Source organism: Xyrauchen texanus, chromosome 43 (assembly GCF_025860055.1).
Source record: "Xyrauchen texanus isolate HMW12.3.18 chromosome 43, RBS_HiC_50CHRs, whole genome shotgun sequence".
Taxonomy (NCBI): domain Eukaryota; kingdom Metazoa; phylum Chordata; class Actinopteri; order Cypriniformes; family Catostomidae; genus Xyrauchen; species Xyrauchen texanus.
Genome location: NC_068318.1, coordinates 1215374 through 1286414, shown reverse-complemented (window position 1 = coordinate 1286414; position 71041 = coordinate 1215374). Strand labels below are relative to the sequence as shown.

Genomic DNA, 71041 nt, shown 5'->3' with positions numbered 1-71041 from the left:
CTCGAGCCTTCCAGGGCTCCGCCTCTCGAGCCTTCCAGGGCTCCGCCCTCAAGCCTCTCGAGCCTTCCAGGGCACCGCCTCTCAAGCCTCTCGAGCCTTCCAGGGCTCCGCCTCTCAAGCCCCTCGAGCTTCCCAGGGCTCTACCCTTCAAGCCTCTCGAGCCATCCACGGCTCTGCCTTCCGAGCCTCCTCCTGAGCCTCCTACGCTCGCCTCCAGAGCCTCCAGCGGCTCCGTCTCCTGAGCCTTCCTTGGCTCCGTCTCCTGTGCCTTCCTCAGCTCCGTCCCCGGAGCCTTCCAGGCCTCTGCCTCAAGAACTGTCTACGGCGCCACCGCCCTCAGCTCCGCCTCCTGAGCCTCCAGAGCCTCCCTCTGCTCCGCCTCCTGAGCTTTCCAGGGCTTCGCCCCCCGAGCCTCCTACGGCTCCGCCTCCAGAGCCTTCTAGGGCTCCGCCTCTAGAACCTCCTTCAGCTCCGCCTCCTGAGCCTCCCTCAGCTCCGCCTTCTGAGCCTTCTACGCCATCGCCTCCCCCGGCTCCACCTCCCGAGCCTCCCCCGGCTCCACCTCCCGAGCCTCCCCCGGCTCCACCTCCCGAGCCTCCCTCGGCTCCGCCTCCCGAGCCTCCCTCGGCGCCGCCTCCCAAGCCTTCTACGGCTCCGCCCACAGGGTACACCATGGCTCTGCCTGCCTCTGCTCCGCACCCAGGGTCTCCTGCGGCCCTGCCTATGCCTCCTGCGGCACCGCCACCCAAGTCTTCGACTGCCCCGCCTCAGAGGTCCTCCTTGGCTCCGCCTCACGCGGCTCCGCCAGCTCCCCCAGTGGCCACACCTCCCAGGCCACCGAAGCTGGCCTCTGTCCTGTGGCCTCCTCCCAGGCCTCCTGACCCGGTCCCTGTCTTGTGGCCTCCTCCCAGGGCTTCTGACCCTGTTCCCATCCTGTGGCCTCCACCCAGGCCTCCTGCCCCTGTTCCTGTCCTGAGTCCTCTTCCCTGGCCTCCTGACCCAGTCCCTGCCCAGTGGCCTCCTCCCAGGCCCCCGACCCGGTCCCTGTCCTTGCCAAGTGGCCAGCTCCCGGGCCATCTAAACCGGCCTCTGTTCTGCGGCCACCTGACCCTGGTCCCTTGACACACCCCCATAGACTGCTTGCCTGCCCTCTCGGCCTCCATGGTCTATCTATCTACCCTCTCCACCTCCCTGGACTGCCTAATGGCCCCCATGGACTTCCTGCCTGCCCAGTGTACCCCCCTGGTCCGCCCATGTGCCCACTTGTCTCTGTCTGTTTGACCCTGGTGCCCTCATTTTGGTTTTTCTTTGTGGGTCTTTTTTCGTCTTTTGTTGTTTTGATCGTCTGGAATCCGATCCTTAAGGGGGCTATGTAATGATTACCCTGTCTTGTCTCTCTGTTGCCCCCTTGTTTTCCATCTTGTCACTTTTCACTTCTTAAGTTTTCACTTTAGTCCCTTATTTAATTCCATAGTCCACCCTGTCTCGTTTCACTGTTGCCCTCTCGTTTTCCATCTTGTTGTCACTTTAGTCCTTTATTTGATTCCACAACCCTCTGTTAGCGTTCGTATTCACTGTTCATTGTTTACACCTGCCCTGGTTAATTTGCCTTTGGTTTCTGTTTATCACCTTGTTACCTTGTTTGAGTTCTGTCCTTTCATTGGCCACCTTTCCCACGTTTGTCTATTTATACCCTGTGTCTTTGTCGATCGTTGTTTGATGTCAACCTGGTGTGTGATTCTCCCTCGAATGCCCTCTTTGTTCATCTCGTGTTTAGTTTATACTTTTATGTTTCATTTCCCCATCGTGGGCTGTTCCTTTGTGTTTTTCCTGTGCTGTTCATTTAATAAAGTTTGAACTGCGTTTGGATCCGTACCTCCTCGTCTGCCTCATTGCTCAAACGTAACAAATACATTATTTATTTTGCACATTATACTGCTATACAAATCACTTTATAATTGTTTCACAGCATAACTATGTAGCATTATACAATTAAGAAATATATATTTTTTATAGATAGTCAGACATTTCATTTCAGTCTGTTCCTCACACAAAGCTATGATATGACTTTTCATTGTCGTATTGACCACTTATATGGTGTTTTTGTCCTTTTTGGAGGTTAACAAATGTGGTCGCAATGAACAGCTATTTTCTGGAAAAGAGCTGTGTGAAGATTCTTTAAATATTCTCCCTTTTTGTTCCACAGAAGAAAGCCAAACAGGTATAGAACGACACGAGGGGGAGTAAACAATGATATATTTTGCTCTTTTTTTTTAGGTCAAATATTAATTTGAATGCAAAAAAAAAAGAGCACATTTTACTACTCATGTTTGACAATAGACACTCCTAAAGAGAAAATAAAATAAGATATACTCATTATGGTAACCACAGATTACGTCATAATACTAGTTAATACAGTTGTTGTTACTTTTTACATAAAAAATGTGTTATTAGCCGCACACGTCATTAAAAATGAATTACAATAACACAAAATATTCTTGTAAGCTTCTCAAATTGTTTGAAAGTGGCCGTATATTAATTCATTGTTTTCTGAAGTAAAAATAACAGTTAAAACTGGTATTTTACAAATAAATGAATGTGAAATAAAGTCAGTTATAGTCCATTAAAGAGGAGGTGGTGGTGGACTAAGTGTTTTATGGGACTAAGTAATTCTTTTTTTTTCTTCTTTTTTTCTTATTGTAAATGCAACAAAATTAACATTTGTACATTTATAATTGCATATAAAAAAAGGCAATAACAATATAAGAAAAATAAATAAATAAATAATAAAAAAAAAAACAGAAAAAAAAAAAACTTAATACTTGTCCTAGTTCACGGCTCATACAAAAATGTTATCATAATACCTTAAAAAAGAAGAACATTTCTTATTCGTGAGCAATTTTAAAGATTTAACCAAGTACTCCACATCAACTAAGAACTCGTGAGCCTGGGTAGCTTTTTAAGATACCTCTCTGCTTGTGCAAATAAAATTTTGCTACAAGAATAAAAAAAATTAACAATACAAACTAATGCTTTATTCTTGTGTTCAAAATAACAGATAATATCTTTAATGCAAAAAATAAAAATTTTATCAATTGTAGAGAAACAATAATTACTCAATTCACACCAAAACTTCGAAGATATACTACAAGAGAAAAATAAATGGTTAAGGCTTTCAACTTCATTATTACAAAAAGTACATATATCGCTTACATCACAATATTTAGCCAGGTGTGCATTACATGGATATATTTTGTGCAAAATTTTAAAGTGCACTTCTTTAATTTTGAATTTGAAATACAATATATGGTAACAGCCACACTTTCTTCCATTGAATATCGTCAATAAAAGACATCCAAAAATGTTTTCCTCTTGGTGCAATTACTAACTGCGAATGGGATAATTGGCGTATAAATTTGTTATTACAGGCTGTACTTAAAAACAATGTTCCTCCTAAAAATAACTGAGGTAGCTGTTTATGACCAACATAATAAGTTAGAGACGATTTCATCAAAAATACTATGCTCTCTGGTATCGGCTTTACAACAGATTGATAATCTTTAAATGGCAAAGGATATTGATAGATATTCATAAATTCCTCATATACCAAAATGTCACCTTTGCAATCAAACAGGGCTGCAATAAGAATAATTTTATAGATATTTTCCCAACAGAATAATTACATCTCAATAAGAAGGAGAGGCCACCAATCCTATTAAATATATTATTGGGGATAAAATACCACATAGAGTAATTACCAGTCAAACATCTTGTAATGACTTGTGAGGGACAGGAGGAGGCAGACGAGTGGTTTGGATCCAAGTGCGGTTTTATTGAAATAGCACAAAAGTAAACAAACTCAGGAACAAAGTAAAAGGTCCACGATGGGAAAAAGGCTAACTAAGATGAACTAACTGACAGAGGAATTGCAGGAGTGAACATAAAGACGGAAGCAGCCGGGAACCGGAACAGAGAGAGGAATAGCCTACTAGACAAATAACCAGACAGGAAGAACACTAAACTGAGAATACGAACGGGAGCGACAAGCATAGGTTTAGCACGAACACGGAACGTCAACGCACGACAAAGGGAAGGGGAAACAGCGGGGTTTAAATAAAGAGACAAGGTAATGACAAAATGACAGACAGGTGCAGACAATAACACGCAGACAGGGCCGGAAACGATGGGAAGAAGGGAAGTGTAGTTTTCACAGAGACAGTGGAACACGGGCGGACAACAAGGAAGACATGACAGGGAGCGTGAACGGTAAAACAGAAAACACGGGGCGGACAACAAGGGAGCGTGACATGGAAAGTGACTAGTGACGGGTGAAACAGAAAACACGGGGCAGACGACACGAAGCACGGTGCAGACAACACGAAGCACGGTGCAGACGACACGAAACATGGTGCAGACGACACGAAACACGGTGCAGGTGAGCGAGACCGTAACACATCTCTTCAGCCAATTGATTTTAAATGTGTTATTAGTGTCAACAAAATTTAGAACTTCGAGCCCCCCCTCACTTCTTTTATTTGCCAAAACATTTTTCTTTAATTTGTGGGATTTATTCTTCCATATAAAATCAAGGAAAATTTTATCAATTTGTTGGGAAGTGTTGCTGTCAATATATAAGGATAGGGAGAGGTAAACAAATCTAGATTATCCTTCTGCTTTTGATAAAAAAAAACTCTACCTAATAGAGATAAATCTCTTTGAAGCCAATTATTAAATTTATTCTTAGTTTTAACAAATTGTGGTGAAAAATTCAAGTGCTGTCTGCTCATTATATTTTTGGTTATCTGAATCCCCAGATAGTTCACTTCACTTCTGATTGTTATGCAACTGAATTGGGTTTCTGAGGTATTATATAAACAAAATATTTCACATTTAGATAAATTGAGTCTATGTCCAGATGCATTTGAAAAAGAGTTGATTGTATGTAACACCGGTTCTATTTGCTCTTTATCTTTCAGAAACAAAGTTGTGTCATCTGCTAATTGTGAGATACGAAACTCTCTATTAAATATATTAATACCTTCAAAGATACTTTTATGCAAGATATCAATAGACAAAGATTCTACTACAAATAAAAATAAAAGAGGGCTTAGCAGGCACCCCTGACGTATTCCACGACAAATAGGGAACCTTGATGACGTACCGGAGTTCAAAATTATACTACTATCAATGTTTTTGTATAACATCTGAACAATATGAATAAATTTAGCAGGAAAACCAAAAGCAGCTAATGATTTTAAAAGGAACTGGTGCTCCACAGTGTCAAAAGCCTTATAAAAATCCAGGAATATTATAATAGCTTCTGAATCAATTTCGTCCCTGTAATCAATAAGATACAAAACCAGACGGATATTACAGCTAATATGACATCCCTTCATGAAACCATTTTGCGTTTCACTAATGACATTGTGTATTATTTGTTTTAATCTTTTGGCGTGTATGGAAGCAAATAGTTTATAATCAAAATTCATCAAAGTAATCGGTCGGCAATTATCGATCAAGGAAGCTTCTTTATCTGGTTTAGGGATAAGACAAATCACTCCCTGTTTCATTGTTGGAGTCATTGCGCCATTCTCTATGCATTCCTGAACCATTAATAGAAAAGGTTTCTCTAACAGTTCCCAAAACTGCATAAAAAATTCAAAAGTAAGGCCATCAGAACCAGGCGATTTTCCTTTTTTCATTGACTTCATCGCATCTTTAATTTCTTGTAAAGTTATGGGAGCTTCACACAATAATTTAAAGTCATCACTTAAATTTGGTATAAAGTCCTTAAGCTGTTGCAAATATTGCTCAGAAAGGTTTGCCTGAAGACTAGAAGAATATACATTTTTATAAAAACTAGTCACATAATTTTCTATCTCTCTAAGGTTTTTTGATATTGAACCATTCATCTGCAGCATTGAAATATTTTTTCTTTTTAAATTCCTTTTTTCAAGTGTGAAGAAAAAGCTCGAATTTTTTTTTCCTTCCTCAATCCATTTCGCTCTTGATCTCACAAATGCTCCTTTAATAGTTTCAATATATAACTGGTCTAATTCTAACTGCAATACTTTTAAGTGATTGATTTCCTCTACAGAAAGATTCTCTTTTTTAATTAAAGAATTCAGTTTGACTAGCAAGTTAGCTTCTCTATTTGCTTTAATCCGTTTAAGAACTTTAGATCTGTGAATGGCCAACTTTCTGGCTTTAAATTTAAAATATTCCCATTTACTGCTATGTGAAGAAAGCTCATTATATATAAAAATCTCACCGATTAATCCCTTAATTTGGTCATTAAACGCCTTATCATTTAGGATATTATTATTAATTTTCCAATATCCACGGAGGGAACGCTTACCTTGTTTAGTTCGCAAATTTAACTCAATCAGCAAATTATCAGAGAATGGTGCATATTGATGAATAACGTCAGCCACATATTGCACTTTTGAAAGAGAAATCAAAAAGAAGTCTATTCTTGATTTACATATAAGTAAATTATTACACCAAGTGTATTCCTTTGCATCTGTATTATAATAACGCCATGCATCTGTTACTTCTAAGTTGTCACACAAATCAGAAATAAGATTTTATTAGAGCCCATCCTGGGAGGGTATCTATTAATAATGTTACTATATACCTCATTGAAGTCCCCAGCTATAATAATAAAAGCTTGCTACCAGCAGGCTTTTATTATTATAGCTGGGGTAAACCCTTAAGTTCTTCAATTTTGGCCCGCAAAAATAAAAACAAAGCCTTATTGGCAGAACTTAAATTGTGACCATATATATTACATATTATGAATGAAGCGTTATCCAGTTTGATGACAAGAATAACAAATCTCCCTTCAGTAGAAGCAATCGACTCAAGAGTACTTCCTTTGAACTTATCGACTAATGTAAGCACACCAGCAGATGACTGGAGCCGTGACTAAAATAAGCACCATCCCCCCACTGAGGTCTCCAAAATCTAACATCACTATCACAGGAATGAGTTTCTTGTAGTAATATCAAGTCAGCATTTGTTTTTCTGCAATATAAAAATAAGGCTTTCCTTTTCATAGAGTCTCTTATGACGCGAGTATTTAGCAAAATAATATTCAAAGAATTAAACTCAAATTCTTGCATTGTAGGAAAAGAAAAAAAGAAAAAGCTTAAACAGTGATCAGAACAGGATACATTCTTAACTAAGGAACGTAGTAAGAATTAAGCTTACCTCTATAAGAACAAACAAACAAAGAGGTGGTTAAAGCTAAATATAATCTTATTAAATTGACAAAAGTGCATAGATATATCTGGGTCTAACTTGCAAGTGGAGGCACATATACATCTTAGGCATCGCACGATACAGAATATTCCTACTGCCCCATGAAAGACAGCTTCTTTACTATTCACCTTCAAGTTTATTCTTCTCCTCCTCAAGGGACAGACTCAAGTCTTTGACCATTTATTAAAGCATGGGGCCCCTTCCAAGAAGTTTTCTTTCCTTCGTCACAAGCCTTCTTAACTTGCGGCCAAAGTTTGACTCTTGCATCCAAATCCTGTTTAATCAGTGCCTCCTTGATGCGAATTTTGTTGTCCCTTAAGTACCTGGAGTCCTTCGCTGCTCGCCACACCATGTCTCTGTAAAATCGCAAATTGAAACGCATGATGTTCCGTGGCGATCCATCAGATCATCTCTGTCCCAGACGGTGCACAACGTCAATTAGATCATTCAGCCTGTCTTGAATATCAGGGAACACTTTTGCTATAATATTAATTGTAACATCTCTCACATTTTCTCCATCGCGCTCAGCAACACCTTGTAGCTTAAGGTTCCATCTGCGCGAATATCTCTGTATTTCTTCCAGGCTTTCTTTCAGATAGTTGTTTGCACCCAGCAGTCCCTTAACATCCTTTTCCAGCTGTTCGATCTTATTGGAATGCGCCTTGACATCGTTACTTATCTGGGATACCTTCTCCGACACTTTGTCTATTTTATCACAAGATGCTGCAGTTGTCTTGTCGATAGACATTATCTTCTCGTGCGTTTCGTCGAGCTTAGCAGTTAGCTTCTGGATCGCACCATAAAGTGTAGATAATGTGACATCATCTTTGCTTCTAGCTCCGACAAGATTTTTTTGAAGGAGTAGAGCAAGCAGGTGTTGCAAAAACAACTTCATGAGCTCCAATATCTGTTTCCAGATTGATGTTCTCTGAGCCGGCCACTTCCATCTGCAACTTGCTATCTTCGTTCACGAGGTGACCGGCTAAGATGACACTTTCTTGGAGGGATAGATTTGTCCTTTTTTTGCCCATTATTGTAGATCAGTGAGCCAGGTATTTGCCAAAAACAAATCTTCTCAACACAGTTATTTACTTATATCCTAAATACTAGTTTTTTTATTTCAGTCTTTTAGCTTTAACCTCCTCGGGGTTTAGCACACCACTAAAACACTACCATCCACTCCGTCGCCATCTTGGCTCCACTAATTGTCGGGACTAAGTAATTCTTTAACTTGTGTGGAGGCACTGCATTCGACAATCACGCAAAGATGTGAATTTGTGTTTTCCAGCTGAAACTGGATCGGTGCTTGACACAACTGACCAAGATTAACACTGTTCATTTTGAAGTTTTTGTGTGAGTTACTCACAAGGAAATAAAGGCAAATATTGCTCCATGACCTGAACTAGGTGTGTCAGATAAGGGAGATATCCAAAATGTGCAGTGCTTAATGAGCTAGCTAGTGTAATTGATCTCACCAATGAAAAAAGGTGTGTAGAAAATGAAACTATTAGTTAAAACATCATATTACTTAGAAATAACTAAGTTATTTAGATGTAGGCTAATTGACAATCATGAGCACCTCGTTCTAAAATAGCTCACCAGTAGGTTGAGCTAGTAGGAGCTTTCGAAACACTGCTTCAGTGCCCATCCTAGCCTTTTGGGGGCCCTTAGCGAAAATTAAATGTGGGGGTTCCCCATCAGTATGTTTGTTACACTACTTATAATGTCTTTGAAAGTGTGGGGGCTCTCTGGCGGATTGGCGGCCATAAGCTACTTCCTAAGTTTGTCTATGTGGCGGGAGCATACGCCACCTTGGCGATTTATGTACGCTACCACGGTGGTGCTGTCTGACCAGACTAGGACATGTTTGTCCGGGAGGAAATTCGTGCCCGTTGCACACGGCGCCCCAACCCAGTCTGGAGGCGTCGGTCATGACCAGGACACATCGGGACACCTGCTGCAAGGGTACTCCTGCCCGTAGAAAGCAGAGGTCTGTCCAGGGTTTGAATGGCTGGCAGCAGGTGGGGGTGATCATCACACGGTGCGTGCCACGGCGCCATGCTCGTCTCGGGACTCGAGTCTGAAGCCAGTGCTTTTATGAGTGTGTGATGTCTCAGATCCAGGATAGACTAAAGTCCACCGTCTTTCTTTGGAACAAGAAAATAACGACCGCAAAACCCTTTTTGTGCTATACAATTTGGCACAATCTCTATTGCGTTTTTTATGATTAGATTGTGTATTTCGTCTTGTATTACTGGCAAGTCTTTGGGTGAATTTGTGGAAGAAAGAATGACGTTAAAATGGGGTGGCCAGCTTGCAAATTGGATTGTATAACCATGTTCGATAATTTTTTGCACCCATTCTGAAATACCTGTTAGGGCTCTCCACGCATCCACATAATGGGACAGAGGGCAATTTGATTTGCTCACTGTATGATATGATGTGACACTCACTATAGGGAAGTGGTTGTGCAAAATGTGTGCGCTTTGAAGAAGAAAAGGTCTCTTTTTTGAGAATGTGTGAGCATCTTAAGTGCTGTATTCTTTTTTGCACTTATTGCATTCTTTATTGCATTAATTTGAGTGACACTTGAGCATCCAAAAGAGTGGCTTTTTCCTTATCACTCATTTTTGTGCGGGTCAGCCATATATGTTGTCAGGCTTCTCATGGACTTGCCGATGGCTTGCGCAGTGACTTTCATGGCATGCAGCGCTAAGTCTGTAGCAGTGCAGAGCTCTTTGAATGTCTCTGGATCGAAGCCGTACTCGTCCATTTGCCTGAGAAGCTTGGCTTGAAATATCTGGAGCACCGCCATTGCGTGGAGTGCTGATCCAGCTTGTCCTGCCACTGAGTAAGATTTTCCCGCCAGTGGGAAGAAGGAGCAATGCGGGGGGCGGCTGGAGTGGCTTGCTTGTCGCTTGTCAAAATGGTTTGGAAGGATGTATGGGTGCTTACGGAACAACATCTTTAAAAAGACACGAACACGTAATGACTCTTTTAGATCTATAAATTTATTCAGTAAATTAATTTACTGCATATTTATATTTAATTCACACAATATACATTACACAATATACAATTGCTTTGTAAAGATACACAAACCCTGCTAAAGCGCTGCAGGGAATCAGGATGCTAAGGCCCGTTCACCAGTGAAGTGTCAAACGGCGAGGTGGTGTGATGTTCGCCGGAGCACTGCAGGGGAGTATGTAAACAGCAATGTGTTTTGTCTGACATTATGTGATTGGATCACCCGAGATGCAAATTAGTACCTGGTGTAAATGGCCTGGTGTCTGTTGCCCACATGCATGAATATGAAAAGCTACAACTGTGTAACATTCAACAATCCAGTCCTTAAGCTTTCACACATAAAACCAGGAAAACCATTGTAATACAGCATTGCATACTGTATATAAAACAGTCAATGTTCCTTAACACACCACCAAAAAACATGGGTTGTGTCTCCATCTTCTGACTGGCATGACCAGCAGGTGGATGTGTCTTTAAGACAGCTGTAAATACATAAAGAATTTGACTGAGTATTATTAACACATAATTTTGGGTTCAGCCTTATGCTCGAGGCAACATTTAAATAAATGTCAGAATTAAATACTCGCTATAACTTCTCTGAATATTTATATAAATAGGGGCAAGAACTTCCTGTTCAATACAAAACCAGGGAGGGGCTCTCTCAGGTGGAATGAACCAAATGTCTGAGACTGAATGCATAATAATAAAACAAAATCTTGGGTAGGGCTAGCCCACATTTGTCAATCTATGCAATTTACTGAAATATAATCTGGGATGTTTACCATTCCAAATGAAGGACTTCACTATTCTATCAAATTGCTTGAAATAAGGGGGGGGGGACATCTATAGGGAGAGACTGTAGCAGGTAGTTGAATTTTGGAATACAATTAATTTTAATAAAATTAACCTTCCCAATCACTCAAAAACTTTTTTATTAAAGGGTCAAAATTAACTCTAACTAAATCACACACATTTGCTGGGTATAAAATACCCAAATACTTTGGGCCACTGGAAGGCGCCCAGCTGAAAAGCCGTTATCGAGCTGTTATGAATCAGACGAGGAGTGAGGATCTAAATGCAGCTTTTTAATGAACGAGCAAAAAGTGAACAGGATATGGGGGCAGTGGTGGCTCAGTGGTTGAGGCTCAGGGTTACTGACCAGAAGGTCGGAGGTTCAAGCCCCAGCACCAACAAGATGCCACTGTAATAAGTGCACTTCGCTTTGGTTAAAAGCATCTGCCAAATGCATAAATGTAAACTAAAAATAAAACAACACAGGGAACAAACAAAACATCCACGAGGGGAAAACACAATATAAACATGAAAAACATCCACGGAGAGCACGGGCAGGAGAAACATCGAGGACAACCATAACATTCAACGACCAACAACGAATGGTCCACCAACTTAAATATACAGGGATGATGATTAAATTACAAACAGGTGAGAACAATGACACTGGCAGTGATGAGGGCAGGGGATTATGGGAAGTGTAGTTCGGGACAGGTGACATGGGAGAAACACTGAGCAGACAACGGGGAATCGTGACACGAGCAGTACGCTGCGAGAGCCAAAGCTTTGGATTTAGACCAATTATCTCTGTATCCTGAGAACTTAGAAAAGTTATTAATAATTCTGTGGAAGCAAGGTCTAGTAGGGTCAGAGACGAATAATAAAATATAATCTGCGTAAAGCAAATGTTATGCGCCACACCTCCCACCACCGCCCCTGGAAAATCATCCTCCTTTCTTATTGCGGCAGCAAATGGTTCCTGGGCAAGATAGAATAAAAATGGGGAAAGAAGGCAACCCTGCCAGGAGTAAAATAATCTGAAATTAATCAATTTGTTTGTACCATCTCTACCGGGTGTCTATAAAGTATCTTAATCCAACCAATAAAAGTATTTCCGAACCCGTACATTTCCAAAATCTTAAAAAGATTTCTACCATATCAAATGCCTTTTCGGTATCAAGTGAGATGGCAGTGACCGGAGTCTGATTATTCGCCACTGACCTCATGATATTGTTGAAAGGCCTAAAGTTATCAGAAGAGCAATGGCCCTGAATAAACCCCACCTGATCTATATGTATAAGAGATGTCATAATTTGACTTAATAGGTTAACTCTTACACTTGCTTGGATCTTTGTCCTTTTTAAGAATCAGACTGATTGCACCATGGTTGGCGGAAGCTTTCCGTTCTTTAATGATTCCGTATAAGCTTCTAGCAAAAGTGGAGCCAATTCTGTAGCATAAAATCTAAAAAACCTAGTGGCAAAGCCATCTGGCCCTGGAGCCTTGCCTGCAGGCAAGCCCTTAATTACCTCAGCAAGCTCCTCCAAGGTTATCTCAGAATCAAGATAATTTTTTTGCTCAGCCATCAGTTTAGGAAGTATGACTGTCTTGCCCTGAATAGCCAAAACTCGACCTTCCATAACAAAATAGTATTATATCTGTATTTCAATCAGGTCAATTCTCTGAGGCCATCAGACGACATTCGGCGCTTCAGCTCTGCCTCAGCACTTTTAATATTACCTTCCAGAATGAGGCATACTGTATGATCCAGCCCCTGAGAACCGCCTTAAGTGCCTCCCAAGCCATGCTCAAAGAGGATACTTAGGTCCAGCTGGTCTCCATATAAACACTGATTTCAGCCTTTGACATTTGTTGGAATTCAGGATTTTTCAAAAGGGATATATTAAAGCACCAACTATTTGATTTCCTTTTCTCAATATGTGGCAAACACCTAACATGTTTCCAATTGAGCACTCAACAACAGATGAAATGAGGGACTTATAAAATATATATATAAAAAATATATTCTAGAATAAATCTGTTATGTTTACCTTGTCTTGTTTCACTGTTGCCCTTTTGTTTGCCATTTTTGTCACTTTTGCATTCCTTAATTTTCACTTTTGTCCCTTGTGTAACTCCATAGTCTCTCTGTTAGCTTTCATGTTCACGTTCATTGTTTGCACCTGCCCTCGTTAATTTGCCATTTTGCTTCTGTTTATCACCTTGTTATCTTGTTTGAGTTCTGTTTGTTCATTGGCCCCTTTTTCCTATGTTCATGTATTTATACCCTGGTTTTTGGTTCAGTCCTTGTCTATCGTTGTTTGTTGTTAGCCTGGTATGTGTTCCCTGCCTGAGTTCTCTGTTTTGGTTGCCTGAGTTCTCTGTTTTGTTTCATCGTGTTTAGTTTTCAGTTTTATGTTTTGTTTCCCCATTGAGGGTTGTTCCTTTGTGTTTACTTGCTCGTTTATTTAATAAAGTCAAACTGCATTTGGATCCGCATCTCCTCGTCTGCCTCACTGCTCTATCGTTACAGAACGATACGGCTCCACCTCCCGATCTTCCTACGGCTCCGCCTCCCGAGCCTCCTACGGCTCCGCCTCCCACGGCTCTGCCTCCCGAGCCTCCTATGGCTCAGCCTCCTGTGGCTCTGCCTCCCTAGCCTCCTGCGGCTCTGCCTCCCTAGCCTCCTGCGGCTCTGCCTCCCGAGCCTCCTGCGGCTCAGCCTCCCGCGGCTCCGCCCCCAGAGACTCCTAGGGCCTCGCCTCTAGAGGCTCCTACGGCGCCACCTCCCTCGGCCCTGCCGCAAGTGCCACCCTCGGCCTCGCCTCTGGCGCCTCTCCCGGCTCGGCCTCCCAAGCCTCCCTCGGCCCCACCTCCTGGGCCTCCTTCGGCTCCGCCTCCTAAGCCCCCCACGGTCCTGCCTACGCCTCCTTCGGCGCCGCCTCCCAAGGGCTCCTCCCCCTTGGCTCCGCCTCACGCGGCTCCGCCGGCCCCTATCCTGCGTCCACCACCCAGGAACCCCAAGCCTACCCACATCCCATGGTCAACTCCCAGGCCTCCTGAACCTATCCCTGCCCTGTGGCCAGCTCCCAGGCCTCCGGAACCTATCCTTGCCCTGTGGCCAGCTCCCAGGCCACCTGAGCCCGTCCTTGCCCTGAGGTCAGCTCCCAGACCTCCAGCACCAGTCCTTGCCCTGCGGCCAGGTCCCAAGCCTCCTGAACCGGTCCTTGCCCTGAGGCCAGCTCCCAGACCTCCTGAACTGGTCCTTGCCCCATGGCCATCTCCTAGGCCACCGAAACCGGCCTCTGTCCTGTGGCCTCCTCCTAGGCCCCCTGAGCCGGCCCTTGCCTTATGGCCAGCACCCGGGCCATCTAAACCTGTCACTTTGTGCCCCCATAGACTGCTTGTCTGTCCTCTCGGCCTCCTTGGACTGCCTGTCTGCTCCTCTTTGCCCCCCTGGACTGCCTGCCACTCGTTGCCCCTTTGGACTTCCTGCCTGCCCTCTGTGCCCCTTGGACTGCCTTCTTGTTCTTGTACACCCCCGGTCTGCCTGTCTGCCCCTTGTGTCCCCATTTTGTTTTTTGTGGGTTTTCTGTCCCTCGTTTTTTATTCCTTAGGATCGTCTGGAATCCGATCCTTTGAGGGGGGGCTCTGTTATGTTTACCTTGTCTTGTTTCACTGTTGCCCTTTTTTGTTTGCCACTTTTGTCCCTTGTGTAACGCCATAGTCTCTCTGTTAGCTTTCCTGTTCATGTTCATTGTTTGCACCTGCCCTCGTTAATTTGCCATTTTGCTTCTGTTTATCACCTTGTTATCTTGTTTGAGTTCTGTTTGTTCATTGGCCCCTTTTTCCTATGTTCATGTATTTATACCCTGGTTTTTGGTTCAGTCCTTGTCTATCGTTGTTTGTTGTTAGCCTGGTATGTGTTCCCTGCCTGAGTTCTCTGTTTTGGTTGCCTGAGTTCTCTGTTTTGTTTCATCGTGTTTAGTTTTCAGTTTTATGTTTTGTTTCCCCATTGAGGGTTGTTCCTTTGTGTTTACTTGCTCGTTTATTTAATAAAGTCAAACTGCATTTGGATCCGCATCTCCTCGTCTGCCTCACTGCTCTATCGTTACAGAACGATAGAACTAAACCATGGATCCAGCGGTTTTACGCGCCAGATACCACCTGCTCTGCCTGAGGCAAGAGGACTGTCCGATTGAGGCCCACGTCCGGGACTTCCTAGAACTTGCGGCAGTTGCGGACTTCCCGGACACCTCCCTTGTGGTCTTCTTCAGGGACAACCTGAGTGGCTGGCTGAAGGAGCGGCTGCCGCCGGGAACAGCGTCCCAGCTTCGCCAGTCGCATCAGCCCGAAGAAGAGGAGAAGGGGAAAGGTCTCTGCTCTCCAGCCTCCGCCTGCCGCAGCCCCGTGCCCTAAACCCCTCTTGGCTCTGCCCTCAGCGCCCAGCGAACCCAAGCCAGCGCATACCACGGTAACCCAGCCAGAGCCTGTCGCCTCAGAAGTCAGTGATCCAGTGCCTGTCGCCTCAGAAGTCAGTGAGCCAGCGCCTGTAGCCTCGACCGTCCCTGAGCCAGCGCCTGTAGCCTCGACCGTCCCTGAGCCAGCGCCTGTAGCCTCGACTGTCCCAGAGCCAGCGCCTATAGCCATGTCCGTCCCAGAGCCAGCGCCAGTAGCCATGACCGTCCAAGAGCCAGTGCCAGTAGCCACAACTGTCCAAGAGCCAGTGCCAGTAGCCACGACCGTCCAAGAGCCAGCGCCAGTAGCCACGACCGTCCAAGAGCCAGCGCCAGTAGCCACGACCGTCCAAGAGCCAGCACCAGTAGCCACGACCGTCCAAAGGCCCTCTTCCTTCCGAGCCTTCCGAGCTTCCAGAGCTCCGCCTTCCGAGCTTCCTAGTACTCTGCCTTCCGAGCCTTCCAGGGCTCCTCCTCCCGAGCCTCCTAGTACTCTGCCTTCCGAGCCTTCCAGGGCTCCTCCTCCCGAGCCTTCCAGGGCTCCGCCTACCAAGTCTCTCGAGCCTTCCAGGGCTCCTCCCCCCGAGCCTCCTAGGGCTCCACCTCTCAAGACTCTCAAGCCTTCCAGGGCTCCGCCTCCCAAGTCTCTTGAGTCTTCCAGGGCTCCGTCTCTCAAGTCACCCGAGCTTTCCAGAGCTCCTCCTCCCGAGCCTCCTAGGGCTCCGCCTCTCAAGCCTTCCAGGGCTCCGCCTCTCAAGTCTCTCGAGTCTTCCAGGGCTCCTCCTCCCGAGCCTTCCAGGGCTCTGCCTCTCAAGTCTCTCAAGCCTTCCAGGGCTCCGCCTCTCAAGCCTCTCAAGCTTCCCAGAGCTCCACCTCCCAAGCCTCTCGAGCCTTCTACGGCTTCGCCTCCCAAGTCTCGAGTCTTCTAGGGCTCCTCCTCCCGAGCCTTCCAGGGCTCCGCCCCTCAAGTCTCTCGAGCCCTCCAAGGCTCCGCCCCCCTAGCCTCCTACGGCTCCGCCTCCTATGGCTCAGCCTCCTACGGCTCCGCCTCCCGAGCCTCCAGCAGCTCCGCCTCCCGATCCTCCTACGGCTCCACCTCCCGATCCTCCTACGGCTCCGCCTCCCGAGCCTCCTATGGCTCCGCCTCCCACGGCTCTGCCTCCCGAGCCTCCTATGGCTCAGCCTCCTGTGGCTCTGCCTCCCTAGCCTCCTGCGGCTCTGCCTCCCTAGCCTCCTGCGGCTCTGCCTCCCGAGCCTCCTGCAGCTCAGCCTCCCGCGGCTCCGCCCCAGAGACTCCTAGGGCCTCGCCTCTAGAGGCTCCTACGGCGCCACCTTCCTCGGCTCCGCCTCCGAAGACTTCCAGCTCACCATCAGAAGAACCTCCTACGGCGCCACCTCCCTCGGCCCTGCCGCAAGTGCCACCCTCGGCCTCGCCTCTGGCGCCTCTCCCGGCTCGGCCTCCCAAGCCTCCCTCGGCCCCACCTCCTGGGCCTCCTTCGGCTCCGCCTCCTAAGCCCCCCACGGTCCTGCCTACGCCTCCTTCGGCGCCGCCTCCCAAGGGCTCCTCCCCCTTGGCTCCGCCTCACGCGGCTCCGCCGGCCCCTATCCTGCGTCCACCACCCAGGAACCCCAAGCCTACCCACATCCCATGGTCAACTCCCAGGCCTCCTGAACCTATCCCTGCCCTGTGGCCAGCTCCCAGGCCTCCGGAACCTATCCTTGCCCTGTGGCCAGCTCCCAGGCCACCTGAGCCCGTCCTTGCCCTGAGGTCAGCTCCCAGACCTCCAGCACCAGTCCTTGCCCTGCGGCCAGGTCCCAAGCCTCCTGAACCGGTCCTTGCCCTGAGGCCAGCTCCCAGACCTCCTGAACTGGTCCTTGCCCCATGGCCATCTCCTAGGCCACCGAAACCGGCCTCTGTCCTGTGGCCTCCTCCTAGGCCCCCTGAGCCGGCCCTTGCCTTATGGCCAGCCCCGGGCCATCTAAACCTGTCACTTTGTGCCCCCATAGACTGCTTGTCTGTCCTCTCGGCCTCCTTGGACTGCCTGTCTGCTCCTCTTTGCCCCCCTGGACTGCCTGCCACTTGTTGCCCCTTTGGACTTCCTGCCTGCCCTCTGTGCCCCTTGGACTGCCTTCTTGTTCTTGTACACCCCCGGTCTGCCTGTCTGCCCCTTGTGTCCCCATTTTGTTTTTTGTGGGTTTTCTGTCCCTCGTTTTTTATTCCTTAGGATCGTCTGGAATCCGATCCTTTGAGGGGGGGCTCTGTTATGTTTACCTTGTCTTGTTTCACTGTTGCCCTTTTTTGTTTGCCACTTTTGTCCCTTGTGTAACGCCATAGTCTCTCTGTTAGCTTTCCTGTTCATGTTCATTGTTTGCACCTGCCCTCGTTAATTTGCCATTTTGCTTCTGTTTATCACCTTGTTATCTTGTTTGAGTTCTGTTTGTTCATTGGCCCCTTTTTCCTATGTTCATGTATTTATACCCTGGTTTTTGGTTCAGTCCTTGTCTATCGTTGTTTGTTGTTAGCCTGGTATGTGTTCCCTGCCTGAGTTCTCTGTTTTGGTTGCCTGAGTTCTCTGTTTTGTTTCATCGTGTTTAGTTTTCAGTTTTATGTTTTGTTTCCCCATTGAGGGTTGTTCCTTTGTGTTTACTTGCTCGTTTATTTAATAAAGTCAAACTGCATTTGGATCCGCATCTCCTCGTCTGCCTCGCTGCTCTATCGTGCTCTATCGTTACAAAATCTTATGGATTGGTGAGAAATATGTATAGTCCCTACCAGATGGGTTCAAAAGTCCAAGATTTTTACACATCCTGTGAAGCATCAATGTTGCTCTAGGGGGCTTGCACACTTTTGCTTCACTATGATCAAGGACTTTTGATGAGTCCATCAAATGATTAAAGTCTCTTCCCAATATTATATCATGAGGGGTGCCAGTGGCTTGCAACATCCCTCCCAGATCTATAGACAAGCCCTGATCATCAATGTTAGTTGTGTAAATATTAGCCAAAATAAACATAATTTTTATTGTTTAAAACAATAATGACTCTTCCTAATTTATCTTTAATCTGTTTGAGACATTTTAATTGTAGAGGTTTACTTATCAGTGTAATAACTGCCCTGCTCTTACTTGAGCCAGCACTAAAGAAAACATGTCCACCCCATATCTTCCCAAATTGTTCAGCTTCCTGCAGGGAAAGATATGTTTCTTGAAGAAACACTATATCATATTACTTATGCTTAAGAAGAGAAATAACCTTCCCTGCAAAAGGTTCAAGGCTTATCGTCTGGGAATTTTAAAAACCAATAAAAGGCTTTTTAATGAACTCTGTGAGCAGTAAACTGTTATTCCCAAGCTTAGCACAGCCTATCATCCACAGCCAAACTTGACTGAACAGATTAATAATACCTTGAAAATCAGGATTCCTGTGTCAAGCACAATGACAGGAAGAGGGATGCTCAGGTTTGAAATTTCAAGTCCTATGGACAAAATTCTTCAAGAATGTGCTCCTTTTCCTCCAGATACTCTCCCCTATAAGACTGTCCACCAATTGAAACCAATACAAACAAGTGCTAAAATTAGTGCTAATAAAGCGCGCTTTAAAGGGGCATGGCTTATACATGTAGAATATAAAATTATAAACTTTCCACTATCTAGTGCTCAAGAACACTTGACAGCCAAGCTGGATAGAAAGTAGAAAGGGCTATACTGGATAGTCTTACAACTGGTGCCTGTGAACAACAAGTTTGTCCTAAAGAACATCATGAATATTCATGACTTCATTTGTTTGTTATTGTTATTTGTTATTAGGGGTTCAAGCCCGCTATCCGTGTTGTCAAGGGCTAGAAACCCTATTGTTTTTGTCAGAAATTTATTATCATTATTCTGCCATTAAACTGATCTTGCAGACCAAACCATAAGGCCAAGAGACTTATAACTTTCAATGAGAGTACTCCGGTTGACTAGTTGTATGGATGGAAATGGCCCGATTGGCACATAGATGGCACTATAGTAAACAAAACAATACAAAGAAAATCTAATTTTTGGCCATAACTCTTGGGCTATAAGGGCAAGAAACAAAATATTTTTTTCCTGATTCCTTCCTCTGGCCAATTTTGGCTCCATCCCCTTGTTTTCCTTTTATTTTGTTTTGTTTGCAAAAATGTAACAATGAACTAGTCCTAGGCCTATCGCATATCTTGAAAAACATGTCCACCATCAACCAATCAGCTTTCAGCAGCTTTCGGAATGAAACCTGGTAGGCCTATTTGTCTCTTGGCCCAAGAGGTCTGTGCAAAATTTGAAAACAATTGGCCACCAGGAGGCACTCTCACATTTTACATGTGTGTAAATCATTGTACATTCCGCTGTGTTTCACAAAGAAACATGTTATTCATACCATATTGTAGATCTCCTCATTCTGAACAACTTTGCCTCAAGTACCATTGGTGTGAAAAAAAGTTAATGAAATACTTGAGATTATATATTAAAAAAACATTTTTTTCGAACTAGTCCTAGGCTGTTCGCCCAATCAAAACAAAACTATTACAGAATGATTCAGAAGTGTCCCAATATGAAAAATTATTAAAATGAATTTTTGAAATTTTGGTTCATCGTCAAATGGTACACCAATAGATATGAAATGGCCGTGGCCACTTTTACTATATGGTTATAACTCTTGAACATATGAGATACTGTCACTAAATTGTGTACACATATGTATGGGGATCATTCTGCCACCAAAAGATAGAGATGCACAATGTTTTTTGTGAGCCCTTAGAATGACCCCATACATACAGTATGTCATTCTAGAATAGTAAAAAACTTCAAAATGGCTCTATCTTCGGAACTGTTGGTCCAGTCGTCTTGAAGTTTTGCATGCAGTGTCTGTGTCCCAGGTTCTATTTATAACAGTCAGGAATGTAAAATAAATACCATATCTGTGTGCTACCTCACCTGATGTTTCTCAAAATTAAAGCACTTTAAAATTGTTTTAGTTGCTAACAGGCTAATTAATACTTAATATCTGTTGCTTATATACTTAAACAACCTTAAAGGCTTGAACCCTGTTAATTGCTGCTTGCAGCTATAATTTAATGTTGTGTCTGCAAATTTGGTAAGCTGTCTTGTTCTTATTGGTGTCTGTGTTCACATGATGGTGATATGTACAATCTGAAGCAAATTCAATTTCAGAGATATTGGATCATAAAGTATCAATGAATGAACAAACCAATCAACCAACCAACCAGTCAGTCAATATATATATCTATATATATATATAAATAATCTTTATTGTAAACTGTGGGGAGAAAAGTCATATTTAGAATTTCACTACATGTTCTACTGTGTATGGTTATGTATGTGACAAATAAAACTGGAAACTTAAAACAATGCTAACGTGTTGTTTATGCATGCAATGTGAAATAGGCCATAACCGTAGTTACCATGCTCCTTCAAAGGGGCAGCAATAATCTAATACATCACTATGATGTAAATTAAGTGAACTTTGAGGTTGAGTGTCCTACTTCTACCCTGATATTTCCATGACAACAAGAAATCTGTTGGTCTGATTGGCAACAATTTGTTTCTAATGGGTGTCACTTAAAATTTGTTGATGAAATCTGCATAGTACACTCATATGACTACACAAAAGCTATACAAGCAATTGTGGGAACAGTGCATACAGTAATACATTTAATTCTGTAGAGTACAATATGATTTAATTACAAAAGCTAAGCCGTTATCAAGGTTTGATATTGGGAAGAATCTTAGTTCATGTGCAATGAAGGAGTCAGGAGACAGAGGTGAGTGTATATTTTCTCCACACAATGGGTAAACAAAAACGTCTCTCCGTAGCCAACCCAAACAGGGGCTGCCAGTCACTCAGATACCAGTTTCCTCTGACGTTCTGATATGCCTTATCAGGTCTCCCTCCACCATCACTATAATGAGTGACAGGTGTTAGAGTAATTACAACCCAGGTTGACGAGCCGTACCGCTTTCCCTCTCCAGCAGACAGACACATGACCATGGCCCCTATGCCACCACCGACTTAGGCCGGGGCAACATCCGGCCTGCCTACCCCCCCCCATTTCTGGTGAGAAAGCCCCCCCCATTTTCTTAACCTGTGGACGCACCTGCCCATGACCCAACTGGAACCCCAGATACCAAACTTACACCCACCCAATTGCATACTTCTTCGGGTTGGCCATGAGTCCCGCCTGTCGCAGTGCTTTCAGGACAGCCCTCAGATTTTGCATATATGCTGCTGCCAGTCATTACTACAAATTATGATATCGTCTCGTTATGCGGTGGCATATGCAGTATGTGGTCTGAGGATCTTGTCCATGAGGTGCTGAAACATGGCCGAGGCTCTGAACAAACCGAACGGTAGCATCACGAATTGCTATAATCCAAATGGTGTGGAAAAACATGTTTTTTTCTCAGGATATTGGAGTTAAAGGGATCTGCCAATAACCCTTTGTTAAGTCCAGCAGCAGATAAAATTAAGCCGCACCAAACCCAATCGAGTAACTCGTCAATTCGCGGCATTGGATAAGCATCAAATTTGGACACTGCATTCACTTTCTGGTAGTCAACACAGAACTGGACAGAGCCGGCGCTCTTTGGTATCAGAACTACCGGGCTGGCCCAATCACGTGACTCTTGTATTTTGGCCATTTCAAGTATTGCGTCTATATCTACCTGAGCTATTTTTTTTCTTGTGTTCAGGAAGACAATAGGGGCGGCTACAACCACAACCCCTGGGGTGGTTTTAATTTGGTGCTCTATAAGGTTTGTGCAACTGTGAAGGGGTGAAAACACGTCTGTGAATTCCGCTTGCAATCGGGCAATATCTGTAAGCTGCGACAGTGAGAGGTGGTCTCCACAAGGGACCGGGTGAGTGAATTTGGTTTGGGAGTCATCTCCAGCCCGAGCACCGCCCTCTCCGGATTACCATCACCAAAGGTACAGGCCCACCTTCCTCCATGGTTTGAGGTGGTAGATTTGACGTGGCCCTCCCCTATCCATTCGCCTAACATCATAATCGAGATCTCCAACTTGTCATGTGACCTCAAAGGGTCCTTGACACTTGGCGAGTAATTTTGAGCTTGTAGTGGGCAGCAATACTAGCACTTAATCTCCCAATATGAATTTGCGTAGTCGAGTGCTCCTAAAGTCGGTTTTGTCATTCTTGCACTTGGGGCAAATTCTCCTGTGTTATTTGCCCCAAAGTGTGGAGATTTGCTCTAAGGTAATGAAGGTATTGTATTTGGTTTTTGGTATTCAAAGGTCCTTCCTCCAAAGCTTCCCATATGACGTAGAGCAGGCCATGTGGCAGATGCCCATACAGTAGCTCAAATGGTGAAAACCCTGTGGAGGCTTACGGGACCTCTCGTACTGCAAACAACAGGGGTTCAAGCCACTTATCCCAATTTTTTGTATCTTCGAACTTTCAAATCATATTTTTCAAGGTCTTATAAAATCGTTCAACCAACCCATTGGTTTGCGGGTGATAATCGATTTAATGCCTAATAATTTGCACAGTTCGCATAGTGTACGTGACATGAAGGGCAGTGGTGGCTCAGCGGGTTAAGGCTCTGGGTTACTGACACCCCTGTTGGGCCCTTGATCAAGGCCCTTGAACCTATCTGCTCCATGGGCGCCGTATCATGGCTGACCCTGCACTCTGACCCCAGCTTAGCTGGGATATGTGAAAAATAAATAATTTCACCATGTATAAGCAGAAATGTATGTATGTATAATGTGTGACAATTGATCAATTTATTTATTATTTATTTATTATGAATGTTGTGCCTTGATTAGTGAGGATTTCCTTTGGAATCCCCACTCGGGAGATAATTTTGAAGAGTGCATCCACAACACTATTTGCTGAGAAGTTGCGTAGAGGCACTGATTCTGGATATTGCATTGCATAGTCCACCAGAACTAATAGAAGCGATTCAGTCCGCTCTAATGGGCTGACGAGGTCTAAGCCAATTCTCTCGAAGGGGAACTTGATCAGTGGCAGAGGGTGCAATGGTGCTCAGGTTGGCCGGTGGATTCACCAACTGACATTCACGGCACACTGCACACATTTATGTGCATCGCCATGAATGCCCAGCCAAAAGAAACAGGCCATTATATCATTCAAAGTCTTTTCGTGAACCTAAGTGACCAGCCATTGGGTTATAGTGAGCCATCTGGAAGAGTGTTTCCCGACGGCTCTATGGTACTAAGTGTCCTGTGCACTCGATACAACCACTCTTTAATAAAAAGTATGGATACGTGAGCGAAAGGTTGTAATAATGATGGTATTTGACTAATGATGGTATTCGCTGCCTTAAGATGTCACACAGGTCACATAAACTACAACACATAGAGACAGTATCATGCTGCCAAGATGACATAAGTGGGATGCACCCACGTAAATAACAGACAGACATGTGTCTGGATCCCGACACAGACCAAAACCGAACCAGACAGGAAGTAAGCATCCAGACACCATGCTCCTGACAAGAAACAAGAGTGCAAGGCAGGGTATACAACCGAGACCGTGTGCTCACACAAAGTCAAACAACGAAACACAAGACAGACAAGGGACGATGATGCCAAGGTCCTGTCAGACAAAACCACAGACTGACAGATTGATAGGACTGTGACAAATATGTCAGCTACATATTTTAACACAAATTAAAATATTAACGAGTTAGAACCAAAAAATACAAACTAATAAATGTATAACAATTAAATGCTTGCATGTTGAAAATAGTGCAGTGTGTCATAGCTGTCCAAACGTGATCTTGTAATCCTGGTCCAATTTACGTTCATGGGTGTCTAAAAACTCAAGTCACTATCATTTTCACCTGGTAAAGGGGTTGTGGAACCTCACAGCATCATCTTTTGGTGAAAAATACTTTCTTTGCTCCCATGCATATTCCATTTGTATCAACTCTTCCCCTTCTGTCGCTCTCTCCACGTTGTGTCGGAGAAGCGACACTAGGGGTCTCTCTTGAGCGCCGATATTCACCTCTGACCTATTGAAAAGGGCCAATGAGAGTTGGCAGTCAGTATTTGCATACCCCGCCCCCGTATACGGGTATTTAAGCGGGGCAATAACGGAAGTTTAGTCAGAAAATTTCTTTGGAGCCGATGGTCTGTCTGCAGTTTGCTGCGAGTTACACACCACATTAAAACGTTCCTGTTTCCTCTGACGATCTGCATGCTGTTGGATCTTGACGGAGCACAACAGCGGCTTTCTCCTTTACATTGCACGGCGTGCATTGTTGCCCCTGAGCGCTTCGACAGCGCAGAAACACACACACTGTGTATTAAAAGAGTAAATTCCTATTAAAAGAGTAATTTCTCTAAAAGAGCAAAACACAGCGGCGTTGAACGTTCTTTTCAGAACACGTCTTTTTCAAGATGCCCTTCCGCCCCTGTGTTGTTCCTGGATGCGGTAGAGTGCTCTCCTCTTCAGACGGCCACAGGCGCGTGTGTTTGGGCCAGCAGGCCCAGACTGAGGCCGACGCTCAGATGTCTGACATGCTTTCCCGGGCCGCCGTAAGCGTGGGGTTGGATTGGAACCCTCCATCCTCCCCACAGCCTTCACGGTTGGATGACTGGTTCCTGGGGGCAGCGCGCCGTTCGCGGCCTCGCATCCCCCCGTTCCCGTTTTTCCCCGGAGGTGCATGACGAGCTGACGTCTACGTGGAGAGCCCCACTCTCCGCCCGTCTAGGTGTCACCCGCTCCACTCTCACCACCCTCGACGGCGGAGAGCGCCACGGATACGGGGCGATTCCCCATGTTGATAGGGCAGTTGCGTACCATCTATGCCCCGGTAGCCCTACCTCCTGGCGTGGCCGCCCCGTACTCCCATCCAAGCCCTGTAGGACAACATGCTCGCTCAACGCGAAGGCCTACAGTGCGGCTGGACGTGCTGCCTCCGCCCTGCATGCGATGGCCCTCCTGCAAGTCCACCAGGCCAAAGCACTCAGAAACATGCACGGGGTGGACCTGATCCTGATGTGCTGCAGGAACTGCGCTCAGCGACCGACCTCACCCTGAGAGCGATGAAGGCCACAGCGCAGGCACTCGGACAGGCGATGGCCACCCTAGTGGTCCAGGAACGCCATCTTTGGCTCAATCTGGTCGAGATGCATGAGGCCGACAAGAACCGCCTCCTGGACGCACCTGTCTCTCAGACTGGCCTTTTCGGCGACACCGTCGAGGACTTCGCCCAACAGTTCTCCACGGTGAAGAAGCAGACGGAGGTCATCTCTCAAGCATCATGCCCCGCCGCAGACCTGCCGCTATGGGCCCTGCTCCGTCTGCCTGCCGAGGGCGTCCCCCTGCGAAGAAACCAGCTCCTGCTCCGCCTCAACCCGGGCCCAGCTCTCAGCCCCAGCATCGAGCACCCCGCAGGCGGCGCATGCCCCCTGTCTCACGAACCCCCTCTAGGACCCGGAAGGCTCCCAAGCGTTCCTAAGACAGCCGACCCAGAGCTGAAGACGTTAGCTCCAGAGGTGGTAAGACCGCTCCGTCCCCCGGTGGAGGGCCAGGAGGAGAATCCTTTGTTTTTTCATTTGCCACACCCCCTGACGTGGGCTGTGGTACCCACATTCTCAATAAGAGCTATTTCCTTTGCCTCTGGGTCACCTGGCCTGCAAATGCCATTCTCACGGCAATCTGCTTTCAGATTACGACAGCCCCGGTACACCGGATGCGGCGATCCCACCTTCCGCCTGCCCACGACTGTCCCCTGGCCGGCCGGTTCAGACGAGTCCAGAGGACGCCAGCATCAGACCTCCTCCTCAGTCATGAACCCGCCCCCTGCCGGGTGCGTGGAGCAAGGTAAGTGCTTTGAGTCTATTCTCAGCACCTCAGCCTCAGGCCGCAACGAAGCCGCCCGACGCTGCACTACCTGTTCCGCTCCGCTGCGAGGCCCCGCCGGGTACGTCCAAAATACTCGTCCCTTTGGTGCCCCTAGCGCAGAGCTGGGAAGCGTGGATTTCGCTTCCCAACGCATCACGCTGGCTGCACCGGACCATTCGACTCGGTTACGCAATTCAGTTTGCCCGGCTCCCGCCCCCCTTCAGGGGCGTCTGCTTTTCCGCAGTACACGGCGAGCATGCCAGTTCCCTGCGCACGGAAATCGCGACCCTCTTAGCCAAGGGCGCGGTAGAGCCCGTCCCTCCAACCGAAATGAGGGAGGGTTTCTACAGCCCTTACTTCATTGTACCCAAGAAAGGCGGCGGCTTACGACCAATCCTGGACCTGCGAGTTTTCAATCGGGCCTTGTTAAAACTCCCGTTCAAAATGCTCACGCAGAGAAATATTCTGGCTGGCGTTCAGCATCTAGATTGGTTCGCAGCGGTAGACCTGAAGGACGCGTACTTCCACGTCTCAATTCTGCCACGACACCAACCCTTCTTACGGTTCGCGTTCGACGGCCAGGCGTTTCAGTACAAAGCCCTCCCCTTCGGCCTGTCTCTGTCCCCTCGCGTCTTCACGAAGGTCGCAGTGGCGAGTAGCCGGCATCCGCAGAGACCAGGTGCTCCGGCACCTCAGCCGTTTGGGGCTTCAGGTCAACTGGGAAAAGAGCAAGCTCACTCCGGTTCAGAGCATCTCTTTTCTCGGGTTGGAGTTAGACTCAGTCTCAATGACAGCACGTCTCACGAGCTAGCGTGCTCAGTCGGTGCTGGACTGCCTCGCTTCCTTCAAGCCAGGCACAGTGGTCCCTCTAAAACTTTTCCAGAGGCTCCTGGGGCATATGGCGTCCTCCGCGGCGGTCACGCCACTGGGGTTGATGCATATGAGACCACTCCAGCACTGGCTCCAGACTCGAGTCCCGAGACAAGCATGGCACCACGGCACGCATCGGGTAAGGATCACCCCCGCCTGCCTCAAAACACTCCGACCCTGGACAGACCTCTGCTTTTTACGGGCAGGAGTGACCCTGCAGCAGGTGTCTCGACGCGTTCTGGTCACAACCGATGCCTCCCAGTCCGGGTGGGGTGCCGTGTACTCAAGTCGCTGCGTGGCACTCACATCCCCGGCAAGCTCAACATCGTAGCGGATGCGCTACCACGACAACGCCTGCCCGGCGGGGAGTGGAGGCTTCACCCCCAGTCGGTCCAGCTGATTTGGGAACGGTTTGGCAAGGCCCAGGTAGACCTGTTCGCCTCCCAGGAAACCTCCCACTGCCCGCTCTGGTATGCCCTAACAGAGGCTCCCCTCGGGACAGACGTGCTGGCACACAGCTGGCCCTCGGGGCTGCGCAAGTACGCATTTCCCCCAGTGAGCCTTCTTGCACTGGTGCTGTGCAAGGTCAGGGAGGACGAGGAGCAAGTCACACTAGTGGCCCCCTACTGGCCCACTCGGACTTGGTTCTCGGAACTCAGGCTTCTCGTGACAGCTCCTCCCTGGCAAATTCCCCTGAGAACGGACCTCCTCTCTCAGGGACGGGGCACGCTCTGGCACCCGCGCCCAGACCTCTGGAACCTCCACGTCTGGTCCCTGGACGGGATGCTGAAGAGCTAGCCGGCTTACCGGCGACCGTTGTGAATACAATCAACCAAGCCAGAGCCCCCTCTACCAGGCACCTTTACGCCCTAAAGTGGCGCTTGTTCGCAGATTGGTGTTCTTCCCGAACTGAAGACCTGCAGGGATGCGCGATCAAGTCAGTGCTCCTGTTCCTACAGGACAGGCTGGACAGGAGGCTGTCCCCGGGCACCCTCAAGGTGTATGTTGCCGCCATTGCCGCCCACCACGATCCTGTAGACGGAAAGTCTTTGGGAAAGCACGACCTGATCCTCAGGTTCCTGAGAGGCGCCCGGAGGTTGAATCCCTCCCGGCCAGGCCTAGTTCCCTCCTGGGATCTCTCGGTAGTCTTGGCAGGACTCCAGAGACCCCCCTTCGAGCCGCTTGAATCAACTGGACTCAGGGCCCTCCCTCTTAAGACGGCCCTGCTGATCGCACTCGCCTCTATCAAGAGGGTCGGGGACCTGCAAGCATTCTCTGTCAGCGACACTTGCCTGGAGTTCGGTCCGGCAGATACGTCTGTGATCCTAAGACCGCAACCGGGCTACGTGCCCAAGGTTCCTACCACACCATTTCGAGATCAGGTAGTGAACCTGCAAGCGCTGCCCCGGGAGGAGGCAGACCCAGCCCTTTCGTTGCTATGTCCAGTGCGCACACTGCACATTTACCTGGACCGCACACAGAGCACCAGACGCTCTGAGCAGCTCTTTGTCTGCTTTGGGGGACGGCAGAAAGGGAATGCCATCTCCAAACAGAGGCTCACCCACTGGGTTGTCGACGCCATCACACTGGCTTATCACACCCAGGCTGTGCCCCTACTCTTGCGGGTCCGAGCTCACTCAACAAGGGGTGTTGCGTCATCGTGGGCACTGGCCAAGGGCACCTCCCTAGCAGACATCTGTAGAGCCGCGGGTTGGGCAACACCCAACACCTTCGTGAGGTTTTACAACCTCCGCGTTGAGTTGGTTGCATCTCGTGTTTTGTCAGGTCCGAGCCCGTAGAACTCGGTAACACGTAGACTGACCGGCCGGGTGGATCGCTTGCGCCCAGCGCCCTTTTCCTGACGTCAAGGTTAAGTAGTGCGCCTTTTTTCCCAGGGTGCCCCACTCCGAGTTGGGACCCTGGTCGATTCCTCCCCAGCCCTCCGGGTCCGCGGTTCAGCGGAGGAACTCGCCGACCCAAGCCACTGCATGATGGGTGCTCAGCTGGTAAGAGAGCTCATGAGTCCAGCACACAACAGTTTTTTTTGGATTGAATACTATAATGTCCATTATAAGGATGTGTGTATTATGAGATGGATAAAAACACAGACTGAAGTAACAAAAAAGAAGATAAAAAAACATATTTGGTGTAAAGTAAACAAACTTCCAGTATAAATATCAGTATAAAGTTCAAAACCACAAGTAGCCTGGTACCGATGAGACCATAGAGAAAGAATCAGCTAAATTCTTTCTTGAAGGCTTTCCACTTCAAATTTCTATGCCCTCCCCTCACTAAATCTTCCCTCCATCTCATTAGTGCACATTTAAGGGATTATAAAGGGGTTTAAGGTGCAAATTACATTGGGTCTTGGGGGGAAGGAACTGGAGAACAATTACAGGTTTTGGAATGTGGGTAGTGGACCACACATTAATTTTGTTTTAGACTGATATATCACGTGTAGGCTGGAGACATTTTGTAAAATGTTTAAACAGAAAAATACTGGCAATCTCCCTTTGAATTGACAATAATTAAGAACTTTACATTTTGTATAAGATTACAAATCTGTTTTGTCAAAGCACGAGTAAATTGAATATGCAAACAACTTCAATAATTGAGTTTCTATTTTTATATACAGTATATATAAACGTGATCATTTTATCAGTTGTATGCACAACAAATATTTAGAGACCCTTATTAACAGATGGCAAAGATTTTTGCCAGAATACTGTCTGGACATTTACAGGCTGATCCCACATTTCCTAAGCAACAGTCCCTTAGCAACAGTGTCCTTATTTATTTTTCAAACAAAATATATATTTTTTTCCAGTGAATATTTTAAACATTTTCAAAAAATTTGAGATTGAAAGCCAAACACAGTTCAAATCTTATTTTTTTTTTAGCAATAGTTCATTCTCAAACAGCAACAGAAATAGCAGTATTTTATTTGGTTTGACACATGATAAATATTGTAATTACACTGATGTGGAAACTATTTTACATTATTTACATTATACGCACGACTATAACAGACTACATGTGCTTCTCAACATATCAAATGTTCAACGTATCAAAATCTCTTGTAAGTCTTGAAATCATTCCAGTGATTTTTCTTTTATTCTGTGGATGATGCCAAGTGGAAAACAAGTCTCAAGTTGCTACAATCTCTCTTAAGTCTTCATTTATACTGTAGTCTCAGTCTTAATAAACTTTTTATTTAAGCATTGCAATAAGAGACTGCGTTGATGTTCGAATCTGCAATGAACAAATATGTTAAAGCTCTTCAAGTTACATAAACCACACATTCATTTTTCCTCCCCTTGATCTAAAGGCTTGAATGCTGCAACTTTAAAGAAGTTCAAATACAAGATTTGATTGAACCTTTTTTCATCTCTACAGAACATAATTCCCATACTTCCATTGTGTTTTATCATTTAGCTTTCATGCTGGTACATTTATTCTAAAATGTAGAAATTAGAAATAATAATGAATGAATGGAAGTGTCAACATTTTTAACTGTTAGTTTAATCATCAAATATAGTAGTAGGAACTTATCATATGATTAATTTAAAATGCAATAATAGTCAAAGAAATAGTAGATTCGGTTTCTTCTTGAAATATACTTACTTTGATATTATTCTTTGTAGTTCTTGGTTCTCTTGCTCTTCCAGCTTCTGCAGAATTATCCTCAAAATGGGCAGCTCTAAACTGAGGTATTGAGCCACCTATTAAACCAGTAGAAACGATAAGTTAGTATAGTTTTAGCTAAATAAATTGTCGGCTAATGGAGACCCAGACTTACATCAAGACTAATTTCCTGTTCATCTGCTTCCATGAGGAACATTTTCATAATTCTGTTTGATGGTCCCTGAAGAAGACGCTCCCACAATGGCAGATCTGAACTATTCAGCCTTTTTTTCTCTATGAGCAAAGTATATCATGATTAGAACAGTGACAACACAAACAAATCCCCCCATCCCCTAGTGGAGCGGAAGGGGGCGTTGCCGGGCTAGAATGTCGCACGCCCGGTCCCCAACAGGCCTGATGGGGTGCGCGAGGGATAAAGGCGGCCGGTGACGAGAAAGAGAGAATTACGGGCATGTCCGTCATGTGTTGTTTATGTTTGTGCTTTTGGTTTAAGTTTTCATTAAATTATTATTTATATTGACAAGCCGGTTCTCGCCTCCTCCTTGCCCATCTTAACCCCTTACACCCCTGTTCCAACAGCTAGTAAAATTCTTCCTAGAAGAGTGTAGGTTTTTAGGGACTACCAACTCCCTATTGTTGCCAATGGTTTTGAAAACAGATAGGTTTGAGATTTGGGTGTCTATATACTTTTGGACATATATTGTGTATTATTTTCACCTAGCAGAACATAAAACGGGTGAAAAATTGCATATACTGACAAGGAGAGAGGAACCAGGCCATAAATGGACTAAAATATCATAAAGAGTTAAGTGGGTTCTTTTTTTATTTAACAAGTAAGCAACTGCATGGCAACAATAAGAGCACCTTAGCAACACCCAGGCTAACATCAAAAACACTCTAGCCTCTTGTGGCAAGATTTTCCACAGGCAAGCACCACTCACATTTTCTTCAGGAAAAAAACCTACTTTTTCTATTATGTCTCAAACTGCTTTAAATGAGAAACTGATTGCAATAAATAAACAAATCAACAAAGGCAACAACTCTAAATGTAGTTTCAATGCTTTACTTGTCCATGGTTTTTCTGTCAAATACTGTATGTAAGGTTAAAAACATAATTCTACATACCTCTGCTTTGATGAATACAGTAGAGGGCAAATTCATTTGGACTGTTTTCTATCTGCATTTAAAAAAAGTAAAAGATGATAATTTGATGATTTAAATGTTAATTTCACTGTACAAAAAATCTGTGGTGAATCAGTCAAGTATATCAAAATGAAACCTGAGAAGAATAATGCATAATTGACCTCTTGTATTTTATTATCAAATAATTCATTGCTGATTCTTTGAATACGTACTTTAAATTTGTGAAGCAGCTGTGTAATGACTTCGTGTGTTGTCATCTTGCTGTTGATGTGGACATTTGTGGTTGCTCCATATGATGGTGTGAAAATGGATGTCTGCATAGACAACATGACTCAGAAAACTGAATATAATAACTCAAAAAATAAAATACTTTCAGATATCTCAGAACAACCTAGAACTAAACTGACCTACAGTATCTTCCTTTCAATTGATATTTTTGGACTTTTTCATTTGTTTGCTTTTACCAAAGACATTAATTAAAGGGGTCATGTCAAGCATTTGTTTAATTCTGTTATTTTCCTTGAGGTTCACTTATAATGGTAGTAAAGTTTTTTTTTTTTTTGCAGATTTGAGGTATTAAAGTGATTAAACATCTTTTTAATCTTACCTGCAAGCTTTTTTTTATAAATTTGTTTTGTTTGTATTGCATATGAATATGTCCATCTACTGTATTTGTATTGCTTATGGATACACATTGTGCTCTCTTACTTGAAAATAATCATTAAGTAAAAGTGTCAACACAATGTGGATTAAAAATGGAAAAATCTTAAACAGAAACATTAATCAAATTAACACAATTGTAAATACTCATTATATATATATATTTTTTTTTTTTTGCCATTAATGGTATCACACTTCAAGAGCAGACATCATTCAAAGAGTCCCCTTTCAATGGACTTTTGAATGATGTAAACATATGTGACGTTTCAAAACACAAAAACAATGAATAAAGTGGTGTCCATGAAATGAAATCCAGCAGTGTTATGAAATTGTTCTGTCTTTCTGAATTATTTATGACATTCAAAATATGATAGATAAAACTAAATTTATTACTTTAGTTGATTATTAAAAAGATCACATTAACATGTTCAAAGATAGCTTGAACAAGTTTATTTCATGTTTTACTTATTAGATTTAATCTGCAACACGTGAAGTTTACACATTCAATGGAGATAATGATAGTGAAATCTATAAATTTGGCTTACATTAAATACACATTACTACATGTGCATCATACAGTATGTACTGTAAACCTCAGTGGATTTCTGCATGAAAGATCCGTGATCTTCAAAGCCACGCTGCTTCTTCTCTCCAATACATTAGGAATCATTGTGTGGTAGAATAAATTAAATGAAACAATTAATCAATGACAGTAAAAATGAAATGAGGAATGTGTATGTCATCACAACTGTAACAGGATGATTGACAGGTCGGTGCGGTCGCAGGATGAACGTGACACTGCGACCAAGCAGACTGAGGTTTCAAGATGCAATTTTATGACGTGATAGTATGTCTCAATACTTTCACACTCTCTAGCTACCCACTCAAAAGTGTGCACTTTTCAATAACAAAAAAGTAGATACTTTAAGGGCATATCGAGATACAGGGTCGGTTTCTGCGTACTTTCCCCTTTGCTGCAAAAATGATTGGCTAAAATCTTTGCAGCAAACACCTCTTGCCATTACACTGGTGGAAATTGTTTTTCCAAGAATGAAAACATGAAAGCAATTTACTAAATCCACTTCAAGCACTCAGTCTAGGCAGTCCTTGGTAAGCTATATGTCCAAATTTATGTGAAGCACGCAATCAAACTACTAAAGTTTTTCTGACTGAAATAACAATTGAACACTGACCAAATTACTGCACTGTTGCTCTCTAGTATTTGGTGAAAAAATGATGCTATATAAAGCTGACAACTGGGAAAATAGTCCAAACTAACACAAAATGTGTATGTAAAGAGTTAATAAATATGTATCATGACATGACCCCTTTAAAACATTAAAGGTTGACTTGTATTTCAGACTACTTTGCCAAGTGCCACAGCCTCTGCTTTCTAATTAACGTCTAGGTTACGGATGTAAGTGGTGGCGTAGTGGGCTAAATCGCTAAGATGGTAATCAGAAGGTCGCTGGTTCTATCCCCACCACCACTGTGTCCTTGAGCAAGGCACTTAACTCCAGGTTGCTCCGGGGGGATTGTCCCTGCAATAAGTGCACTGTATGTCGCTTTGGATAAAAGCGTCTGTTAAATGCATTAATGTAAATGTAAATGTAATGTAACCTCCATTCCCTGATGGAGGGAACGAGACGTTGTGTCGAAGAAGCGACACTAGGGGTCTCTCTTGAGTGCCTTTTGCATCTCTGATCTATGAGAAAAGGCCATTGAGAAATTGGCAGACAGAATTTGCATATATACGGATATACGGGTATAAAGGGAGAGAAATGCATCTGTTTCATTCAGGATTTTTCTGAGGAGCCGACAGAGAGGTTCGGCCGCAACAGTGGCTCGGTTCAGCGACATGGCCAGGAGGACACAACGTCTCGTTCCCTCCATCAGGGAATGGAGGTTACATCCGTAACCTAGATGTTCCCCGTCTGTAGCTCACTTCGACGTTGTGTCGAAGAAGTGACACTAGGGGTCCAATTTAAATCACGCCATGTGCTGAGCCGTGTACGTGTACTGCTGACACAGGAGCAGGCAGGTATTTTACATGCCAAAGCGACCGGCTGTGTCAGGCTGCAAGTACCCTTCCCCAACGCCCCATAAAATTGTCAAAGCCTTCTGGTTCTTTACCCCCAACAGGGGGGAACAAGGCGACATGCCAAGCATGGGAGCAGGCTGCGCCAGCCACGCCTTTTCTCTCTCTCTATGTTTCTCGCATAGAGTTAAAGCGGCTGGGGCCATCTTAACGCTATCATACGCACCCTCATTGTGATGGGTGGAGAAGGGTGTCCTCCACGAACTCATCAGCTCATCATGCCGGGGGGTGGGTTGTTCGCGGGGATGTACCCGGCGAAACCGAGTCCGCTGCCATCCCCAAATTGCCTCCATCGCCATCCGCATCATCCTCAATCCTGTGGGAAGAAGGAGCAACGCGGAGGGCGGCTGGGGTGGCGTTCCTTCTGAGGAAGGAAAGCTGCAACTGCAACGTTGCCATGGTCATGTTCTCGCAGTGAGAACATGAGCCATCCACAAACGCTGCCTCGGTGTGATCGCTGCCCAGACACACGAGACAGCGCCGGTGGCCGTCAGGAGCGGAGAGCACTCTACCACATCCAGGAACTACACAGGGCAGAAGGGCATCTTTATAAAGACGCGTCCTGAAAAGGACGTTCAACGTCAGCTGTGTATTTGCTCTTTTAGAGGAAATAACTCTTTTAGAGAAATAAAATCTTTTAACTGCGCTGTCGAAGCGCCCAGGGGCAAAGCTGCACTGCCGTGCAGAGAAGGGAGAAAGCCGCTGATATGCGCCGTAGATCCAACAGCAATCGCACTCAGAGATGGGAGGAACAGTGTGTGACTCGCAGCTCATTGCATACACAACCAGTAGGCTCCGAAGAAAATTTCTGAATGAAACAGATGCATTTCCCTCCCTTTATACACGTATGTAGCAGGACATGCAAATTCTGTCTGCCAATTTCTCATTGGCCTTTTCTCATAGATTGGAGATGCAAAAGGCACTCAAGAGAGACCCCTAGTGCCGCTTCTTCGACACAACGTCGAAGTGAGCGACAGACGGGGAACTGAACTACACTTCTGTCTATTGTAATAATAACTAGATTGCATTTCCTTTTTACAATGTTTGCAAAGCAGCAAAAGGCCTTAGTTTGAGTTATTTTACCTTTTTAACCAAATGTTTCCACTGTTGTGGAAAACAACAGCTGAACATTGCTCACCACACCAGAGAGCGGCTGCTTTGGGCCATGTTTGTAATGTCCAAAGCCAGTGTGTAAGGTCTATCATTGTTTTCAGTATAAGAGCAATCATTTAATTTCATATATGCACGATTACAGTTGGAAAGATGCCAGCTTATTGCAAATGCCCATACTCAGTGTTGCCACAATGAATGCATGCAATCATCATTGGAATTCTGTTTGAAGTCAGAAATATACTTGATGATGTGACTAAAGTACTGAATCTAGCAGAAACTCCAGCATTAAAGGCATATTTTAAGCACTTATGACAGACGTCCCAGGTTTAAGCTCACAGTTATTTGCTTCCGCCTGCAGTTTGTCATTCCTAATTTGAATAAAGCCAATAAATCTAAACTTTTTGACAAGCTTGACCGCATCAATGCTTTCTCTGCATCGCTGTCACAATGCACCTCGTGAGTGTAGAATTAAAATAACTTTTTCAAACTCCTCTTATTTCCATTTTTTCCAGTTCGCACAAAATTTGGTATACACAATCTAAAGACCCTCCTGACAAAAAGTTATCAAAAGTATTTTGATTCATCAAAGTAAAAATCCAATCAATGTTCAGCCATGGCCCATATTCACTTTTTGACCTATATCGTTTAAACACTATTCATTCAGGTCCAAACTTAACGAAACTGGCTAAACTTAGGCCAAGTAAACATTTTGATGATAATTGCCAAATTTGGTCCTATTTTACCTATTGCTCTATAACTAAAATAACATCAAAATGCCACAACCATTTCATCAATGAAGTTGAAATTTGGAATGCATCTTATTTTGTAATAAGTGCTAAATCCTTACAATATCAATTCGAAAAATCAACAAAATTGTCCAGACGCATCCAATTAAGTTTCAGCACATTATAACTTTAAATGGCAAAGGTCGATAATCAAGAAACTTTGAATACACTGCAGAGCATCTACAAGAAGCTGTATGCAAAACATGTTAGAATTGACCGCAACATGCCGCTACAATAAGCTGATTCACTTTCTGCAAATAACTCCAATATTGACTAGAATACAAGTTTTTATTTTCTCTGACTCCTTCGGTGCCCCTTCATCATATGGATTTACATTGCCACAAGAAAAAAAGGTGATCATGTTGATTACTTTGAAAAATTTACTTTTATCTCATTGTGGCCGTTTGTCTGATTTGAACGCAATTTAGTATGTATCAACTAGAGATGTTCCCTGACAAAACGTTTTCAAAATTGTTTTGATCCGTTAAGTCACTAAGCCGGAAGATATAAGCCAGGATTGTTCTGATTGTGCCCCATAATGACTAATTGGCCTGTATCTTGTCAGTGCAATGTTCAAACTTCACAAAACTACACATGAACAACAGGACATTTAGAGGTTTCATGCCAAATCTTATCAATTTCTGATGCTGGGGGAGGGGAAGGGGTATTATTACATTTCTTATTGTTCACACAACATAACCACTGCATTCACAGGATCTATTGAGTCAAATTTGGCTATTTTTGTCATGTTCTCATCTCATGTGCTTAGACCTCAATGAATGTTGATTGCTGCTACACTACTGGTCAAACGTTTAGGGTCACATGTTCATTCTTTATTATTATTATTATTTTCACATTTAAGGATAATAGTAAAGTCATCAAAACTATGGAGGAACAGAAATGGAACTATAGGAATTATGATTGTGACCAAAAAAATTAAATAAATCAAAACTATGTTATATTTTAACATCTTCAAAGTAGCCAGCCTTTGCCTAGAATTTGCATAAATGTACTCTTGACATTTTCTCAACCATCTTCTTGAGGTATCACCTTGGAATGCTTTTTAAACAACATTAAAGGAGTTCCCATCAATACTGGGCACTTATTAGCTGCTTTTCTTAATTATTTGGTCCAAGACATCTATTTCAAAAACTTTTTTTGCACAATTATATTTTTGCCAACAAAACTAATTTCAAACATTTAAGCATACGCCTTCAAATCAAAAGGTTTTTAAGATCATGTGAACATTTCAGTCAAGTGAGGTCAGTTTTGTTTGTTTTTTAGGTGGTTGTTTTGTCTTTTAAAATTATGTTTTAGGCTTTGATAAATGAAACACTATATCAAAACTGCTGTGCCCTTGTTATGACACTCAACGTATGTCTTGTTTTCTGTCAGCTGTGCACGAGAATCAACTTAATCAACTGACACTGTCTTTGCAGTATAAAGACAGCTATGTGGTTAAACAGATCAAGAGAAAAGACCAATCACAATTCAATATGCAACAATATATAACAATGTAGATCTGAATTTAGAATAAAAATATTACAATGATGTCATTGCTGACAGTAAAAGTTTTAATGCAGAATGTTCATTAAGTCAGTAGGGGATTTACAAAACGTAAATTTGTCATTTCTTTAAAATTATTACATATATGAAAACAAAGGTTGATATTATTTACAAATTTAAATTCTGTCTGTACGATAAGCGGTTTGAGTCAAACCCCTACCAGGAATATCAGTACAGTGCTGCCTTTCAAGCACTGTAATAATATTGATAATGCACATTACTGGCTTTCAGATTGACATGTGGTTCATGGCAGTTCAACTACAGACCATATAGTTGTAGAAGTGTCCATTGATGGAGAAGCGATGGTCTCTGTTCTTCTGTCGTTCTACTGTCTTCTTGCTCTTCACCCTCATCTTCACCAGCGAGGCATCACTCATGGTTCGGAACAGATTTGAACTTTCGTCACTGATTGACTTTGGCCGAGGAAGTCTTAAAGTCTTGCTCTCATATTCAATGTAGTCTACGGAGAGATTTATGATACTTAAAGTTACAGTCTATAACATTTCTAATGATTTCACACTATAACAGTAAAAGTTATGACTGAGACGTACAATGATTTCTTGGGGTATAATTGTTTATTTTAATGTATTTGTTTTTTTATTTGAGATTATAAAATGCAAGACTTAAACATTTAAGTATGTTCACATATATATGTATAGTTAATGGACAAGTTGTCCATGATTTATTAAATCTTTTAATTAAGATTTTTGGTTAAAAAGTTTTTTAATTTGAATGCAAATATATGGGTGATTCTAACGAAACCTATCAAGAAAATCGTGGGCCTTGTTTCCCGATAAAGATTGATCTTAGCTCTAAGGCGTGTAATCTACGCGCTAAATTAAAAACATTCTGTCCTTTATTTTCACACAACAACATACTTTTAAGAAGTTTTATATTGGTCTGTTCCCAACCAAAACAGATTGGATCATTTAAGACATGGATTTAGCCCCCCATTGCAGGGTCTAAAGGCCATATAGTTTTTCTTAAGTGCCCCCCCACTTGTGAAAAACGATGTGTTTAATAGGGGCTTTCCCCCAATAGATTTGTTATGAAAAATGTTACAAGTGGGCTCACATTGACTCATCCAGTCATAATAGAGATTAGATTGTCTATAGAATACTTCAGATGTAATAAAATGCCAAATGTGTTTGAAATTAACAGGAAATGGTTGCCTTTTTCTGAAGTAGTTATTTTGAGTAAAAATCATTTTCATTTGTTACTCAAAAAAGCATCTTGGTGTCTCAAAATTATTTGCATTAGCTAACAAATTTTGCACTATAACTATTGCCTCTACATTTACACAATATTGCTATAAACCCCCTTGGGGCCTTTTACCCCAAGTGAGGAAGACATTTTGTGGGGTAAAAGGCTCCCTCATCAAATTTTTTAAAACTGAATTTAATTGAAACATCCTTCTATTATTATTTATTTTCACACAAATTATATTGCTGCATCAATATTCAATAAAAACAAAGCTACATTTCCTTAAGGGTAACCTGACCAGACATTTTAATTTGACTAATACAATGTTCCCCTTCTGAAGTTTTGTCGATTTTAGTGACACAAGGGGTCTCTTCTGAGAGCCTTGCGTACCTCTGAACTTGAGAAAAGGCCAATGTCAAGTTGGCAGACAGAATTTGCATGCCCCGCCCGGGACATACAGGTATAAAGGGGAGCAGGCGAGCGACTGTCAGACAGATTTTTTCTTCGGAGCTGAGCGGTTGTGCAAGAGCAAAGCTGAGTTCACTACTGTTCCACTCACCTCTACTGGCTATGCTTTCCCGGGCCGGCGTGAGTGCAAGGTGGACTGGAAACCTCTGCCCCCCATCACGGCTACTCGATCGGTTCCTCTGGCCAGAGTGCTGCTCATAGCCATGCCCCCCCCTGTACCTTTGTTTCCGGAAGTGCATGACGAGCCGATGAGTTTGTGGAGGCCACTGTTTACAGCCTGGAACCTACCTCCTCGCTCTCACTACCCTGGATGGTGGGGCGGTCCATGGATACAAGGAGGTTCCTCAAGTGGACAGGGCGGTTGCGATCCACTTGTATCACGAGAACACCGCCACCTGGCGGGACCACCCGGTATTCCCCTCCAAGGCCTGTAGGACAACGTTGTCACTGACTACGAAAGCCTACAGCGCTACTGGACAGGCCACCTCCGCCCTGCATCCATGGATCTATTGCAAGTTCACCAAGCCAAGGCACTTAAAGATCTGCACCTGGGTAGTGATCCCGATCCCGATGTGCTGCAGGAACTGCACCCTGCCTCCAACCTCACTCTCAGAGCTATGAGGGTCACAGCGCAAAGCACTCGGGCGGGCGATGGCCACCCTCATGGTCCAGGAGCGGCATTTGTGGCTGAATTTGGTGGAGATGAGTGACATTGACAACGCGCCCAGTACGGCACGGTGTCGACGACTTTACCCAGCAGTTTTTGTGTTGAAGAGCAGACGGAAGCTATATCTCACATCATGTTGCGCCGCCGCCTCAACGCAGCCCGCCCCTGCGACTAAACCACAGGCAGCTCCATTTCGAATGGGCCCAGCTCTCAGCCACAGCGTCGAGCGCCTCGCAGGCGGTGTACGCCCCCCGTCTCCAGGACCCCCTCTAGGATACGTGCATCTCCTAAGCGCCCCTGAGAAGGAAGACCCGGGCTGTCCCCCGGTGGAGGGCCGGGAGGAAAACCCTTGTTTTCCTTATTCTTCGTTGCCACACCCCCTTCAGGCCGTGTTACCCACATTGTTAATAAAAGAGCGATTTTCTCAGTTCCTGGGGCATGTAGCCGGTTCACGCCGTTCTCACAGCACCCCGACACCAAAGTCTTACAGTCCCGGCACCCCGGATGTAGTCATCTTGACTCCGGACCCGCGACTGTCCAGCCCTGGCAGGCCAGCGCTGACGAGTTCTGATGATGTCCCTACAGGACCTCCTCCTCAGTCTCTAACCCGCCCCCTGCCGTGTGCGCAGAGCAAGGTAAGTGCTTTGAGTCTTCCTCAGCACCCAAGCCTCAGGACGCGCTTCTGCCTCCCTACGCATTATTACCTGCTCCCCCCGCTGCGAAGCCCCACCCGGTTTGCTAAAAACGATCGTCCCGTTAGTGTAGACCCCGAAGCCGCCGCCAGGCACCACCATTTGCGCCATTTAGAATTTCAGCCGCCGCCAGCCAACAATTTCTTAAGCCAAATTGACCCGCCATCTGATAAAGTTTGGCTGAGCCGGCTAGAATTATTTGCATCAAATAATAATTCTATCACATAGAGACATACACACATGAAATATATAAACAATACACAAGATCTATTTTCCCACTGGATTCATAACAGCACAGTCTTGTGCTCGTTGCTACGATACACAGACTCACAGTGAATTGACGACCAATTAAAATTGCTCGTTTTCCGTACAGAAGAAGCGATGCATTTTTTTCTCGCACTGAGGTGAAATGGCGGAAAGAAGCAAGCAAGGTAATTTTGATCTCACTTCTCACATACTTTCCTAATTCCTACTTACTTTTTTTTTGTAACTTAGGCCTACCCAGACTTTTGTTAAATCTTCAGGGCACGGTTGCACATACACCTGAATCAAAGATTGAAGTTATGAACCAAATATTCTGGAACGGAGAGATTTATAGCATTGAACGTGATATTACTGCAGTAACAAACCACTGCTAATTCACGACACATGCTTCAGTGTACATAGAAGTGAAATGTGCAAAACTTTGTCCAAAATAATACTGATAACAGTGTGTGTTTATATTAAGGCGAGACATGGCAGGCAAAAACATCGGGTTTTTTTACTGGTCAATTTTGAGATTTCTGGATATTTGTAAGTAAAGTTTAGTAAAGTTTATTTCTAAAGCGCTTTTCACAGATAAAATCACAAAGTGCTGTACACGAGAAAGGTAAAAGCAAAATCTTATATAAACAATATAAAAATATATACAATACATATGTAAAATCAAAGTGACACTAGTTAAAACCCATCAACCAAAAGCCTTCTTAAATAAACAAGTCTTCAGATCTTTTTTAAAAGAGTCAACAGAGTCAGCCAGACGCAGAGACAGGGGCAGGGCATTCCACAGTCTGGGGGCAACAGACTGAAAAGACAGGTCCCCACGGGTTTTATAACGAGTCTTGGGGACCATAAGAAGGTTCTGGCCAGAAGACCGAAGAGTGCGGCTAGAGGAGTGCTGACTCAAAAGGACCTTGATGTACTGTGGGGCCTGACTATTTAATGCCCTAAAAGTCAGCACTAAAATCTTAAAATCAATCCTATATTTTACAGGGAGCCAGTGGAGAGTCAACAAAACGGGAGTGATATGAGACCTTCTTGGGGCACCAGTTAAAAGTCTAGCAGCACAATTTTGAACCATTTGCAGCTTGTTCACAGCAGACTTATTCATGAAGGTAAAGACAGAGTTGCAATAATCAAGTCTAGTTGATATGAAAGCATGAATAATAATTTCCAGATCCTTCTTTGACAACATTTTACGTATCTTAGAGATATTCCTGAGGTGATAGAGGCAGTTTCGGACAAGCTGTTTTGAGTGTATCTCCAAAGACATGGCCTGGTCAAACACAACCCCCAGGTTTCTGAGGCTGGATCTGACAGAGGAGCCAAGGGAGCCAAGGTGCTGTTTGATCACCGGGATCTTATGGTCTGGAGCAAAGATCAATGTTTCAGTCTTACTTGCATTTATCTGCAAAAAGTTTGTGGCCAGCCAGTCTTTGATAGAGGACACACACTCTAAGAACAGTGACAATCGATGGAACTCAGCATCATTAAAAGAACAATACAACTGGACATCATCGGCATAAAGATGATACGATACATCCTTAAAACAACCCATAATATGACCAAGTGGCAAAATGTACAGTAAAAACAAAATAGGCCCCAAAACTGACCCTTGTGCCACTCCGCAGGACAAATTGGTCACATCTGACTGTACATTGTTTATAGAAACATTAAAGGTTCTGTCTTGAATATAGGAAGAGAACCACTGTAGGACAGATCCAGATAGTCCCATCTCATTTTGAAGCCGGTTGATCAGTATACTGTGATCTACCGTGTCAAAGGCAGAACTCAAATCGAGAAGTACAAGTACAGTGTAGCGGCCAGTGTCCGCTGCCATCATCACATCACTAGAGACTTTGATAAGAGCTGTTTCAGTGGAGTGCATTTTCCGGAAACCAGACTGAAAAATATCAAATAGGTTGTGCTGCTCCATAAAGGAAGTCAGCTGGCATGCCACTACTTTTTCCAAAATTTTTGAAATAAATGGAAGTTTTGATATGGGCCTATAATTATTAGGTTCTGAAGGGTCGAGATTGGGCTTTTTAAGGATCGGGTTTACCACAGCGTGTTTGAAGTAGCTGGGGACTGAGCCAGATGTAAGTGACAAATTAATTATTTTTACCACACAGGGGCCAACGATATCAAACATTTTCAACAACAGTGGTGTTGGAACAATGTCAGCGGGGCTTGAAGTTGGTTTCATATTTCCTATTAATGTCTTCACATCCTGTAGGCTAACAGGAGTAAAAGACGACCAAGATAACACCATTGAGCATTCAGTAAAACACACAGTGATTAGGGGGCTTTGACACTGGCCCTAATGTCGTGTACTTTGTTTACAAAAAATGACAAAAAGTTGTTACAGTCTTCATGTGTGTACACAGGCACAAGAGGAGCTGAAGGTGCAGTTAGATTTTCGATGGTGTCAAACAAGACTTTATGATTTTTCTTATTTCCTGACATAAGTTTGGAAAAATAAGCTGAGCGAGCCTGCTGTATCAACTCATTCAGATCCAGTATCATATATTTTAAATGGAGTCTGTGTACTTCTAATTTAGTTGTTTTCCACAGACGCTCTGTCTTACGACATTTTCTCTTAAAACTACAAATGTTATTATTCATCCACGGGAGGGCTTTTTATGTGACCCTGAAATGTTTTTAACAGGCGCTACCGTATCCAAAACTAACCGACAGTGGTTGTTGAAACTTTGCACAAATGAATCAACATTCTCACAATCAGCAAAAGGGCGAGAGTCAAAGGAGGCAGAGAAATCACTAAGTGTTGTCTCACTAATGATGCGTTTTTGTGTTATAACATTGCAGACAGTAGGCATCATGATAAGTGACAAATTAAACGATATACAACAATGGTCACTAATATTTAAATCCTCCACACTCAATGTATCTATGGTTAGGCCACAAGAGAAGACCAGATCTAACGTGTGACCTTTTTTATGTGTGGGGCCAGACATATGCTGTACAAAATTGAACGAGTCCATGGTAGTCAACAATTCAGCTGCAATCAAACAAGTGGGATCATCAATATGCAGATTAAAGTCCCCAAGGACTAAAACGCGATCTAGTTTTATAATAGACGTTAAAAACTCAGAGAAATCATCAAGAAATGTGCGTGCAGGACCCGGAGGTCGGTAAACTAAAACACAGTAATAGGGGTGTGTTTTCCCAACCTTACACATCTGCATCTCAAATGAGTCGAAAGAAGCTGTGTCCGTCAAACTGCAGCAAAAATAGTCAAACTGCAGCAAAAATAGTCACGAAAGACCAGCGCAAGACCGCCTCCACGTCGCGCGAGCCGAGGAGTCCCAAACACGGAGCAGTCCGGAGGGCATAGTTCTTTAAGATGGAAGTGTTCGTTCTCCCTCTGCCAAGTCTCCGTAATGAACATAAAATCCAAGTTCTCATTTGTGAAATGGTCATTTAGAGTAAAAGCCTTGTTCGCAATGGAGCGCGCGTTAATAAGTGCAATCCTGATAGAGCGCGTGCGTGACGAGGGCTGTCCTGGGACGGGCTGGATGGCATGATCCGTCCGACAGGTAACCGGGCACAGGGTACGATGACGGGGCACACGATGGCAAGCAGGCCGGGTGGGAAAGATCCGGTCAGAGGTGCTCCACACAGGTGACGACGCACAAGCCGCGTCCGATCTGACTTCGCAGACCGGAACCGGCCTCAGGCACCGCTCACTCCCGGAGCTCTGGATCCGTTTGGCCCAGGCGAAAATCCACGGGATCGCCACTTTCTCCTCCTGACTTGAACCCCAGCCCTGGATCCTCGTTTCCTTCTCCTGCCGCGGCGCCGGGTAAGCAGCAGGTATTCTGACGGTGGCGCTTGGCATTCCAGTTTTGGAGGGAGAAACTCATAACATCTGTCCCAGGTGTACAAGTTCTGCATATGTTCCTTAATGCAGAACAGTGCGGCCCGATCATATTGTATAATTGCAGAGACATAGCTGGTAGTTGATAGGGTTGACACAAGTAAAATCACGATGAGGATTACAAATGTACGTGAGAGCAGAAAAGTGACAGACGCGTCGCCAAGCACAGGCGCCATCTTGCCACGTCAGTAAGTGTCCTCAATTACATATCTTCTTTCAGACTTGTGGTGAAAAAAAGTCCGAAATAAACATTTAGGTCTTTATTTTACTACACTTGGTCTGTTTGCGTCTGTAGATTTCTCATAAATTCAACAAAAGTTTGCGTTCTTAATCAACATACTTCTCCGCGATCTCTGCCGTCACGCAGGTAGTGTGCCGGTGGAATGCATGTTTAGTTCCACTGGCCTACTGAGCCGGCTAGCCAGCCAATAACTTCATCAGCCAGCCATTATTCTCAAAACAAATGGCTTCGGGCTCTACATTAGTGCCCCTCGCACGGAGCTTGGACGTACCTATCAAACCCGTCGCGTTGGCTGGCCAGGACCATCCGACTCGGCTACGCGATTCAGTTCAGGCTCCCGCCTCATCTCGGCGGTATACTCCACTGCATGTGCGGCGGAAATGCCAGCACCTTAAGTACAAAAGTTACGACCCTGCTACTCAGAGATGCGATAGAGCCTGTCCCTCCAGCCGAGATGGAGAAGGGTCTCTACAGCCCTTACTTCATTGTACCCACAGTGGGACTGTGGACAATCTTGGACCTGCGGGTTCTCAACCGAACTCAACTGAACAAACTCCCGTTCAGAATGCTCACGCAGAAACAAATTATAACCTGCGCTTGCATTAGATTGGTTCGCAGATATACTTACTATACTTACGCGTACTTCACGTCTCCATTCTGCCTACGGGCGCTCAGCCGCTGGCTTCTGACAGGGCCCTGTATTTATCTGTTTCTTTACTCACAGTGGTGTGTTTGTGTGCTTATCCTGGATGGCTCAACCGAGTGGAGAACATGAGATTACATCCATACGCGAATACATCACATGAGAGACCATGTGAACTCTGCGGTCTCATGAAGCTTTCCAGAAGCGATGGTTTATAGTTAAAAAGTACTTAAATATTGATCTCTGGTCACACCAAAAGTGACCGTGTCACTTTAGAAGACATTTATTTAACTGCTGGTGTCATATTGATGATGTTTATGCTGACTGTTTGTGATTTTTGTAGCTTCAAAAGAGAAATCTCCATTCGCTTGTGAGCGGTTTTGCAAGAGCAAAGCTCAAGGACCTACTGAGCTGAAATATTTTTCAATTTTTCTTCAAATGTGTTCTGGTGAAGAAGGAAAGTCATACACACCTGAGATATTATGAGGGTGAGTAGATGATGAGAGAATTTTCATTTTTGGGAGAACTATCCCTTTAATTACTTTATTATGAAATAACATAATGACCAATATATGGTGGCATTGCGATAATGAAAATGGGGGTGAAATGTGTCGTAATTTAAATTGTCACGAAAATATATACAATCTTAACATCTTAATTGCCCTAAAATAGGCTTCATTTTCTATATACAAAATGTAATTTCACATTAGTTTCTTTTTATATTGGAGTCAAATAGGACCAGGAAATTTTCTTGACAGGTTCGTGAGAGTATAGCAGTTTTATCACTGTATGTTTTTCACAGGTTTTTATGGTACTGCAATGTGAAAAATAATAGGTCTACATTGTTCAAAGTAGACTCCAGATTCATATAGCCAGAAAAAAATCAAAAAACAAAACTGCATACATAAAAATTAACAAAATGCTGTTTAAATAATATTTGATGGAGCATTTGTCACACCGCAGGACATGTCAACTACCCAGAAGTTTTCAATTTCAACTACTGTTGGTCGCCAAAGCACTAGTTCCAGTGTCATTAAATATTGACTATATCTATAAATGTAGCAAGAGCATCTGATGTCAAAGAAACAAAACCTTCAGTGGGATTATCAGGTTCCTTGGATCCATTCTGAATAACTTCTTCCAGTTCATCAATATGATGAAGATCATCAAATTCTCCCCAGCGTGTCATACCCCTGTCAGTGATGGGACATTTAATCATGTCACAACCATAGTTTCTAAGAAGGCATAAAAGCTTGAATTTTTTTTTTTCCTTTTCTTATTGTACAAATGTCTGAATCTTAATTTTTGTACCCTTGTTTCCCGTTAATCTTAACCAATGATAATTACAGAAAATGAATGTTATAATAATTAATGAATCACATTTTAGTTACAAAGAACATTGTTCAAAACATTTAAATTATATGTATTTATTTATTTACTCATTTATTTATTCATTTTTGTGAATTCTGTATTTCAAAATAAAATTCTTATATTATCACATCATATTTTTTGTAATAGCTCGTGATTTATCTAATGATCACAATAAAACCCCTCTGGTATATTTTAAGAGTCAACTATAATGAATGGCTGAATTGTCTTCTCAGGTGTCAAGTGTAGATTATATGCCATATATGTCTATTATGGGCAAGTTGTCGCATGTGTTTTACATGTAAATTATACTTTTATATAATTTATTCATTACAGTTTCTGTTAAAATTCCAATAAAATGTTTGATATTTTTGTATGTTACCTTTTACAATTGTTTGCTTCATAATTGTTTTACTATTTCAAAAGCCTATACAGTAATTTGATTTTTAATGGCAGATTCCCATTGTGACAACTTACCCCATACAGTGTGACAACATATATTTTCCTTGGGAATAATAGTGAAAATATTTATTATTTTTGTTTGAATTGTCTTGAGTTGTCAGCATACTGTACAACTTAACACGTCTACATATAAACAATTGAAAGTAGAATCACAGAATTAACCTCTTGCTTCCAAGTGGACTGATGGGATCTGGTGACTTGACTGGAGACTCATTTGGAAAAATCTGTTTCTCATCTTGTATTTTTAGCCGAATTGGTTTCTTTACTCCCCAGGAAATGACCAGGATGCCTTCAAATGTCACCTGACCTGCATTCTGCAATAGCAAAAAAGAAAATGTTTCCATCCACCTTTCGTGCTATTTGTTATCGACAAATTGAAAATGTGAAAAATAAAATTGCAACATTTGCCACCTTCTGCCTTCTATTCATAAGGCCTTTTATCATTATGTGCGTGATGACGTCATGCCAAAAAAAAAAAAAAAAACCACCGTCGCACACGTTTTGGTTTAGCGCAAAATAAATCTGCCCTGAAGCCGTTTCAATTCAGAAATGTGTGTTTATCGCCAGTTCGCCTCCCAGATGTCCCTCCGAAGTTTTGGTAAAATGGGTAGAGTATTGAGACAATTCATTAAAATTTGCCAGTTTATTATCATTTTAATTTCCCAAAGAACAGCAATCAGAAGAGGAGGAATTGCAATCAAAAGGGAACGGTTGCCCTTCTGATAGGACTGTAATATTGGTCCTGATGTTGCGCATATCGCAGGTTGGCACCGGTTCCGACCCGTAAGCGGATCGTCATGGCCCTGTTCAAGCTGGCAACCTGCACAAAGTAGTGGCGGAAACATTCTGTCCAAGTATAAGGACCATCAATTTATGTGTATATGCTGTTTGCACAGCTATTAAAGAAAAAATTCAATGTTATATCAGGGTTTACATATGATACATATATTCAATATTTTGAACAATCATCTAATCAAAAGCATCGCCATCACAACTGCATTATGTCCCGCATATTTCTCCAGCAACTTTTAATGACCAACTGAACTTAATTATCATCTAAAATAAATTTTTGCTTAAAAATGAAAATGTATATTTTCTGAAGAAGCAGTAGCCTAAATGCGTTCCGAGGTAAAGAGGGTTAGATTTAAAATATTTAAACACTTTAAAATGTTCAAAAGCTTGTTTTCTGAAAGTGAAACATTGGACAAATAGTTCTGATAGTTTATAGTCTTGAAAAAGTGCAGAACATTCTGATAATGTAATTCAACCGATTTTCTAGCTTTTTTCCTAGCAGGGCTGGACTGGTAATATGGCATACCGGTCATTTTCCCGGTGGACCAACGCACTTTGGGGCCGGTGTTGTGCCGAAATCGGAATCCCTGCCAGAATCTGAGTGCCCCTCGCGTGCACACGCATTACGTCAGTTGACGAGACAGCGGTACAGCGAGTTTAAAACTCTTCCGTCTAAAAAGCGTTTATAATCAATATTTTTCACACAATTAACCAAAAGGCAACGTAGTAATTTATTATTTAAATGCATGAAAGTGTGAATTAAAAAACATTATGTAAATTAATTTTGATGAACTAACAACGAAAGCTGAAACTAAGCAGAGGCTTCGACAGTGCAAGCATTACACCATATGTTGCTAGCGTTGCAGTTGTGAATAATATGTTTGTGTAATGTGCATTGATATATGTTTATTATGTCAAATGTGTACATTATGCAAAAAAGTGTAATATGTATATGATGTGTAAGAGGACTGCACAAGGGAACAAGCATTCAAGGAATTTCACTCCTTTCACAGATAAAAACAACATAGAATTGAACTGCATTGACATGCTATTCATGTAGGTTATGGTGTTATTCTAGTCATTTTATATGTAATATTGACTATATGAACTCATATCATTGGACCTAAATATGAACATCATACAAATTTATATTAATTAATCTGTATCATTATGGTTTACACCATAAAAAACATACTAAAGTACATTGATGAAATGTTTGTATATACAACAAGACTGTAAATAAGAGAATAAGTAATATATTGTTAAATAGTAAGGCACACAGACAAATCTGACAATTGAAGTGAATATATGAGGGTGAGTTAAATAAGTGAGCCATTATGTTTGTGGATAGCATACTCACAATTTCACCAAAGGGGAAAGGTAGATCCCAAAATTGCATAAAGATTTAAAGATTTTACTTTGCAATATACTTAAACGTTTATTCCCACAGTGCAAGTATTAATTTACTCACATACTGCAACAAGCTAAGTTCTGCTTATTTTTTGAATAAAGATGAATCTTATCTGTAATAATATCCTTTGCCTATAGCATATCAATTGTAATATCCGTTATCCATAACAGCATGGGTTTACCTGTGGGGATTATCATTTTGGCAATACTATCATGACTCCTGCAAAAATTGGAGTGCCCTCCCAATCTCAGGATTAAAAATACACAGAGACATCACATTTACACTGGGGACATATCTCCCTATGGAGGCTTTGTCCTCAAAACATTTGACTGTAGCTTTAATAAAATGGGTTTACCTGGGGGGATTGTCATTTTGTCAATCTTATCATTACACCTGCCGAAACTGGAGTGCCCTCTTAATCTCAGGATTACAATGTCACAGAGACATCACATTTTTACTGGTAACATATCTCCCTATGGAGGCTTTGTCCTCAATACCATTTGACTGCAGTTTTCATTAAATGGGTTTACCAGGAGGGGTTATCATTTTGGCAATGCTATTATTACACCTGCCAAAATTGGAGTGCACTCCCAATCTCACGATTAAAAGTTCACAGAGACATCACATTTACATTGGGGACATATCTTCCTATGGAGGCTGTGTCCTCAAAACCTTTTGACTGTAATTTAAATATAATAGGTTTAACAGGGGGGATTATCATTTTGGCAATGCTATTATTACACCTGCTGAAATTGGAGTGCCCTCCCAATCTCAGGATTACAATGTCACAGAGACATCAAATTTTTACTGGTAACATATCTTCCTATGGAGGCTGTGTCCACAAAACCATTTGAATGTAGTTTTACTAAAATGGGTTTAACAGGGTGGATTATCATTTTGGCAATCTTATCATTACACCTGCCGAAATTGGAGTGCCCTCCTAATCTCAGGATTACATTGTCACAGAGACATCACATTTTTACTGGTAACATATCTCCCTATGGAGGCTGTGTCCAGAATACCATTTGACTGTAGTTTTAATTAAATGGGTTTACCAGGGGGGAATTTCATTTTGGCAATGCTATTATTACACCTGCCAAAATTGGAGTGCCCTACCAATCTCAGGATTAAAAGGTCACAGAGACATCACATTTACACCTGGGACATATCTTCCTATGGAGGCTGTCCACAAAACCATTTGACTGTAATTTAAGTATAATAGGTTTAACAGGGGGGATTGTCATTTTAGTAATGTTATTATTACACCTGCCAAAATAGGAGTGCCTTCTCAATCTCAGGATTAAAAGGTCACAGAGAAATCACATTTAGGTTGGGGACATGTCTTCCTATGGAGGTTGTGTCCTTGTAAAGGTTGACAATGATAAGGAGGACACGAAAGGTGAGTTGCTCCTCTCAGGTAAGAATTTTTAATGGACATACCTCAATGCTCACAGCTTCACAATAATATTTCTTCAGCTTCCCAATAATAATTTTCCAGCTTCACAAAACAAAGTCTTCAGCTTCACAATATGAACTCTATAGCTTCACATTAATAATTGTTCAGGCCCCAGACTCACTCTCTCGACTGCTGGTGGCGTGGGTGGTTTAATCCGCTCTCCCGTGCCACCCCCTCCCCCTATTTTTCTAGAGAGGATGTCGGTGGCAGCCATCTGCACCCACGGTTTGTGGATCACCTTGAATTTAAAGGGCTGGAGACCCAGATTCCACCTGGTGATCCGCGCGTTGGTATCCTTCATGTGGTGAAGCCATTGGATTGGGGCGTGAAGGCCCACTCCAGCAGGTAGTACCGGAGGGTGAGGACCGCCCACTTGATGGCCAGACACTCCTCCACGGTGCTGTATTTCGATTTCCTCAATTGCACACTTCTTGGGGTTTGCTGTGAGCCCCACCCGCGTCAGCAATCTCAGGACAGCCCTCAGATGCTGCATTTGCCGCTGCCAATCATTGCTATAAATGACAATATCATATAAATTGGCCGCGGTGTAAGCTGTATGCGGTCTGAGGATTCGGTCCATGAGACACTGAAACGTAGCAAAACAAACCATACAGACGTGTCACAAATTGGTGCAATAGAAATGGCATGAAGAAGGCTGTTTTTTTTGCGGTAAATTGGTGTCATGGGGATCTGCCAATAACCCTTTGTCAAATCCAATGTTGAATAAAATAGAGCAGTACCTAACCGATCGAGCAACTCATCAACACAGGGCATCGGGTACACATCAAATTTAGACACCGCGTTGACTTTTCTATAATCCACACAGAACCGTACAGACCCGTCCCTCTTCGAAACTAGAACAACAGGACTGGACCAATCACTGTGGGATTCCTATATTACCCCATATCAAGCATCGCATCCAATTCTTCCCGAACCATTTTCTTTTTGTGTTCGGGTAAGCGATAGGGACGGCTATGTACCACCACTCCCGGCTCAGTCTCGATGTGGTGCTGGATGAGGTTTGCACGACCCGGTAGACGGAAGAACACGTCTGCAAACTCTTGTTGCAACTTGGCCACTCCTGCGAGCTGATCCGGTGAGAGGTGGTCTCCACGAGTGACTGGGGTGATATGAGTAGGTTTTGTGTTTACCTCCGGGCCGAGCTCCGCCCTCTCCGGAACTACCATAGTCAACGTCACAGGGACCGCCTCCCTCCTTAATTTCAGGAGGTTGAGGTGATATATTTGACGTGCGCCCCCTCTATCGGTTCGCTTTACCTCATAATCGAGTTCCCCCACTCGTCATGTGAACTCAAAGGGTCCTTGCCACTTGGCGAGTAATTAAGAGCTCGATGTGGGGAGTAATACGAGTACCTTATCTCCCGGTGAAAATTCCCATTGTCAAGTTCCCCTGTTATACATTCGGCTCTGCCGATCTTGAGCTTGGAGCAAATTCTCCTGTGTTAGTTGCCCCAAGGGGTGGAGTTTTGCTCTAAGATCAAGAACGTACTGATGATGTCAAGATGTTATTTTGAAGAGTGCCTCCGCATCCCTACATGCTGATATGTTGCTCAGAGGCACTGCTTCTGGATATCGTGTTGCATAGTCCACTAGGACTAATACAAAGTGATGTCGGTGTGCTGTCTGCTCTTATGGCCCGACAAGGTCCAAAACCAGCAAGTCCCAAACCAGGCAGTGATGCAGCTGCTCAGGATGCTCTCAATAGCCCTCTATAGAATGTAGTGAGGATGGGGGGTTGGAGATGTGCTTTCCTCAGCCTTCAAAGAAAGTAGAGATGCTACTGGGCTTTCTTGGCAATAGAGCTGGTGTTGAGGGACCAGGTGAGGTTCTCCGCCAGATGAACACCAAGGAATTTTGTTCTCTTGATGATCTCCACAGAGGAGCCATCGATGTTCAGCGGAGAGCGGTCACTCTGTGCTCTCCTAAAGTCAACAACCATCTCTTTTGTTTTGTCCACATTCAGAGACAGGTTGTTGGCTCTACACCAGTCCATTAGCCGCTGCACCTCCTCTCTGTATGCTGACTCGTTGTTCTTGCTGATGAGACCCACCGCGGTCGTGTCATCGTCGAACTTAATGATGTGGTTCGAGCTGTGCATTGCTGCACAGTTGTGAGTCAGCAGAGTGAACAGCAGTGGACTGAGTACACAGCCCTGGGGGGCCCCGGTGCTCAGTGTGGTGGTGATGTAGATGCTGTTCCAGATCCGGACTGACCGAGGTCTCCCAGTCAGGAAGTCCAGGATCCAGTTGCAGAGGGAGGTGTCCAGGCCCAGCAGGTTCAGATTTTCAATCAGGTGCTAAGGAATGATTGTGTTGAATGCTGAGCTGAAGTCTATGAACAGCATTTGAACATATGAGTCCTTTTTATCTAGGTGGGTGAGGGCCAGATGGAGGGTGGTGGCGATGGTGTCGTCTGTTTAATGGTTGGGACAATATTCAAACTGCAGTGGGTCTAGTGAGGGGGGCAGCAGAGGTCTTAATATGCCTCATGAAGAGCCTCTCGAAGCACTTCATGATGATGGGTGTGAGTGCGATGGGACGGTAGTCATTGAGGCAAGACACTGAAGACTTCTTTGGCATGGGGATGATGGTGGTGGCCTTGAAGCATGTTGGAACGACGGCGCTGCTCAGAGAGATGTTGAAGATGTCGGTAAGAACATCTGCCAGCTGCTCTGCACATCTTCTGAGCACCCTGTCAGGAATGTTCTCTGGTCCAGCAGCCTTCCGTGGGTTGACTCTACGTATAGTTTTCCTCACATCAGCCATATTAAGACACAGCACCTGGTCGTTGGGAGGAGAAGAGGGGTCTTTCTTGCCACCACGTCGTTCTGGTGCTTCAAACCTAGCGTAGAAGTCGTTCAGCGCATCTGGAAGGGAGGCATCTTTGTCACAGGCAACTGATATTGTCCTGTAGTTGGTGATGGCCTGGATGCCCTTCCACATGCATCGCGTGTCGCCGCTGTCCTGGAAGTGACTGTGGATTCTCTGGGTGTGTGCGCGCTTTGCCTCTCTGATGGCCCGGGACAGTATGGCCCTCGCTGTTCTTAGGGCAGCCTTGTCGCCTGCTCTGAAGGCGAAGTCTCGGTCCTCAGCAGTGCACGCACCTCCACAGTCATCCACGTCTTCTGGTTGGAGTGTGTGGTGATGGTCTTGGAGAAGGTGTCATCATCAATGCACTTGCTGATGTAGCTGATCACTGATGCTGTGTATTCCTCCAAGTTGTTAGAGTCGTCATATGTTGCAGCCTCCCTGAACATGTGCCAGTCAGTACAATCAAAACAGTCCTGAAGAGCAGAGATGGCTCCTGCTGGCCAGGTTTTCACCTGCTTCTGGAGCGGTTTTGTGCATATGACGAGCGGTCTGTTTGCTGGAATTAGCATAACAGAGATGTGGTCTGAGTAGCCGAGGTGGGGGCAGGGCTCTGCCCGGTATGCGCCTGGGATGTTTGTGGAAACAAGATCAAGCGGTTTCGCCCCTCTCATTGCAAAGTCCACATACTGGTGGAATTTAGGGAGCACTGTCTTGATATTCACATGGTTGAAATCTCCGGCGACAATATACAGTTCGTCAGTGTGAGCATTCTGCAGTTCACTAATAGCCCCATACAGTTCACCGAGCGCTTCCTTAGTGTTACTGCTGGGGGGAATGTAAACGCCAGTTATAATAACAGTGGTGAATTCCCATGGTAAATAAAAAGGTCTGCATCTAACAGTCACAAGCTCCACCAGTGATGAGCAGTAACTAGAGACTAGCATAGAGTTATTGCACCATTTTGTGTTGATGTAAACACACAAGCCACCACCGCGAGTCTTACCGCACAAAGCTGCATTTCTGTCTGCATGAAACGAGGCGAGCCCATCTATCTTAATGGCGGAGTGCCCTCCCAATCTCAGGATTAAAAGTTAACAGAGACATCACACACATTCACTCTGTCGCTGAGCCACGTCTCCGTGAAAACAAAGACGCAGCAGTCTGTAGTCTGCTGGAGTCCGATGTAGTCCACTTTATAGTCCAGGGAGCAAACATTTGAGAGCAGGATAGACGGGAGAGCCGGCCGGCTAAAGTTTGTTTTTAGCCTAGCATGGACCCCCACCCTCTTGCTGCGCTTTTGCTTCCTTGCAAACCGCTTACAACGTCCCCTCCCCCAGCCACCGGCATCAAGTGACGCCGAGGACTGGAGGCCTGGTCTCCACAGCAAGCCGAGTTTGCATAGCTTCTCTTACAGATCATCATGCAGCTTGGTTGTTGCATGAATCTTATATTTTAGCAATGTCTGGCGATGGGAGACACGTACACCAGATTCTCCGATGTCCTTGTGTCGTAAAAGTCGGGTTAAGTTACAAAAATAGCACCATTTTGGATCCGGAGTGGCCGCTGCGTGCTACCGTGCCGCCATCTTAATTGCATAATGTGATGTCTCTGTGACATTTTAATCGTGAGATTGGGAGGGCACTCCAATTTTGGCAGGTGTAATAATAGCATTGCCAAAATGATAACCCCTCCTGGTAAACCCATTTAATTAAAACTACAGTCAAATGGTATTGAGGACAAAGCATCCATAGGGAGATATGTTACCAGTAAAAATGTGATGTCTCTGTGACACTGTAATCCTGAGATTAAGAGGGCACTCCAATTTCGGCAGGTGTAATGATAAGATTGACAAAATGACAATCCCCCCAGGTAAACCCATTTTATTAAAGCTACAGTAAAATGTTTTGAGGACAAAGCCTCCATAGAAAGATATGTCCCCAGTGTAAATGTGATGTCTCTGTGTATTTTTAATCCTGAGATTGGGAGGGCACTCCAATTTTTGCAGGCGTCATGATAGTATTGCCAAAATGATAATCCCCACAGGTAAACCCATGTTGTTATGGATGACGGATATTACAATTGATATGCTATAGCCAAAGGATATTATTACAGATAAGATTCATCTTTATTCAAAAAATAAGCAGAACTTAGCTTGTTGCAGTATGTGAGTAAATTAATACTTGCACTGTGGGAATAAACGTTTAAGTATATTGCAAAGTAAAATCTTTAAATCCTTATGCAATTTTGGAATCTACCTTTCCCCTTTGGTGAAATTGTGAGTATGCTATCCACAAACATAATGGCTCACTTATTTAACTCACCCTCATATATTCACTTCAATTGTCAGATTTGTCTGTGTGCCTTACTATTTAACAATATATTACTTATTCTCTTATTTACGGTCTTGTTGTATATACACACATTTCATCAATGTACTTTAGTATGTTTTTTATGGTGTAAACCATAATGATACAGATTAATTAATATAAATTTGTATGATGTTCATATTTAGGTCCAATGATATGAGTTCATATAGTCAATATTACAAATGACTAGAATAACACCATAACCTACATGAATAGCATGTCAATGCAGTTCAATTCTATGTTGTTTTATCTGTGAAAGGAGTGAAATTCCTTGAATGCTTGTTCCCTTGTGCAGTCCTCTTACACATCATATACATATTACACCTTTTTGCATAATGTACACATCTGACATAATAAACATATATCAATGCACATTACACAAACATATTATTCACAACTGCAACGCTAGCAACATATGGTATAATGCTTGCACTGTCGAAGCCTCTGCTTAGTTTCAGCTTTCGTTGTTACTTCATCAAAATTAATTTACATAATGTTTTTTAATTCACACTTTCATGCATTTAAATAATAAATTACTATGTTGCCTTTTGGTTAATTGTTTGAAAAATATTGATTATAAACGCTTTTTAGACGGAAGAGTTTTAAACTAGCTGCATCGCTGTCTCGTCAACTGACGTAATGCGCGTGCACGCGAGGGGCACTCAGATTCTGGCAGGGATTCCAATCAGACTGGAACCGAGCGGGCTGGTGGGTTGGCCACGAAACGGGCCGAATGGCTCGCGATAAGCTAACATGAGCCAACGTGTTATGCTGAACGGACCACAAAACAGCGCCGCAATATGCAGAAAAGGACAGCAAACACTTTTGTGCCAGTTGCTATGTAAACTCTTCCCAGTCCAGCCCTGTTTCCTAATATTGTGTATTTATTCTTCATTTAAAACATCTTTGTGCACAGAAATTGTATGTTTTTTGTACTGTGGGCTAATTCCGTGACTGCCGTCTATTATTTTGAATGGTGTGGAAAAGAAACTTTAATAAATAAATGGATGGATAGGCTACTGTGATTAAATTAATAGCAAACAGTGGCCATTAATTTGTTCAATGTGCACAAGATATTTGTGTTGGCACTCCTGGAAGTGTCATGTTTGCAGATCGGCTCTATATGCCGTAAAGATCAATCCATAATCACGTACAATAAATGGGCTTTCAATACTGTCGTCATGATTGACACAGGCTAACGATTGGGGCAAAAAATGTGACACAAAATTTTTGCATTAATGGAAATTTTATCGACAAAATGTGTTTCCAAAACATTTTTTCGCGACATTTGATGTATCGACATAGAGTTCATGTGCTTGAGTTAAACAGAAAAATATTATGTCGACATTTGTGATATTTTAGCGATAATGTGCGTTTCCATCAGCTTTACTTTGATGCGCTAAAACTTTTTTCACAAAAAATCCCTGGATGGAAACGTAGTTATTGTCTTGCTAAACTCTTCTCTGCCAGCAGAGGACAGCAAAATAGCTTTATTTCTTATTTTTATTTTGGTAAGTCATAGAATAGGTGGGCCAAAGTTGTCCAAAGAACAGTGCAGAAACACACACTACTTACTTGAGCACACAACTATACATTTTAATTTTCAAAAATACATTTGATATGTATAAATGTAGCTCTATTCATGAAATGAATGCACAATAAACTGTAAAAGATATAAGAATGATTTTTACCTCACAGATATTAAGCTGTAGGTGTGTTTTGTCATTAAGAAAGCAGTTGTAGGTGTTCAGTAATGAGGAAAATTCAGCCCTTTGACAGGATGATGAATTGAGTTAGAAAGAAAAATGATTTATCAGGAAATTGAATGAATAATAATAATTTGCAGGTATTGTTTGGTCAAGGTCTGAGGCCACACTAAAAATCCTTCTATTTAGATTTTTTCTTTTTTAAAATTCATACAAGATTCATGACAGCATCAAAATCTTAGTGAAAGGTTTAAATTGAAAAATATAATTTAAATATATACATACTGTATATTCTAATTATAAATATAATATATTTAATATATACCAATTCAGATACATTGGTTAGACCATACAAAATATTTGTACATTTATTTTCATATCATTGACCACATGCCTATCACTGGGCTACAGCCCACAGCAATACATTTAGCAATTGAGTTGGTCAAACTGAAAGGTAGACTTTAGGGCTGTTCTCAAGAAGAGTTTTTGCCTTCTGTCTGCGCAATTTTTGATGGTCTACATGCGTCAGATGGATGCTTTTGGAGAGTTACACTATGTTATGTGTCGTCTTGTGTTTTCAGCGTGTTGCGCCATAAACGTTGCATTTTTAGGACAAGTTAAGCAAAGTTTAAAACTTTGAAAAATGCTTCTTTATCCATCCAGCTGCTCCATCCAGCTGTATTTGAACGCAAGAACTAATTCTGTTGCACTATTGCTAATTTAGTGCTTCTGCTCTTGGTACGTGTTGTTTATTGCCTGTACAGCTGGAGCTGACTGCCCCCATGCCGACTGCGACTAGCAAAGGTGGTACCTCAAGCTTGAATTGCTGCGTTGGTTTGAAAATACGGAATTTGCAAATTACCAAGTTTTCGGTTTATTTACAGATTTAAATTATATTTAAAACCCCAGATATTTAAAGTGGTCTCAGAGCTTTCAACACCACTATATATTATACAATATACTATATATATTGTTTGCCATATGATATCAGATATAGTAAATAAATAATAATTAGTAATACAATAATTACTACTGACCTGGAACAGGACTTCCCCTTACCAAATTCAACAACACATGTGGACTGGCCTGCATTCATTTCAAAAAACCAACCCAATCTACAAAAAAAAAAAAAACAGATTACCATAAAAACAAGACATGTTTGACAAATGAATATATTCAAGTCAAGCCTGTTGTTTCTATGTCGAGATAATAATGTAAATGTGTTCCAACATTATCGAAAACACCTTTTAGTCCGCATTAATAGAATCATTGGTATTTGTGTAAGGGCTACTCAAATGGTCCAAACAAATGTGAGTAGTAAACATACCCTTTTAGACACTATGTTGTCATTCAAAATAAAGCAAAAGTCAATTCTGGTCTTGTGTTTATAGGGCTGTTTGAATTCTACTTTCACTTTGCCCCTTGACAACAGGACAATTCAGTGAATTTGTGCTCACGAGGGAGTGGTGTGGTTATTCAAGTCAGGGCATGCTCTCTGAAAACCACAGATACAAATCGAGCTCTGCGGCAAACACAACTTTGAAAGTATTTTGACTGGCAAAAGATATGCATCTGTATGTAAATACATCTGTCAACAGCATGGTTTTCAGTGCCATTCTAAGCACGTGAGCCATTACAATCAACCTAAAAAAATATATAAAACAATGTCGTAAATGAATTCACTTTGGAAATATAGTAATTAAACAGAGTGTATTCAACAAATGCACTTTCTTCTCAATTTATAACGACACACACACACACACACATACACAAACACACACACATGCACGAACGCGTTTTAGATAAAACACACATCTTTGAATATGTGTGTTCACATTCAAAGTTGTAATTTTCTTAGCTATGTTCTCATTTAATTACATAATATGTACTTTCTTGTAAGTCACTGTTGTATGAAAGTATCTACCAGTAACATAAATATAAAAGCGTCTTAACACATTATGTCATATAAATTCACTGTAACACCATGCTTCACTAACCTGCTGCCTCCTTAGATCCAATGTCAAATGACTTACACAGGAATGGGTCACATATCTCTTCCCGAGCTGCAACTACAGCAGTGTCTGGTCAGATAATAGGGACCGAATGAAGAGGATGCGTCCCTGTCAGGTGTTTTCCTGGTGCTTGTGATCACTGTTGTGCTGTAATTTGATCCAACTCACCTCTGCAAAGTGCATTCTGGAAATACTTAGCAATACAATCAATGCATAAGCACACCCATAGGTATGAATCTCTCAGCTCAAATGTCTCATCGGTAGAGGAATGCTTTTTTTATGGTAGGTAAATGATGCAAATCAAATTCAAATGCTTAGACATCAGCATTGAATTATTGAATTCCCTAAACGATGTGAAGATATTTTTGTTCAAGGTTTAAGGTTTATTAGACATTTTCAAATAATAAGGCCTCTCAACAACTTTTTATCCTGTACAACTAACTTTTGCTGTTACAAAACATTTGATGCTGATGTTTCCTGTTCTGCAAAAAGGCTGTGTAAGCAAACTGCCATCTATAGAAATATGTTTCCTTTATCTATACTCTCTGACCTAAGAATTAATATATTTCAACAAACATGTATGTCAAATCCAGATAAGGTAAAGAATGACTTGTTTGGTTAGTCTATAGACGTGTTGCTTTGCTGAACATATATAATGATGAGCTGGACATTAAACGTTGGAGAATGATCTGATATGTTCTGGTGTGTGTGTCACTTCTTTCTCCCCTCACGAGTATCTGGACTGAGACAGCGACTGCAGACTTGACACTTAGGGGCCAATTCTAAAAATTCCTTACAGTTTTGGTGCCAGAAGTGGGATCTCTCCAGACAGTTAAGACTGATTTATTATCAAGTATTTACCTGTCTGATGAGAGATTGACGAGGACGTAGGTTAATTTGGCTCGGTATCGTTAATAACTGCACGTGGGTGCCTCTTCATAGAGACGATATTAACCTATTATAAATAGGAAGGAGGTTTTACCTCATCACCACTGCAGCAGTTTAAATGTTATCCCTATTTTGAAAGATAAATAGGAAGGAGAATCTTAATCTCAAGTGCGACTATAGGTGGAGTAGCCTTATTTTGAAAGATAAATAGGAAGGAGGTTTTGCACCTCAAAAGCGACTATAGTTGGGGTACCCCTATTTTGAAAGATAAATAGGAAGAAAAGTGCAATCTCGAAGTCAAATTTCTCTAGGTGCAAAAATATAGATATTGGTCTGCCGACCTGCTCTCTGTCCGGATAGCATTTTACTAACTTGCTTCATTTCTCTTGACTAACCATTATATACCTGAATACTCATACTTAGGTGGTATTATGGGACAGGAGATAAGCCGTCCTCTAACGGAGGAAACACCAAAACAATGCATGTTTCGGACTAATCAAGGTTATAATACTGAGCTGTACAGTATATCATCAATTTGGCTGTGTGGTCAGAGGAAAAAAAAAACACAATTAGATCCAAACTCTAGAGAAGGCTCATTTGACAATCGATTTATGAGTGAGGCCAATTCGATGGTATAAGGTTACAGTAGTGGGAAGATCCATAATGGGATTCCCAACTATACTTAAACCAACCCCAGTAATGGCACAAGTTGTACAAGGTAAGAACAACAGAAATCGCTATTACTGTGGTAAGCCGGGACACTTTAAGCATTAATGTTGAATGAAACAATATAATTTACAACAGTGTAAAAGCGGGCACAATCACTGACAGGATAACCGTGGAAATCGTAATGGTAACCGAAATGACCAAAATGTTCTGTGTGATCAACCCTCAGAGCTTTCTGCTCCCCACTATATACCCGTAACCTTTCCAGACAACCCCACCTTATTTAAAATGCATGATTTTGTGATTGGGCCGTGATCTGATCTGACAAAAATGAGGCGGGCTCATAGAGTAAGACTATATGTTGCAAAACTCTAACTTGCCAGTATACTGCAAACGGTATCCTCTGTCAAAAGAAAAAGAGCAAGGTATTGGCCCAATAATATAACAGTGCCTGTCACAAGGTATTTTGAAACCTACTCACTCACCATACAACATGTTAATGAATCCAGTGAAGAAAGCTAATGGTTCATGGTGTTTAACACAAGATTTAAGGAAAATTATTTATTTAATTATTCCATTGTCTCCAGTGGTACTGGATGTGTGCACTACCATTAACTCAATTCCAGTAGACCACACTCATTTTACTGTTATTGATTTGTGTTCTGCCTTCATCAGTGTGCCAGTCGTGCTTGTTACGCAGCCTCTGTTCACATTCACATATGGTGGACAACAGTACACTTGGACCAGTATGAGACTCGCCTGCTGTGTTCTCTGCTGTAGTGCAAGCTACTCTCAAAGACACTAAGCTGCCACCACAGACCTGTCTGCTACAATATAATGACGATATCTTGGTTTCTGTTCCCGATGCTAAGTCCTGTACTATGGCATCGATGATTGTTTGCAACTTGCTTGCTCACGCAGGTTTCAAGGCTTCCAAAGACAAGGTGCAATGGGTGAAACCGAAAGTTGACTATCTGGGTTATGAGCTACAGAGAGGAACAGTTCGTCTTTCCACAGACAGAGTGAAGATGATTACTACCTTCCAACACCCTAAAACAAAGACGCAAATGCAAAGCTTCTTGGGTTTAGTGAACTATTGTCGAGCATGGGTACCAAACAGCTCTTTATACGACAAAATCCTTAGAGAAGCAACAATCTCAAGGGCTGAGGAACCTATCAAGTGGACTGCTGAAATGGACATGGCTACCGAATTATGGTGAACCCTTTCATCTGTATGTGCACGAAGTGGCAGGCTCAGCAGCAGCGATCCTCACTCAGTCCCATGGCGGAACATATAGACCAGTGGTGTACTTGTCAAAAACTTTAGATACAGTCGCCAAAGGCCTCCCAACATGTTTGTGAGCAGTGAATGCTGCGGCGTTAATGGAACAACATGCAGAACATATTGTTCTCTCACATCCATTGGTTGTGCACACCTCTCACCAGGTAGGAGCATTCATGCACAACATTACCACACATCACATGACAGCACAACATTGATTGGTGTATGAAGCTATTTTATTGTCTACTCCTAATCTGACCATTAAACCCACCTACGTTGTACACGATCACCTGAAAACATGTACCTTGTTGTACCTTGATCGCCTGAAAACATGTACTTCATGCAGGCCGGATGTTTCATTATCCGCCCTGGAGGAAGGGGACCATTTGTACATTAACAGGTCCTGTTCCAAGCCAAATTATTCTGTACATTGGTGTGGTTATGCTGTAACGGAACTTCAGAATCAAATTATTGAAGCGTATCTGCTCTAATATAAATCTACACAAGCTGCTGAGTTGTTTGCGTTGTTCAGATCATGCCAATTGGCTAAAGTTAAATCAATCAATATATACAGACTCGAAGTATGCCGATGAAGTTGGGCTGCAAAGAAAGTTGTGGTAAGCCCAGATCTGAATCAAGCTGAAGAGACAGTTTCCATGATGCAATCAACACTGGTAAAAGACACTGATATTAAATTGTTACAGGCAAATCCATCTGAATCTGATCTTCAACATTGGGCCTCAAATGAAGTGAAACCAGACCAGACTAATTTGTTAAGGGCGTCTGGCTCCGCCCAAGACAGCAGTAGTAATACTCTGTCGACATTATCATGGTATTTCGCACTTTTCAAAAGAAAATGTATCCAGTCAATTAATCAAACTTATTGCATAAATGGGGTACGAAATGCAATAAAACTAATCCTGGATTCATGTCTAACGTGCACACAGAGTAACAGACACAAGTCTATGAAGCACGACTCATTACCACACCCGGAACTGCCACCTGCAAATAACATATGCTGCCATGCAGGAATAACAAAGCTTGTGATTGTGAACCATTTTTCTAAATGGACAGAAGCTTTCCCATGTGTGAGGTAAAATGATTAAACAGTGGTAAAAATTCTGGCAATAGAAATAATACAGAGATTCGGCATTCCAACCGTTATTGAGAGTGACAATGGCGTCCAAAGATACTCAACTACTCGCGAAGGAATTTAACATAAATTGGCAATTCAATGTACCGTATAACACACAGTCGGGCTTAGGCGAGGTTGAACGGACAAATAGAATATTAAAAGAATGCTTAAACAAAGACTGCACCGAAACCGGAAGAAGAGTTGATGTTCTACCAGCTGTGTGGACTGAACTCAGAATGTCACAATCGTCTGTTGTTAAACTATCTCCATTTGAAATACTAATGGGTAGGCCTTTCCCGACCCCTTGGGTAAAAGGCCACGCTGGCTCTCTCACCACAGGTGACATGGAGGTAGTGATTGCAGAATATGTGAATTCCCTCATTAAAACATTGAACAGCATAAAAGGTGATGTCTCTCTCTCTCTCCCTCTGCCTGCAGAAAGCCCTACTCATCCATGTTTAAATTAGCAGGTTCTGGTGAATTGCCTGAAACCAAAGAAGTTAGGTGAACCAAAGGGCCTGACTCCAGTGCTGGCGGTGACCAGAACGGGAGTCCTGACTGACCTTCAACCACAGTGGATCCACACAAACCATGTGAAACCGGCACCTGAGGAGGGCCTGACTTGTTCAAAGGTGAACGTTGAAAGTACTGGAGGAGCTGAACAGTGCCTAACCGGGAACTTGAGAATTAGGAGAGCCAGAAAATGACATAAGATTGACATACTTAATTATGTACACAAACCTAATGCCGAGGTTTGAAATGTATGTGTATGTTGGGTTGTTGAGAGGGCTACGTGATCCTTTCAGTATCAAAGTGGGCAATGTAAAAAAACTAGCTTTTGCTGTTACAAGACACAGTTGATGTGTTGCAAGCTGTTTCCTGTTCTGCAAAAGGGTGTGTAAGCAAGCTGCCATCTATAGAAATGTGTTTCCTTTATCTATACTCTCTGACCTAAGAACTAACATATTTCAACAAACATGTATTTCACATCCAGATAAGGTAAAGAATGACTTGGTTGGTTAGTCTAGTATACGTGTTGCTTTTCTGAACATATATAATGATGAGCTGGACATTAAGCGTTGGAGAATGATCTGATATGCTCTGATGTGTGTGTCTATTCTTTCTCCGCTTGCGAGTATACAGATTGAGACAGCAACTGCAGACCTGACTTGATAATTAGGGGCCAATCCTAAAAAGTTCTTACAGAAATGTAGCTAATGGGGTTGTCTATATTAACACCTATTGTACAGTGATTATTTTGACATTCTATGCTTTAAAAAAACACCTACAGCATTCAAAATATCTCACAAAGCTACATACAGTAAATTTTCTTACTCTTTTTGTCTTCATTTCCAGTAAAAAATGTCTTTACAAATATTTAATAAACATTAGGGCTGTCGAGTTAACGCGTTAATTCAGTGCGATTAATTTGACTAAAAATAACGTGTTAAAAAAATTTACGCCATTAATCGCAATGCCCCCGGACCGTAATATGGAAGATTCCTGAGAAATGCAAGCTTGTAGTACCATCTGTTTACTCCAGAGGGCAGTAAGTGAAACTTCAGCTGCATTGCAATGCGCAGTTTATACAGTGAAGAAAACACCCTTGAGCAGCAGAACAACACAGACATGCGTTACGCTCCTTCCAAACACTTGGAGCGCAAATCCGAACTAAGGGATTTTGTTTTTACTTCAATATGTGTTCAAGTATTAAACTATATTTAACTTGACACATTGACCTAAAAATTTTATGTTTATGACGCAAAGCATCCAAGACACTACACAAGCATGTCTGATGCAGATGTTCATTGACGGGTCCTTAAACAAGCCCTCATAATAAATCTCCTACTGATTGACAAATTCACTTGTGAAATGGATTTCTGTGAACTGTATGCCAATGATTGGCTTATGTTCAATAATATGGTAGTAAACAATACATTGTATTCTAAGGCCGATTTTGTATTGTCTTATTAATGATTAACTCTTCTGCCACAAGAATGTAATGTATTTTAATTATCTGAATATTTTATGTTTATTTAGATAACTATGTATCATTATTTCATCATTATATATTGAATTATATCTATATGAGGGGCTTTCTCAGCAAATATTTGTATCTGCGATTAATTAATCGGGACACCATGTAATTATCCGATTAAAAATGTTAATGTCTAGATCATGAATTCCCTGTCTGGTTCTGTTTCGGTCTGTGTCAGGATCCAGACACTGTTATTGTCTGTTATTGATATGGGTGCATTGCGCTTATGTCATCTTGGTGGTGTGCACTTGTGTCAATAGTTTATACCAGGCACGTGCATGCCTGGGTCACGAGCTGTCTTCACGATGTGCTGAGGTTCGGCCACTTCACTATGAGTTGTTGGGTTTGTGTGTGGCCGAACTCTCGCACAAATGCCCTGTCTTGTTTTGTCAGCTGTTCTGTCATGGCATGGTGTTTGTCTTGTGTTGTATGCTCAAGGTTTGTCTAGTGTGGGAATGGATGGCATCGCTTTATTTGGCAGTGCTATGTATTCTCTCATCTTGTCTGTCGGCTTTATTGTCTTGGCGATGTTTGCTCATGCCATTCGGGTGTTTTGTGAGCACATGGCTTTGTTTTGTTTCTGTATTGCCACGTGTCTCTCAGTCTTGCGTCATACCCCTCCTTCTTGTTTGCCTATTATTAGTTTATTAGTCACATCTGTCCTGTCTGTTAACCTGACTTATTTCTCTCCCTACTTTAGTCTCCTTGTGTCCAGTGCCAGTTTATCTTGTTCTTGTCTCTTGTCTCCTCCCACTAATGCTCCTCTGTGGGTCCCAAAGGACCATATGAGTGAGATGTGAAAGGATGGGTCACAGAGCTTGGGACTTTATAAGGTTTTTTCCACTGACTCAAACCTTGCATGCTTCCTTTTTCTCCATATTAAGCAGCTTTGCCTGGGTGACGATCTGCTCCCACAATCTGCAAAAATTAAACAGCACCATCGGTGGAGTTGAAGGGCATACTAACGCATTCACTCCATTATCCTACACTTGTCAAGTTTAAGCTGGGGAGAACCCTTCTGCTGTGTCAGTACCAGGGAGCGCCGAGCGTGATGACTGCTGCAGCTGCTGTCACCCTGCTAGGCTTGCTATGGATGAGACCTCTCTAGTGCAGTTTCAGCAGAGGGACCCTCATCATGCTTGGCAACACAGTCACCTTCGCCTCATAATGACACACCACTGTTAAGCCATGCTAGCAATTGGAGGAGAACCCAGTTTCATCATAAATGTGTGACACTCACCAAGATGCTCTGATACTAAAGTTGTCACCATAGTGAACACAGGCTGGGAGCCAGTACAACGGACATCTGTCGTTTGGCACCTGGAAAGGTGACAATGAGGTTCAGACAGCATGGCGAATTATCCTCTAGAGCAAGTCATGTCTCCTCTGTGCGAAGCATGTCCCCTGCATGGTGCAAGAGGTCTAAGATGCTTTTTGGCCCGCTACCATCCTAGTATGTGACTAAGCGCTGGTGTTAAATGTGCTTACATACACCCAGTCAGCGGAACAGTGAACAGTGAATCATAACAGCCACATGCACTTCCATTGGCCACGTTCACTTCCAGTGTAATTGTCTCACTGTAACTTGGATTTTTTCAAGTTAGGAAAGGATGAGCCAAAATAATTTTTGTGGTAATCAACATTATGCCACAAATGCTGTCGATTGAGCTTAACTTGTATTGAACCCAGAATATTGCTTTAATTTTTAAGAACTAAATTTGTTTCTTTGTTCTTATTTTATTACTGACTGTTTTCTTGTCTTGAATAATTACTTCAGAACTTGAAACAAAGTTTACCTAATAAAAAAATGAGCATATGTTTTTTCATCGAGAATCATAAAATTTCACAGGTATGGGTTCCGACTACTAGAATGCTGGTATTGTGACAACACTGCCTACAAATTGTGCATGGTAGATCTTTCTATAAAAGCATTAAGGAAAAGTAGATCTCATGTCATAAAAGTGTGAGCACCCCTGCCCTATGCCATCACAGCAATTGTATAGGCTGATAATGCTTGGCGTTCCACCTCTGCTGACGTCATTGTGGGCATAAAAGCCAGAGACTAGTGCCACACCATCAAGAATTTCTGACTGGAGGGAAGGCGAAAGTATCTCTCTTCCATAACACATTTCAAGAAGGTAATTTCGAGCTGACGCTATGGGAGCTGTATACCATAATGCCGTAGCACTGATGTATAAGGCCTACTAGTCATTACAGGGTATTCAAAAGCACCGCCTATAGTGGCTCACATGGGGAACCTGTAAGCACATTTAACACCAGTGCTAAGTCACATACCAGGATGGTAGCGGGCCAGAAAAAGCATCTTAGACCTCTTGCACCATGCAGGGGATGTGCTTCGCACAGAGGAGATATGACCCACTCCAGTGGATAATTTGGCATGCCAGAGCACAAACTTTGGTGTCTGACCGAAATGCTCTTATTGGCAAGAGGACTGCAAGCAGTTCCAGGCAATTTATATACCACACAGATTGTACTGGCTCCCAGCCTGTGTTCACTATGGTGACAACTTTGGCATCAGAGCATCTAGGTGAGTGTCAGGGTTTATTGTCATAGCGACGAAGTGGTAAAATTTACTATAACTTTACACAGAATAGGTTAGTAAGTGATTTTATCACACTATCTTGCAACAGTCAGTATTTTAACATTCAAAAATTGGATCCCATTCACTTCTATGTAAGTGCCACACTGGAACCCAGATTTTTGCTGTTTTTAAAGAAAAGGGGAGGGGCAAGTCCAAATAAATTGGTTGGTGATGGTACTGCATATTCATTCTGATATTTTGATACAAATCCACTTTTTCCTCCCTGTGTTTATGCTTACTTCAGACATAACTGTCTGTGTTTCTTTCAATACCTTGCCAAGAATTTTAAGTTTTTGACTATCACTCAGGCAAGTATTCGTATTACCGTAAGCCCTCTCACAACACACATGCACACAAAAAGAAGCTGTCTGTCAGACAGTATGTGGGGGTGAGTTTCCAAAAGGTAGTATGACATTTATAATCATGAGGAAATCGATACCTGATTGAACGATTTTGAAATATTTATCAGGAAAGCACTACCTGATTGGTCGGTGAAAATATAGCCTTACCCCTAATCATATCCATAACCAATAAGGTAAAGCTTTCCTCATAAATATGAATGAGTCTTCTCCTGCCATCCTACATTTTGGAGATTCACCTACATTGGAGCAGAAATTAGGAAATAAAAAGTTTCATTATTTGACTAGTTCCTCGCTACTCCCTTTACCATTTAACCTGTTAATGAGATCGACCAGTGGTTGTCTTGCAATTGACCACTGGACCGCGATTGACGTAATGAACACCCAGAGTTTCAAAGTGAACGCCCCATGGGGAGTACTCCCATAGAGTCAGCTTCTGATGCAGCATCTTGCTCCCTCATTATTTTCAGGTATCTATAAGCAGTATGAACATTTAGATTTTAGTAATCAAAAGTAAAATTAAACTTCTCAAATAATTTGCATGGTCTTCACCACAGGTCTCTCTCTCTCCCTCTCCAGCTCTCACTGAAACACGAAACAGCTGTTAGAGATCATTTCCCACAGGTGTCAATCCTACCGCTCTACCTTTCCCAGTCTCGCTTTCCACAGACGTCCCTCGGCCACGCCCCCATCTCCACAGACACATTATTCACAGGGACACCACTGAATATTCACAAAGAATGTTACAACACTAATGGACTTTGACACTGAACCTTTGTCCAAGACTTTGTCCACAAAATTTTTCAAGACTATGACCCCCACTATTTCAAACATGTTGTCGATATGCCAAAGGATTAAGAGTTTGCAATATACCATGTTTGAAATATTTTGAAATACATTTTTCCATTAAGAAAGATTTCAAAACATGGTATATTGCGAACTCTGAATGCACTGGCATATCGACAATATTATATTAAAAAGTTATTCCATTACACTCTATTTCAATTATATTATCTTTATCATATATATGTATACTGTATATATATCATATATATGTAAATGTTGCAGATGTTCAAAATGTGAAAGTCAGAAATTGTTCTTTCAAGGACTGGTTGTACTTCATGCTAGTCTACATTGTAGATCAAGACACTCACTGGAGTTGCTAAACTGGATTGAGCCATTACTGAAATTCCAGACTCATAGTGTTGAGGCAGTTCACTAACGTCTAGGTTACGGATGTAACCTCCATTCCCTGATGGAGGGAACGAGACATTGTGTCGAAGAAGCGACACTAGGGGTGAGAAAAG

The 71041-nt window shown here is 43.0% G+C and overlaps 1 protein-coding gene across 4 annotated transcripts; it reads right to left on the bottom strand.

The window, feature by feature from the left end:
- Positions 1–10387: 10387 nt before the first annotated feature.
- On the bottom strand, positions 10388–60886 carry LOC127635968 (ras association domain-containing protein 6-like). Of its 4 annotated transcripts, none has more exons than XM_052116287.1 (11): positions 60750–60886; positions 59790–59867; positions 58738–58816; positions 48354–48505; positions 47454–47554; positions 38558–38751; positions 32282–32383; positions 32052–32103; positions 31081–31199; positions 30906–31003; positions 10388–10772 (listed from the first exon to the last, which is right to left on the bottom strand). In XM_052116287.1, the coding sequence occupies exons 2-11, from the start codon at positions 59846–59848 to the stop codon at positions 10682–10684; spliced, it is 1047 nt and encodes a 348-aa protein (XP_051972247.1). In that variant the 5' UTR covers positions 59849–59867; positions 60750–60886; the 3' UTR covers positions 10388–10681. The 4 variants fall into 4 exon arrangements, with proteins under 4 accessions (XP_051972247.1, XP_051972250.1, XP_051972249.1 ...); XM_052116290.1 differs by having other exon boundaries at positions 60786–60854; XM_052116289.1 differs by lacking the exon at positions 60750–60886 and adding an exon at positions 60080–60130.
- Between the last annotated feature and the right edge of the window lie 10155 nt (positions 60887–71041).

Bases quoted from the DNA above. Each gene is read 5' to 3' on its own strand.
- LOC127635968 (XM_052116287.1), bottom strand. From the start codon at position 59,848: ATGAATGCAGGCCAGTCCACATGTGTTGTTGAATTTGGTAAGGGGAAG. The intron at 58,817-59,789 runs GTCAGTAGTAAT...ATCCTGTCAAAG, and splicing joins AAGGGGAAGTCCTGTTCCAG to GGCTGAATTTTCCTCATTAC. The intron at 10,773-30,905 runs GTAAGTATATTT...ATGTATTTACAG, and splicing joins CTACAAAGAATAATATCAAA to CTGTCTTAAAGACACATCCA.